Below are 62,048 nucleotides of genomic sequence, written 5' to 3'. Positions count from 1 at the left end.
TTAATTATTACATTAAACTGTTACTAATTAGCTAAGTATGAATATCTTTTTAATATGTGTTCAGATATTGATTGCTATATAGTAAAATGCTTATTAGCTAACCAGAGCCGAAGGCTCAGGGTGAGCTATTAGTATCAAAAGGGGATGCTCCGTCGTCCGTCGTCATGCGTGAACAATCGTCTTCTTCTCTGAAACTACTAAGCGGATTTACTTCAAATTTGGTCTGTAGCATCCTTGTGAAAGTCACACTTGAATTTGCTCACGTCATTCCAATTGGCTCCTTTTAGTGGTCAGCAGAGCTAAAAATAGAAAAACCTTTAAACATCTTCTACAGAGCTAATTGATGGATGATCACCAAACTTTGTCTGTAGCATTCTTAGGTAGTCTTTTATCAAGTTTATAGGGCTAAAAATAGAAAAACCTTTAAATATCTTCTCCTACAGAACTCATTGATGGATGATCACTAAACTTTGTCTGTAGCAATTTCGGTTAGTGTTTTATTAAGTTTGCTCATATTAATTTCATTGGCCCCTTTTAGGGGTCGCTAGGGCTAAAATTAGAAAAACCTTTAAACATCTTTCTTCTACAGAACTAATAGATGGATGATCACCAAACTTTGTCTGTTGCATTCTTGGGTAGTCTTTTATCAAATTTGTTCATATGAATTTGATTGGCCCCTTTAGGGGGCGCTAAAGCTAAAAATAGAAATATCATTAAATGTCTATTTCTAGAGAACTAATTGATGGATGATCACCAAACTTTGTCTGTAGCATTCTCTGTTAGTGTTTTATCAAGTTTGCTAATATTATTTTAATTGGCCCCTTTTAGGGGCCACTAAAGCTAAAAATAGAAATACCGTTAAATGTTTAGTTCTTCAGAACAAATTGATGGATGATCACCAAACTGTAGCATTCTTGGGTAGTCTTTTATCAAGTTTGGTAATATTATTTTGATTGGCCCCTTTTAGGGGTCGCTAGGGCTAAAAATAGAAGTACCTTTAAATTTCTATTTCTAGAGAACTAATTGATGGATGATCACCAAACTTTGTCTGTTGCATTCTTAGGTAGTCTTTTTATCAAGTTTGCTCACATTAATTTGATTGGCCCCTTTTAGGGGCCTCCAAAGCTAAAAATAGAAAAGCCTTCGAACATCATTTCCTACTGAAATCACCAAACTTTGACTGTAGCATTCTTAGGTAATCTTTTATCAAGTTTGCTCATATTTATTTGATTGGCCCTTTTACAGAGGCAGCTAAAGCTAAAAATAGAAATACCTTTATACATGTCCTTCTACAGAAGAAATGGATGGATGATCACCAAATTTTGTCTGTAGCATTCTTAGGTAGTCTGTTATCAAGTTTGCTCATATTAATTTGATTGGCTCTGTCTAAGCTAAAGCTTTAATGCCCCAGGTCTATGTAATTGATCAGTCTTTGAATGTCTGATATTAAATTCTGGAAACAAAGTGATCCCTCGGAAGCATTAATCACAACAAAATAACATAAGAATCGCAGACTCGGTTTGATTGAGTCTGTACATGAGGGATAATGAATAAGTGCAACATCCCTCACGCCCCCTAGCACCGGCTTGAGCGGTACTCAATTCTCAACACTTTATAGTGCACTTTAAGACACAAGTGTGAATCAGATAAATATACATCTTCTTTACTAATCATGTTAATTTCGCTCACTCTCAAGAGAGCATAAAATGCAACCATAAATGCTGCTGCAAATAAAATGGATTCATAATGGGACAAGCAGACAAATTTGAGGTTGTGAATCAGAAGATGTAGCAAAGTAGTGGTAACTGGCTGTCTAGTGTCTGTACGCCTTTGAGATCTATTCATACCATCAAGAAGTTTGAGGACTAAAAAACATTGAGTGTTATCTGTCAAATTATACAATTTGTTTATGAAAGTGATTGCAGCTATATGACGATTAACAGTTTTGTATGCATAACCGCTCAATGACATATAAGCTATATAATAAGTAATATGAAATAAAGCGGGGGGCAACTTTTATTATTAAACTGTAAACATCTGAAATTGTCAAAGGTTTGAAGTGCAGAACAGTAAGTTCTATGCATTTTGGCAGACAAAGACTGATCTACAAGACGGTCAATTTCGCTGCACAAAAATGCTGGAAGTCCTGTGGAATTCAAAGTGTAACTTTACAAGCATTAAGAGTAATAAGATATATTACTCTTCCCCCCCCCCACCAAAAAAAAATTAATTTTTAACCTCTTCCCACCCGAAAAATTTTAATCTCTCCCTCACCTAAAAAAATTTTTAATCTCTCCATCACCTATAAAGGGCCCCCTTGAAAAAAATTAAAAAATGAAAAAAAAAATACTAGGTGATAAAACGAAAATTCAATAACGTTTAACATTATGCACTTAAAATCTTCCATGTAAATTTATAAATGTCTGTGGTTTTATTAATGTACTTTATGTAAACACATTGTAACGACTGATTGCTCTTCGTGGTTAACTTTATGGTCTGATAGCTTTAATAAACATACCGCGGTATTTTTAATACTGTTTTCCGATAACATTACCTCCATTTAACAAATTAACACAATGTAAAATTCACATATACACATATACATATAAATATATATGTCATATACATATAAATATATATGTAAATTTTATGTTTTATTATCATGTCTAAATAACATCTTGGCCTGAACGAGAAATATATGGGATGAATTACATTCCTTTATTTAATTCATATCAAATTTAAATTATGCAATTTTAAAACCAGTCAATTTGTCCGAAGAAAAATACACTACTATATAAGATAAGAATTCATAGTACATTAATGTCTGAATGCCGTTCTAGTCTGGGTGTAGGCACTGTGTATGCCTCTATTCGCTGTTGCGGAAGATAGTGTTCGGAAAAGTTCGCTGCCTGTAAATCCATACTTGGGTTTGTGTGCACTGAAAAGAATTCTTTACCAAGCATGGATTTACAGAATGCTTGCCTTACCTCTGATTATCTCTGGTTTAGGTTTCAAGAGGTTATCAAACGGGGTTAAAGGTGATCTAACAAGCGAAGTAATAACCCGAACAGGATAGCTTCCAGGCGAATAGCTTAAGAAAAGTGCTGAAGCCAACAAGTCTGGGGTGCACACAAATAAAGAATAACTCAGTCCTAAGGCTTTAGGATTAGGCGGCAGGAGGATTTTGCACTTTGTTATTGTACAAAGAATTAAAATGTATATTGTCTTAGTTTACGCGTGAATAAATAGGTGGTGGGTCATTAATTATAGTAACTTTATTGAATAAAATCAAGCATTTTCTATTTTTTTTAACTCGCAAGAGCCTGGGCCTTGCCTTCCTCAATAAGTTTTTTTTCTTTCTGTCTCACTCAATCCTGTTTGTTTTGAACGAATACTATCTTTCAGTTTATTATATTTATCTAATTCATCTAAAATCAATTTAAATTCATTTTCAGATATCTGCCCATCTGTCAAAGCCTTAGAAATTAAATCTTTTGTACTATTCAACTTACTATCAGCAATAGTTTAAATCTCATCATGCTTCTTTGCTTTTGAATGCAGTTGCCTTCTAATAAACTTGACACATACCCCCGCTACACCACAAACTGCTGCCACAATTTCTAATGGCAACATAAACGGTACTACGATTCCAATGCCACCCATAATCACACTCCCAGAAATGAGAGTATTAACACCATCAGTAATACTAATTCCGCGTTTATATTTCTTGTATAGTGATTTACGAGTATTTTTCTCATTAATTAATGTTTTCTCAATCTCTGATATTTTTTTGTAATCTATAATTCTTCCCGTCTTCACTAGGCAACTCCGGATATAAATTCGGCGCTGTAGGTTGCTTCATTTTTATATATATTTTTTGAATATTATATAATTTCTAACACACAACTAATTGGAAATCCATTGTTGTTTATTTTCTGACCGTTCTCATCACAAACGCTTATACTTAATTCTGAAATATCGCCATGTGCCAATTGTTTGTATTCTGGATTACTAAAATGCGTATGAACGATATCACCAAACGCTATATTCTCAACAGAAACAACACCAATAATATTACTAGGAGCACCATCAAAGAAATTGTAAGCGCTATTTATCTGCTCAAGATGAACGTATAGTTGTTTATAAGGTGCAAAATCTATTGTTCTTTCACCATAGTGTGTTTCATTAGCGCTGAATATTTTCTTATTTTTAAACCCTAATATCAGTCTTAAACCTTTACTTATTCTCAATTCATCGGGAGTAATTAAAGAAGCAATACCATTTGTTTCATTTACAGATAATGTAATATTATTACTTTCAAATATATCTGCTATTTGTTGGAAACTATAATAACCATTCGTAATCTTATTACCATTTCGGATATATTCATCAACCAAATTATACCAACCCATAGTATAAGTAAAACTCTTCAATCCAATTCTCTTATTACCACATTTGTTATCTATATATTGTTGCAAGTTTATTGTCTTATTAATATTGGAAATTGTATGATACATTTTTTAATAAATAAAAATGACAGTACATACTTTCAAATACAACGAAGAAGTTAAATATCCTCACTCCGGAGTATTTAAAAAGAAAATTATTAACAACCAAGAGTCAATAATAAAACAATCAATTGTCATTTCATCAGATGGGAAAAGCTTCAGCGTAGATTTCCCAAATGTATTTGAAAAATACGTATTACCACACGTAGCATCAAATGAGATAGTACAACGTTGGAATACAGACTGGTTATCATTCTGGCAAAATCAACTAAACTTTGCAATATGGTGTGCCACTACAGGTTGTGGTATAGATGTCAACAACCACTTAAAAGCGGGTGGTTTGACTGGCTCACTATTCTTATTCCACGTTTACTATCAAACAAGACGAATACTATTTGAATTAGGCATTGCCCTACCGCAAGATAAAAGTTGGAATGCCTTCAACAACAGTTATGACCGTGGTGCTTACGAAAGAATATGCAAAGAGTTTAATGTAGACCCTCATGCAGACTGGCGAGGCGCTGGTGATGGTCTTGGAGTCATTTACACAACAAGTCATACTGCTTGGAAACGAACAGATTTTAGACACAATAATTCGTCCCAACACATTGCAAGTAGTACAGCATCTGATTTAGATTTATCAAAAATGACATTTGGACCTGAAGTGCCAGGCGGAAGACACTGTGGTATTTCATCATGTGAATATCTTCCACCTAAAAAAGTTCACATTGATTACATTCAACAAGCAGACGATGTTAAGGATGTGTGGACCACATTTGTTCTTGATACGTCAAAAGGTTTTACAAGAGCAGGTGTTGAACGTCTTCAAAGACATCTGCATCCGTTGATTTTTTTAAAAGTACTTCATGATTCCTGTCTTCGTTTTCAGATCTGTAATTTTCCTGCCATATCAATAAAAAGTCGCTTGGTTTATTTTCTTTACCCTTTATTATAAGTTTTATATTAATGTAATATGTTCCATCTTTTTTAATTGTAAAACCACTCACTTTTCTAAAGTCACCTATATTCGATTCACGTTCCTCTTCTATATAATTATTATAATTTACAACAGGTGAAGAATGAGACTCAAAAAACACAAATAGGTCAGGAGTTATAATATAACGATTATTTTTACCGATTTCGTATTTACTATCAGGTAAAACTTTAACATCTAGAGTAGAATCATTCCACATATGGAATAAAGGAACATGATATATTTTGTTATTAATAATATCAGAAATCTCCTTGTTTACTACTGAGAGGTCCGAGGTTGTATCAAGTATTATTTTACCTAAGTCATCAGCTCGTTTATTTTGCACCTTTTCGAGAGTTTCTATTTTACTTTTCATATCTACTACTGCATCTCGGGTATCATCTGCATTTTTCTTAACATCCACATCAAGTCTGGTAATTTCTGTCTGTAATAAGTTTTCCATATCGTTTAAAGAAGCTTTTAAAGTATTAATTTCTCCATCTTGGGCATCGCTTCTTTGTGAAGCAGATTGTTCTAGTTGTGCTTTGAATTCATCAAACTTTTCAGAAAATGTATTAAACAATTCCGTTGAGTCATCTTTTAACGTTTTTATTTCTTCTTTTATTTCTAACTGATACATATTTTGTAGCCTTTTCTCAGCTGCAGCAAGTTTGTTCTTAAGTTCGTTGTGTTTAATCATGCTATTCTTTATTTCCTTGATTTGTTCTCCGATTAAAACAATGTTTGTCCTCAATGTAACTTTTATTTCATCATCTGTTTTACCAAGTGATTCTGATAAGATTGCCATTTCTTTCTGGAGTTTACCGTGCAGTGTAATTATTGCTTCTTCATTATTTTTAATACTTTCAGTAAGTTGATCAATGTCTGACTTTTCTGTTTTTAGTAAATCTTTAATTGTTTTAATGTCGTCAAGTTTATAATTACCTATTACACTTTGAATTTTCCTAAAGACAAATCTCCTGCTAACAGCATCATTAGGTTTATTCGAATCTCCTAAATTAATTATCGCATTACCGCTCATATCTAATGGTATATTCATTTTATTATCAAGTTCAGTGTTGTTTCTTTTCTGTCCAAAGATACTCATTTTTATAGCCTAAAATTCGGTAATTTGTAATTCTTGTTCATAAAAACTACCTGTAATTTCTTCATCTTTTAAATCTTTTATTTTATAAGTAACAGGATCTGTATCTAAAACCTTTTCAATTACAAATATTTCTCTTCTCCAACGAGTAGTATAACCCTTTTCAAATTTACCTTTCATTTTTGCTATTCTAACTCTATCTCCAACTTTGAATTTAGGTTTTTTAAAGGGAACCGCTTCGCTCTTAATTTCTTCTGGATATAAATTTTGATACACTGTTGATTCATTTTCTAATTTACTTGCTTCAACAGGTGTCATTTTAATAGAAGAATGAACTGTATTGTTATAATCTTTAACTAAATCATCTAATACATCATAATATTTATTAGTGTCATGAGCAGTAAAATATTTAAACATACGTTGTTTCATAGTTCCTATCCAGCGTTCTACTACACTAGATTTTTCTTCATTCTCAGTTGAATATAATTCTATATTATTATCTTTTAACAATTCTTTTACTTGTCGATTATAAAATTCAGAACCTTTATCTGACCAAATATACATTGGTTTTCTTTCTTTAAATAATGTTTTAAATGCTTCACTTACTGTTACTCCTGTTTTATTTTTTAGAGGAATTAACCAACCATATTTACTAAAAACATCTATAACTGCTAATAAATATTTATAGTGTTTATTTTGTTTTGAATATTGTTGCATATCTGCTAAATCAACTGCCCATGTTTGGTCTATTGAATCAACATAAACACGTCTTTTAGGAAATGTTTTTATAACTCTATGATGTAATTCATCTTCTAATTTATTTGTTAGACCATCTATAAATCTATTTTTTAGAACGGTGTGTTCAAATTTGATATTTGAAAATAATGATAATTGCTACACAGTCTCTTTTTAAATGTAAAATAAACATCTTTTGAGTACACACAAAGAAGATATGTTACGTTTTAAACTCTAAATACTAGTACAATACGACATATATTTAAACAGATTTCGGTTGTTTGCATATATTACCCAAGCCGTTAGATGAGGGGGGTTTCAACAAATAATAAGTTTCAAATGTAGAAAAAGTTCTAAGGTCTCAAACTCATTGTTGCATGTATTCATATAACATTTTGTATTTGCTAAATAGTCACAGGTACATCATAGATGATTTTATCTTTGTTTTGTCTACTTTCATGTGCCTTTTTCATCACACATATTACAGCTGCATTTTATAATTTTCATGCAAACAGAAGTAGCTACATTTTGTAAATAAAATGTGTTTCTTTCATATCGAGTATTCATATATTCATTTTTTTGTTTGGTGTCAAGACGACCAAAGAGAGTTTTATAGTCATAAATGTCTGTTTCCTCGTTGTGGGGAAATCGAAAGTATACATAAGAAACTCTGCCTTTTTGTCATAAAATCAACAAACATGGCTTTGAGTAGTATTCCAAATCTAACAGTATATTTCCGCATTATGTAAAAGACGTTTTCATACAAATTTTGATACAAAAACACCGTCCGATTTTTTAAGGCACCCGGGCGGACATCGTCCGGGCCCCGCACGGCGTCCAAATAGACACAAACGAATATCGCCCGGTACCCGGACGATTCATGCACAGGCACCGGTGTTCATCGTTTTATATCGCGTGGGCTTTAGTTTCTTTGGGATCACCTGACCACGAAGTGGTCCAGGTGAGGTATAGTGATGGGGCTATGTCCAGCGTCCGTCGTCGTACGTCATGCGTAGTGCGTCGTGCGTCGTTCGTCGTCAACAATTGGGTTGTTAACAGTCTAGCAGTCACAGTTTGATTGGATCATTGTCAAACTTTGTCAGAATGTTTGTCTAAATGAAATACAGATCGAGTTCGAAGATGGGTTATCTCGAGTCAAAACTAAGTCACAGGAGCTGAAAATAGAAAAAGCTTTTTAACACTCTAGTGGCTGCAGTTTTGATCCAGATATTCTTGAAATTTGTCAGGAAGGTTGTTTTGATGAATTCTAGGTCAAGTTCAAAGATGGGTCATATCCGGTTAAAAACCAGGTCACAGGAGCTAAAAATAGAAAAAGCTTGTTAACACTCTAGTGGCTGCAGTTTTGATCCAAATATTCTTGAAATTTGTCAGGAAGGTTGTTTTGATGAATTCTAGGTCAAGTTCAAAGATGGGTCATATCCGGTTAAAAACCAGGTCACAGGAGCTAAAAATAGAAAAAGCTTGTTAACACTCTAGTGGCTGCAGTTTTGATCCAAATATTCTTGAAATTTGTCAGGAAGGTTGTTTTAATAATTTCTAGGTCAAGTTTGAAGATGGGTTATCTCCGATCAAAAACCAGGTCACAGGAGCTAAAAATAGACAAAGCTTGTTAACACTCTAGTGGCTGCGGTTTTGATCCAAATATTCTGAAAATTTGTCAGGAAGATTGTTTTGATAATTTCTAGGTCAAGTTTGAAGATGGGTTATCTCCGGTCAAAAACTAGGTCACAGGAGCTAAAAATAGAAAAAGCTTGTTAACACTCTATTGGCTGCAGTTTTCATCCAAATATTCTGGAAATTTGTCAGGAAGGTTGTTTTGATGATTTCTATATCAAGTTTGATTATGGGTCGTCTCCAGTCAAAAATTAGGTCACATTGCCCAATTATGGAAAACCTTTTTAACACACTAGAGGTCACATTTTTGACTCAATTGTCATCAAACTTGGCCAGGATGGTAACATCAATTCGGCAAAAAAATCTTTCGGCGACAGTTTTATTCATAACCACGCAAGGTATTAAATTTAAAATCGCCCGGCGTCCGCGATATCGTATGCCGCCAAATTTGTAAAAATCGTTAAATCGGTCGGCGGCCGTTTTATTTGTGACCTAGGCATTAAACTCTTTTTATCTCAACATATTGTAGCATTACTGTAGATATAATTATTGTTCTACCTGCAAAGAAACGGTCAATTTCTATATTACTTATCATTTGTATTTAATTGTCCTTATGAAGGCAATAGAAAAACAATTGAACCTGTGATGACGACTATAAATGCAAGTAAAATAACGATGTCAATGATGGCAACGAACACTTCAAAATATACGACAATAAATGATAGTGTGATACATCATGACATAGAATTATCCGTATTACTGACAGCAGCTTTGAGTTCAGACGTTATTTTGCTTATCATTTTGGCAATTACCGGAACATATTTGAAACGGTTTGTTTTCTTTTTTTCTTTCTTGGAGTATTTTTATCCACATTTACCTTTGTTACAAATTGATCAATTCAGATATTCATGATATGACCATCTAAAAGAAAGTAAGGATATCAAGTATGATAATCTTGAGTAATATATATATATAGCACCTAAGATATTGAAATTATTATTATATTATTGTATTTGACTATAATAATCTGATAATATAAATTTTAAATATTTTGTTATAAAACAGTTCGCGTATAATGCATAGAAGACCAACTCGGTTGTATACTGTAGATGACAATTTACCCGAGCTTTGTACAAAAGTCACTCAATGCAATATTGAAATATGCGAAAGTAACGATCAACAAACTGTCACGTCATTAAAGCATATGGATGGAGTTATAGATGAATATACATGTAACAAGAGTCGACATGAATTGACTGTTACTGGCAATGTATCCGATGACAAAATTCAGCCTTCTATCGTGTCAAATGCTGGCGAACAATATATACCTCTGTTGGGAGGTAACAGTTCTCCAACTGAGCTCACTCAATTTAAGAAGAGTAACGGTCATCAAACTATCACGTCATACAAACAACTAGTCAAGGAATGTCCGGTTCCTGTTGAAAATGTTGACAATCTTAAAATATCTATTGTTCAGTCCCTAACTGGTCCAGTGCAAGGGCAAAACAAAGGTAAAATCCTATCCATTCTGTAACCGAGCAAGTTATTATAATAAGCTTTACAATAGCTTTACATGCAAATATTTCTGACCTTTGTCATTTTAATTTCTGCTAAGTAGATACAATAAGGATTTCACCACAACATATTAATTTAACAAAAATGCACATGTCAATATGTGTGGTTAAATCTATTGTAATTTAAATAAAAAAACAGGATAGGGATCTATCAAATTGATATTATCTAGTTTTTAATCTTATATATTTTGCGCATACTCTTAGTCGAGATGTAAAAGTATTTTATCATTTATATGAGGCTATTTATTTTTGTTATTTATTTATAATTATTTATTTATTTATTTACTTATTTATTTATTTATTTATTTTTTCATTCATTCATTTATTTATTAATTTTTGTATAAGCTAAAATGAGATCAAATATTTTCAGAATATCTGTCATCTTCAAGATTTAATTGGGACGAAATATTTAGGTTTCTAGCTAAAAATCTAACAGCATCTGACCACAAGTTGTTTTTCAACATATTATACGGTAAGTTCAAAAAGAGTACTGAGTACTATAGTAAATGTACAATCTTAACACACATTCATAAAAGAGTTTCAAAGTATCTTAACTAGTTAATGACTTGTAACAAATGAACTGAAAAATATATTTCATTAATGATACGGTATTGTATCAAAATTGTAAAGGCAAAATACGATGTCATGTTTGTGTAAAGATAATTTTGTACAGTTATTTAACCTTAATCACTAGGAAATTGTCACCCTTTTTATAACAAAGGAAGTAATACTTCTTAATTCTATTGTAAGGTTCTCTTACATTGCTCCTAGGTAGTTGTCATCACTTGCACGGTGGAGGAGACAGAGATACTGGAAGTTATATTGAAAATGTTGAAACTAGAGTACGCAGAGACGGGGGAGATTCCGAAACATTAATGTTCGAGCTATTTAACCAATGGAAACAGATCATGGGATCTAATGTGAGCACAGAGTACATAGAGGAAGCGTTGAGAGAAAGATCAAATAATCTTCTTCTAGAAAATTTAAAAGAATTAATGAGGTAATTTGATTGTGGAACTATTTTATTGTGAGTGAAATCTATTAACATATATCTAGGTCGCTTTTGTGTCTTTCTCCAAAACAATATTAGTTTACGTTTATTACAGTGTTCAAATGGGACGTTATATTGTACACTATTGCAAAAAAACTAAAAATAAATGAAGATTTTTGGGTAGATATACATGTTAGCTTAAATGCTTTACATTGATACTACACCTTCGCTGGCTTTAATGCTCTGTTGTCATTGTCTACTTGTATATTGTTTTACAAAAATGGTTGATAGAAGAAGAGTGTATGTCATTGAAATACGGTAATTGTCTCATTGTCATAAGGTGTTAATACATTAAACACATTTTTATGAAATCTGTTTTGTATACGAACAAAATGAAATGTCTTTTTCATCAGTTAGTAGTCGGTTAAAAGATTAAATATGGGTTAAAATCTTGACTGGAGATGCACTCCATGTCCGTCGGTCAAAAACAGCAATATCTATCAAGATGCTTGCTAAAGTGAGAGAAATAGTGTTTACCGATGCAAGATATACCACAAGTCATATAGCTAGTATCTCATTAAGAGCAGCTCGATGGATTCCCCGTTTTCTGAAAGATGAGCAAAAAAAGGTGCGTGCATTTCGCTAAGTTGTCTCTTTAACGGTGTCCAAATTACAATGCACAGTATTTTGCAATTGTCGAGGCTGGTGACAAAACATGAGGGTTCATTTTCATGAGCCAAAACGAAAACACCAAAACAAGGTCTGACAAATCAAACAATATATTTTCTGACTTTCAATCTTGGTTTATAAAAGGTGAATCCACCACCAACCAACTGATATTCATTTATAACGATAATTGTAAAGCCCTTGATGATGGCAAAGAATTATAATGATCTTTTGTGATATCTCAAAGGCGTTTGACCGTGTTTGGCACCGTGGCCTACTTAGTGAATTATCGTCGATAGGTATATTCGGTCAACTTTACCAAAGGTTCACTTTATATTTGTCAAATCGTCAACAACGTGTTGTTATTAGAAATTCAATGTCAAACTGGAGTAATATATTAGCTGGTGTACCACAAGGCTCAATCTTAGGACCCTGATTATTCCTCAGTTATATTAATGATATTGTCAGTAAAATAAAATCAAACATCAGACTTTTGCAGACGACACTAGTCTCCATCTTATTGTTGACCTACCTGACTCTGCCTCTTTGATTCTTAAAGTGACATTATGCCCATCCAAGGGTATATAGTGTGTGAACGGGTGAAGATAAAAATAAGTTTTCATTTTGCCATAATTCCATTTAATTTAATAATTTAGTTCGCATAAACAATAAATAATGCACAGATCCAAATAAAATTCTGTAAATATCCATTAGAATTTACCTATATCGCTTAGTCTATAAAAAGAGTGGGGCAGTCTTTTTTAAAAGCTTTTAAAGTCTTTTTTATAAGGCAGATTTATAATTTTATCCTAAACATTTTCCAATATCAATTGTTGGTCAAACACCATTTTGATAGTCAATCTTTTGAAATATAAAGTCAATTCAGCTCAACGTTACTATGAAATTATGAGCATAATGTCACTTTAATAATTACTTGCAAAATATACATTATTGGGCAAAATCCTGGTTAATCGACTTCAATCCAAATAAGACAGAATCCATGATATTCTCGCGTAAAAAAACCAACAAACCTCTACACCCTGACTTACAAATGAACAAAACCACAATTAAATATTTCGCTGAAATATGGCTCTGTAAATCTCAACTTTGAACAAAACACAAGTATCTTTAGTTGCGTTCAAAAATACCGCCACCAAACGTTTCACATCACAGTGCTTGCGCATGTTGCAGAACGACTTCATAAGCATGATTTATACATTATATTAAGTTAACTTATGTTAAGTCTTATCGGTAGCAAACAACTCAGTTCCCACACTGGGACTCTTTTATCATCTTTATTGTAAATTCTAATCTCAAAACATTACACGTTATTTTACGAGTCAGCCGTCATCCTTTCCAACCCACTGAGGAAATTAATTGACGTAAGTCTTTGACTTATTTTCAAATACTCAAATACTCCTCCGAATTTGAATAAGTTATTAATTTTTAGCATTGTTTACCACTAAATCTATATATTCAGTCTTTTATACAATGTCTTTCTGGATGAAATGTTTATCTATGATTTTTAAATTCTGGAAATAAATATTGTTTAAACTAAGATCTTGGCTACAAATGCTGCCAAAAGACAACGCATTGCAAAAATGAGTGTAGAGAAGGTTTTGTAATTTTCCTTACAAGTAAGGGTACAAGTTGCTGTTTCGTAAGGCAAATCTGTTAAATGTGAGGTTCTTCGAAAACTAAACAAACACGTTGACAACGGAGACTCGAAACAGGTTTGGTCAATGTCGGATTGTTGCATGTCAACGCGTCATCGCACAAGGCGTCTTTATATTGCAAGACTTTCTGAAACAAAAAAAAAGTCGTTGTACTCTTTCATACTTTGTATTCACCTGACTTGCACCTTAATTGTGACTTCTTTTTGTTTTCAAAACTATAACGATATATTTCAGGTCGACAATGTGTTCAATTTGTTAAGCGCAAATACGCTAAGTTTTTTTGCAATGTTCCGGTGTCTTCATAGTATACCTAAATAAGACTACGAAAGTGCCTTCAAATATTGAATTTGGTGAATGAAAGTTTGTATATCTATTAGAGGGGTATACTTTCAGGGAACAGAATGAAAAATTAAGTGAAACCTATGAAGAATCAAATTTTACGTGATTAGATAGACTCATATTTGAACACTCCTCGTAGTTTCCCATTACTAAATTAAAGTGATTATCAAATGAATATTCTTTCAGAATGCCACCATTACTTCCCAGGCTTCCAGAAAGAAGTAAATTTCAGCCAACGTTTCATATGATAATGAAGCCAAACCGTGGTGATAAAACGTTACAATATTTTCCATGTAATGAAATACGAAATACATGTTATATGTTGCCGAATGCTCCTCAATGTACGGTATTACCATTAGCTAACGAAGAAGCGCGGAATACTGTAGATTTAGATACAAGAGAATTTAGTAATACTGCGTATCCTGCAACTGAAGAAAATAATAATACAACAAATGGTCCAGTCATAGAGGAAATTGGAGAGCAAGATATGGATCTCTCTTCCCTGACTAGTTCTTCAGGTTCTCCAGGGCCGTTGTCTGACAGATGCTCAGTATTATCATCTGGAGAATTAATTTTAAAACGGAAAAAAATGCAGGTTAAAAGACATATAATGATTTACGGAAATGAAGAAATACCAAACAAAGTTAGGAAAATGGACGCTTCAATTGTTCCATTGGAAAATACAAGACGACCAAGAAAATTTAGTAATACTGTATATTCTGCCACTGAAAAAATTAATAATACAACACATGGTCCAGTCATAGAGGAAATTGGAGAGCACGGTAAGGATCTGTCTTCCCTGACCCCTATTGATTTTGAGGTCACTGGTTATTGATTATTAAGACAAACATAGGTCACTGGGTCAAATGTCAAGGTCACAGGGGCCTTGATTGAAAAAGGCTTGTCCGCCAAATAACTTAAGATTCCTTTGACCTACAGTCTTCATATATGGCATGGAGGTTAGTCATGGTAAGTAAATGACCCCTATTGATTTTGAGGTCACTGGGTCAAAGGTCAAGGTCACAGGGGCTTGGACTGAAAAAAGCTTATCCGCCCAATAACTTAAGATTCCTTTGACCCATAGTCTTTATATTTGGCATGGAGGCTAGTCATGATGAGTAGATAATCCTTTTTGATTTTAAAGTCACTGGGTCAAAGGTCAATGTCACAGGGGCCTTGACTTCAAACAGCTTGGCCGCCAAATAACTTAAGATTTCTTTGACCCACAATTTCCATATTTGGTATTTAGATTGATCATAAATAGTAGATGATCCCTATTGATTTTAAGGTCACTGGGTCAAAGGTCAAGGTCACAGGGACCTTGACTGAAAAAAGCTTGTCCGCCCAATAACTTAAGATTCCTATGACCCACAGTCTTCATATTAGGCATGGAGGTTAGCCATGATTAATAAATGACCTCTATTGATTTTGAGGTCACCGGGTCAAAAGTCAAGGTCACAGGGGCCTTGATTGAAAAAGGCTTGTCCGCCCAATAACTTAAGATTCATTTGACACACAGTCTTCATATTTGGCATGGAGGTTAGCCATGATAGATAGATGACCCCTTTTGATTTTGAGGTCACCGGGTCAAAGGTCAACGTCACCGGGGCCTTTACTAAAAAAACTTGTCTCCCAATAACTTAAGATTCCTTTGACCAGAAGTCTTCATATTTTATTTGGAGGTTAGTCTTGATTGGTAGATGACCCCTATTGATTTTGAGGTCACTGGGTCAAAGGTCACAGGGATTTAGAATTCAAAAGTTTGTCGGCCCAATCATTTAAGAAACCTTTGACCCACAGTCATCATTTCTGGCATGGAGGTTGAGCATGACCATTAGGTGACCCCTATTGATTTTGAAGTCACTGGGTCAAAGGTCAAAGTCACAGGGGCCTTGACTAAAAATGCCTGTCCGCTCAATTGCTTAAAAATGCTTAGGTCCAGAGTCTTGAAGACATATTTGGTATCGAGGTTGTTTATGACTAGTAGATGACCCCTTTGATTTAAGGTGACTGTCAAAGGTCAAGGTCACAGGGATTTTACTATAATAAGCTTGTCTGCTCAAATGCTTAAGAATGCCTGTCTGCAGTGCATTGATTTTGACATTTTCACATTTGAAGCATGTAGAATACATAACTTAGCAATGCACTGGCTAAGTTACCTCAGATTTGGCAGGGAGTTTGTCCTTGAGCTGTAAATGGCCACTGTTAATTCTGTCAAAGTGGTATGCATGGGTATTCACGCTATGACAGTGGCAGTTCTAGTTTTTACACTGATTTTAATACCTACCCATTTTCTACATCAAAATCAAAAGCTATTAGAAAGGAAAAATTGATTTTGAAGTCACTGGGTCAAAGGTCAAGGTCACAGGGGCCTTAACTTTCTGTTTGGCGTGGAATGAATGGGTCCGAAGCTACGGTGAAAAATCTTTTGTTGAGTCTGAAGAAAGTTCCCCATGCTGTCAACATCAATTGGGAAGGTCTTGAAAGTAAATATCATTTTATCTTTAATCCCGAGAGATATAGATTTGATCGTTTTTCTGTTTGTTTGTGTAAAGTGCTAAATGGAAGAAAATAACCAAAAGTAAAATTTCCCCTTATTCAGTTTAGGTCACTTGTCTATCCAATTTCCCCAAGTCCACTTTATAAATGCTATACCCCTTGCTGGATTTTCTTCAAAATTGGCTCAAAACTTTCATCTCAACAAGGAAATGTGCAGAACCTGAGCTGCCGCTGTGACAGCTCAAGGTCAAGGAGGTCTCACTGTAAGGTCAAATAAGATTTCATGTCCACTGTATAAATGCTTTACCCATTGAAGATTTTTCTTCAAATTAGGCTTAAATACTGCAACAAGTCAATGTGAAAAACTCGTGTCACTGCTGTACAAACTCAAAGTCAAGGTCACACCTGGAACGTAAAATGCCTATTAATTATGTGAATGTAGATCAAAAGCAATTGGTGTGACTTTTAAGGTCAAGGTTACTGTTAAGGTCAATTTCAGACAATTTCATGCCAACTATTTTAACAATTAACCTCTTGTAGGATTTTTAAATTTTCACCTCAATAGGTCAATGAGCAGGACCTATGCAACCTCAAGGTCATCCTACTTGAAGGTCAAATGTCAGATAATTTTTGTGTTAACTCTATAATTATATCCTATACCTCTTGAAGGACTTCTTTTAACATGGCTAACATGTTCACTCTAACAAGACTATGTGCAAAACCTACATTTAAGCTGCACTTGTGTAGGATCAAGATTAATGTCACCATTGAAGGTCAAATGTCATCTATCAATCCTTAACCTCTTAAGGATAGATAAGGTCCCCCTCAACTGTTTGGTAAAATGTAAGACACTTTTATATCAGCAGGATAAATTTTATACTCTGAAGGATTTTCTTAAGACTAAGCTGCAATGTTCACATTGAAAAATAATGATCAATAAATCAACTTGTATACATAAAATCATATGTTATAGAGATGGTGGAGTATATGTCACTGCTACTGATGGTCTAGTTTAAACATAGAATTCATAAAATAATGTTTGTTGATGTATTTAATAGAGTTATACTGTATTATTAAAGTACTTATTTTAAAAGTGGTTTAGTTTTGGCAATATATATGGTGGGGGTCGATTTCAGCCATTCAACATATTGCTAATTATAAACTTCACTGTTTATAAACACAGCCATTTTGTTTCAACATATAGACAACTTGTGACTTATATAGGCAACTCTTACATCATTCTTGTTACGCTAATCTTCCTTGATTTCCATTGTGACATTCATTATCATTAAGGAAGAAATATATACATGTTAAATAAAAGGAATATATTTCTTTCGTTCAACATTATTGCACATTTTGAAATTTTAGTGATAGTAACACATTAATTTTTTGTGTCACCTTGAAAAGGCGACATATAGGGGTTACTTTTGTCGGCGGCCTCGGTTTCGGCGTCGTTGTCGGCGTCCCATAAAGCTTGTCCGGAGCATAACTCAGTCACTATAAGTCTGATTGACTTCAAACTTGGTATGCATGATTCTTTTAATAACCCGAAGTGCAGTGCACAAGGACCGGTACTCTGCAGTTTTTAAATTTTGAGTTATTGCCCTTTGTTAATTTTCATACTTTATTTTTGTCCGGACCATTTCTCTTCAACTAAAAAAGCTATGGACTTGAAACTTTATAGAATGATAGATCTCATTAAGAAGAGGTGCAGTGCATAAGAACCGGTACTCTGCACTTCCTAATTTTTTAGTTATTGCCCTTTGTTAATTTTCATACTTTATTTTTGTCCGGGCCATTTCTCCTTATGTATAAAAGCCATGGACTTGAAACTTCATAGGATGATAGATCTCATTAAGAAGAAGTGCAGTGCACAATAACAGGTACTCTGCATTTCTTATTTTTTTGAGATATTGCCCTTTGTTAATTTTCGTACTTTAATTTTGTCCTGGTCATTTCTCTTCAACTAAAAAAGCTATGGACTTGAAACTTCATAGGATGATAGATCTTATTACGAAGACATGCAGTGCACAAGAATCGGTACTCTGCATTTCTTATTTTTTGAGTTTTGACCCTATGTTAATTTTCATACTTAATTTTTGCCCGGGCCATTCTCCGAAAGTATAAAAGCTATGGACTTGAAACTTCATAGGATGATATATCTCATTAAGAAGAAGTGCAGTGCATAAGAACTTTTCTTATTTTTTGAGTTATTACCCTTTGTTGATTTTCTTACTTTATTTTTGTCCTAGTCATTTCTCCTCAAGTATGAAAGCTATAGACATGAAACTTCATAGGATGATAGATCTCATTTAGATAAAGTGCAGTGTTCAAGAACCAGTACTCTGCACTTCTTATTTGTGAGTTATTACCCTTTATTAATTTTCATACTTTATTTTTATCTAGGCTTATTCTCATAAATTATAAAAGATATGGACTTGAAACTTCATAAATTGATAGATCTTATTGATAAGAAGTGCGGTGCACAGAAACTGCTGCTCTGCACTTATTTTTTTTTGAGTTATTGCCCTTTGTTAGTTTTCATATTTCATTTTTGTCCTGGCCATTTCTCCTAAACTATATTGTTCACAAGGCGACACATCCGACTCGCGGAGTTCTAGTTTTATTACATGTAAGTTTCATGAAATGTATTAAATAGCTTTAATTGTCATACCGGTAACATGATATTAATTATAATGGACAGATTTGATTTATTCTGAATTTCAATTTAATTATAAGTATCCAAATTTCTGAATTATCTTTTTCATTATATCCCATATTAAGAGCCCCAATGATTGATCTAAATAAGATTTTCAATTATTGTATTTTCAATAATAACACAGGAGAAATTGAAAGTTGTCTGCAGACTATGCAAGGTGTGCAGGAAAACTATGGAAGTCTAAATAAAGGTCAGTTTAGAGCAGTGGGCATTAAGTCAAGTGCAAATGAAAGGCAAATGGGCTCTCTGACTGAACGCAAGAAATTAAAAGCATATATTCCTCCTAAAAATACATGTATTTTTGATGGCCGTTTGATCAAACTTGAACAAGCAGACATTGATGACTTGAGGGAGAACAACACCATTCCTATTGGGCAAGGTTCATTTGGAAAAGTTTTTAAAAGTACGTAAACTATATTGCATATTAATTGTATGTATAAATTACATCGAACTGTAACTCTCTTGTTTGAATTGAAAAGTTTTTTGTCTCGAAATTTTAGCGCTCACAAGTTTGTCAAAATAGAATCATTGATGTAGATCAATTTTCATTGGCAATTTGTTTATCCTGTAAGTTGTAATTGAGGTTGTATACCACACTTGAGTGAAATTATATATATGTTCAAACATAGAAGAATATGTAAAATATGTACTGCAAATATTTGTACAATATATTATATGTAATCATTAAAATATATGCATTCATTTCTTATTGAAATATTTGACTAAGTCTTTATAGAACAATGTAGAAAATAGATTTTTATTGCATCCCTTTATTTACATGTTAAATTCGGTAATATCTTTAAAAATAATGCTTTTCGGAACTTACAAAATCGATAAATCTTAATTTGAGCATCATGTTTTATGATATAAAACTGTATAAAAAAGTGTGTTACAGGATCTTTAAATATATCTTATAATCTACATATCAGTCAAGCATTGGTGATTTCAGTTGGGCACTAATTACATAGCCCTCTTTTGTTAAACATTTACAGACAACAGATTATCCTTTAAATTTCAGGTGAGAACCCTTCGGAGGGTTTTGGAATGCATATTGTTATTAAAAAGATACCTTTAGGTGGAGAAGGAAAAAACCAATCAATAATTAGAGTGAGGCTTTATTTTAATATTTAGTACATTTGTTTAAAAGTATGATTAACATTTTCAAAAGCAGGAAGTTTTGCTGCTTTTTAGCTCACCTGTCACAAAGTGACAGGGTGAGCTTTTGTGATCGCTTTTCGTCCAGCGTCCTCCCATCGTCCGTAAACTTTTACTTTAAATGACATCTCCTCATAAACCATTAAGCCAATTTCATCCAAACTTCACAGGAATGTTCCTTTGTTGGTCACCTTTGAAAATTGTTTAAAGAATTTAATTCCATGCAGAACTCTGGTTGCCATGGCAACCAAAAGAAAAAACTTTAAATATCTTTTTCTAAAAAACCCAAAGAGCTAGAGCTTAGATATTTGACATGAAACATCTTCTAGTAAGTGTCTACCAAGTTTGTTCAAATAAAAGCTCTTTTGGTCAAAATTGGCCCCGCCCCAGGGGGTCATTGATTTTCCCTATATGCATATAGTAAAAAATTAAAAAAATCTTCTTTTAAAGAACCCAAAGAGCTAGAGCTAAGATATTTAGCATGAAACATCTTTAAATGGGTGTCTACCAAGTTTGTTCAAATAAAAGCCCTGGGGTCAAAATTGGCCCCGGCCCAGGGGGTTATTGATTTCCCCTATATGCATATAGTAGAAAACTAGAAAAATGTTCTTTTAAAGAACCCAAAGAGTTAGAGCTAAGATATTAAGCATGAAACATGTTCTAATGGATGTCTGCCAAGTTTGTTCAAATAAGAGCCCTGGGGTCAAAATTGGCCCCGTTTACCAAGTTTGTTCAAATAAAAGCCCTGGGGTCAAAATTGGCCCCGCCCCAGGGGGGTATTTTTTTCGCTATATGCATATAGTAAAAAATTAAAAAATCTTCTTTTAAAGAACCCAAGTAGCTAAAGCTAAGATATTTAGCATGAAGCATGTTCTAATGAATGTCTACCAAGTTTGTTCAAAAAAAGAGCTATGGGGTCAAAATTGGGGGGCATTGATTTTCCTAATATGTGTATAGCAAAAACTTTAAAAATCTTCTTTGAGAAAAAAAAACAAATAGCTAGAGTTTAGATACTAAGCATGAAACATCTTCTAGAAAGTGTCTACAAAGATTGTTCAAATAAAAGCCCTGGGGTCAAAACTGGCCCTTCCCCAGGTGTGTCATTGTTTTTAACTATAGGTGTAAAGAAAAAACTTATAAAATCTTCTTTTAAAAAACCCAACGAGCAAGACCTTAGATGTTTAGCATGAAACATCTTTTAATGGGTGTCTACCAAGTTTGTTTAAATAAAAGCACGGGAGTTTAAACTGGACCCGCCCTGGGGGCCTTTAAAAAGGTGAGCGACTTCAGGGCCATTATGGCCCTCTTGTTACTAGATATTTCGAATATTGTTAACGCTCATCTTAGTTTTTTAACTGTTTATTTAAACAGTTACATGTAGTTACAACATTTGTCAAGATTGATAAATATTAAGGAAAAAGATTAAGCTATCATGGTAATTTGCCTCGAGTTGTACTCTGGGATGACTCAAAACAAGAAGCCTTCACTGTATTTGTTTGAATCTTATTGACTGTTAAGTGATGGCTTAGCTTATTAAAGCCAGTAAATCTTTGTACAGGTGAAGTCGACACATACAACTTGATCTGCCATGAATGTTTATGAATATGAATGGGCTTTTAATGTCAGTAACACAATAATTGAGACATTAAACTTACTTTATATTTTATTTCCAGGAAATGATGGCATCCAGAATAATGCATCCATTTATTCTTCCACTGTTGGCTGTTGTTGATCGTCCAGAAGGGTAGACACTTCTTTTAATACTATCGTTAAATAACGCAACAATTATCTTATAGATGTATTTCATTTTTTAAAAGCACATTGTGCCTCAGAAACAAATAAATATTTACTTCTTTAGAAAGGGTAAACATAAAACTAATGTTTAAATGATAGTTTACAAAAATGTTGGATATTAAAATATTACCTGAGCAATTAGCGATAAATATGAATTAATTTGTCATAAAATTAGCAAAATGAAACCAAAGTAGTATTTTGACTTCCATACAAAACACTAACAACTTATTGCCAAAAAGCAATAGATAAAAAATATGGTTCTGGTAACTGGCCGCGCCGAAAAAGTTGGCACTTTTTTTAACAACATTTCTCAAACAAAAACAAGTGTTGGGGGCCTAAATAAGGCATTTTTTTCACCATTTGAGACAACAAAAAGGGGGGGGTCAAAAAGGTATTAACAGCGTGTATATCGCGTAATGGGTTAATAGCTTAACACATTTTAATATTTGGTACTCAATGTCATTTCCTAGAAAACCTCTACAAATATTTTATTAAATATACAATTCAGGTAAAGAATTACACACCCTTATTACTTACTTCTGTATTGAATTGTGACATTTTCAGTTGAGTGATACAGAACCACAATGGCCCTCTTGTCATGTACTGTAAATCTTGCAATATGCTTTATACTATTGTTCTAAAGCATCATTTATATTTTATAAATTATAATTGTATTTAGAGGCCTTTGGTAGTAGTTCCCTGATTTCAATTCTCTCAGACAAACAGACACATATGGGAACATTATTTGGTTTGAACAATTTCTTTTGAAGCTTGATTTTTAATATTTTTAAGGAAACCAGAAGTATGGTTTGTTTCTCCACGAGGCAATAAAGGGGACCTTCATGGTGTCATTCAATGCAACAGTGAAGATCTTAACATGGAGAAAAGAACAAAAATTCTACTTCATATAGCATTAGCAATCCAGTACATTCATACTGAAGTATCAAAAGTCAGGTAATGTGTAAAATATATTTAAGATTAATAAAATCCAATGTGCAATGGAAATGTAATACAAATTCACACATCAGTGTAAATATATATATTTTTACCAATTAAAATTTTTCATTCCATGTTAGTTTGAAAGAGCTGTATAAGATTTAGTTCCTCTAGGAACTTATATATGCATGGGGGCTTTTTGGTTACCTTATGGTTTGTTAGTTATTTTGTACAACTATTGTATTTTTATTATAAATTGTATTGTAAGCAAATTTTAAAAATAGATATACTTTTGTAATCACTTAATGAAGTTGATTTTTTATGCCTCACTTCGAAGAAGAGGGGGTATATTGTTTTGCTAATGTCGGTAGGTTGGTCGGTCTGTCCGTCAGTACACCACATGGTTTCCTCTGATATCTTAAAAACTATTTATCATTAAGTCTTCAATTTCACAACTAGTAAATGACCCCTATTGATTTTGGGGTCACTAGGTCAAAGGTCAAGGTCACAGGGGCCTTTAATGTCAAAATAGTTTCCACTGATTATCTTGAAAACTAGACATCATAAAGTCTTCATATTTCACACAGTGATTGATCATAACCAGAAAATCATTCCTATTGTTTTTGGAGTCACTAGGTCAAAGGTCAAGGTCACAGGAGCCTTTAATGTAAAAATGGTTTCCACTGATTATCTTGAAAACTAGACATCGTAAAGTCTTCATATTTCACACAGTAATTAGTCATAATTAGTAGATGGCCCCTATTGATTTTGGGGTCACTAGATCAAAGGTCAAGGTCACAGGGGCCTTTAATGTCAAAATGGTTTCTGCTGATTATCTTGAAAACTTTTCATCATAAAGTCTTCATATTTCACACAGTGATTGGTCATAACTAAATGGCCCCTATTTATTTTTGGGGTTACTAGATCAAAGGTCAAGGTTGCAGGGCCTTAAATATCAAAATGGTTTCCGCTCGTTATCTTGGTTTTTATTTATCACAATGTCTTCATATTTTGCATACCAATTGGTCATAACTAGTAGATGACCCAAATGATTTTTGGGTCAAAGGTCAAAGTCACATGGGGCGTAAATGTTAGAATGGTTTTTGCTAATTATCTTGGTTGCTATTTAGCACAAAGTCTTCATATTTCAGATATTGATTGGTCATAACTAGTAGATGGCCCCTTTAGATTTTGGGATCACTAGGTCCAAGGTCAAGGTCACAGGGGCCTCAAATATTAGAATGTTTTCCGCTCATTATATTGACTACTACTTATTACAAAGTCTTCATATTTCACATATTAATTGGTCATAACCAGTAGATGACCCCTTTTGACTTTGGGGTCACTAGGTCAAAGGTCAAGGTCATAGTGGCCTTGAATGGTAGTATTGTTTCAGCTCATTATCTTGAAAGCTTGTTATGACAAAATTATTATATTTCACATAGTGATTGGTCATAACTTGTAGATAAATCCTATTGATCTTGGGGTCATTAGGTCAAAGGTCAAGGTCACAGGGGCCTTAAACGTCAGAATAGTTTCAGCTTAATATAATCTTGAAAACTATTTATCTCAAATTAGTAAGGACAACACAGGTATTCTTCAAACTACAAATTTTGAGGAACCCTCCTCACCGTCTTGTACAGTAATGGTTTGCCAAGATGAGCATGGTATGTTTTGTGAAACAAACAAACTCATTATAAACATTGGACAGATTAATGGGTTATTAAACAAAGCATAATTAACTTGTGATCCTTTTTATTCAAACACTATACATGATATACTTAATGATAAGCTCGTTGAAACAGTGCCAAAACTATATCTATTATTAGCAACAATACTTCTATTTATAGTAACAAAACACAAAAAAGTATCCCTAAATAACAGTACTTCAGTAGTTAGATTTTGATATTTTTTAAGCCTGATGAAGAGTATTGTATTACTCGAAACTAGTAGCCAATAAAAACTTTTTAAAAATGACCCGGTGTTGTACGTGTGTTCCTCACCTACTTTATTCATTATTTATCACAAAGTTTTCATATTTCACAAACTGATGGTCATAACTAGTAGGTGACCCTTATTGATTTTGGGGTCACTAGGTAAAAGGTTATGGTCACAGGGGCCTTGAATGTAAGTTTGTTTTCTGCTCATTATCTTTATTATTTATCACAAAGGCTTCATATTTCACATAGTGAATGGTCTTAACTATTAGATGACCCCTATTGATTTTTTGGTCACTACTTCAAAGCTCAAGGTCACTGGGATCTTTAATGTCAGAATGGTTTCTGCTTATTATCTTGAAAAAATTTATCACAAAGTCTTCATATTTAAAATATTGATTGGTCATTACTATTAGATGACTCTTATTGATTTTGCTGTAACTTGGTTAAAGGTCAAGGTCACAGGTGTCTTTTTAATGTCAGAATGGTTTACACTCATTATCTTGAAAACAATTTATCACAAAGTTTTCATATTTCACATATTGATTGGTCATAACTATTAGATAACCCCTCTTGATTTTTGGGTAACTAGGTTAAAATTCAAGGTCATAGGTACCTTAAATGTCAGAATGATTTCTGCTCATTATCATGAAAACTATTTATCACAAAGTTCATATTTCACATATTGAATAGCCATATGTAGTAGATGACCCTTATTGATTTTTAGATCACTAGTTCAAAGGTCAAGGTCACAGGGGCCTTAAATGTAAATATGGTTTCTGCTTATTACCTTGAAAACTTGTTTATCACAAAGTCTTTATATTTAACATATTTATTAGTCATAATGGGGTTACTAGATCAAAGGTCAAGCTCTTTATATTTCACATATTGATTGGTTATAACTAGTAGGTCATTATTTATCTTTTTTCATAACTGAACACTTCCATGTACCCAGTTATGGCAAGTTTTTTTTTATCAAAATTACCAATAATGTGAGTCAAAGGCTAGAAAGGGGGGGGGGGCATATGTGTTGTTTGACATTTCTTGTTTAAAACAGCTTGAAATTGATTTATGTTGTAACATACAATTCACACTCGGACGTTTTGGATGATACCTATCTTTTCAGGGAAGCTGTTCTACATAAAGATATAGCATCTAGAAATATTGTACTAGATGACAATTACAATGCTAGACTTATTGACTTTGGACTGGCAAGGGAAACAAGCGATACAACATCAAAGGCTAGTGGAAGAGACTTTTATGCTCATCCTGAAATTGGAAAAGGGGGCCATGCCAAAGAGGCATGGGATTATTTTGCCTTTGGAGTCAGTGAGTAAAACTATCTAATGTATCATTAAATTTTAATGGAAGGTTTTGTTTTCAAATATTTTAAGATTTGCATAGGTCATTAGGTCAGATTAAACTGTAATTAAAAATTAGAAAATCAGTGTTTTAGGTGAGTTTTAATTAATAGGTGTAACTTAATTTTTTAATATTTCAATATACAACTACATGTATTTATCATTTGGGCAATTGAAAAACATTCTATGTAAAGTCTCAAAACATAGGAGATCAAAGATTGGACTTGTGTCTATTGAAAAAGGTATATTTCAATAAATATTTATGCTTAAATTAATTTACGATGGTTAGGAAACTACCCGCCTATATGACTGAAATACTGTTGGAAAAAGGCGTAAAATGAAACAAACAAACAAACAAACAAACAAACAAACAATTTACAATGAATGTTTTGTAAAGATGTGTTTAAAGAACATAGTACTAAAAGAGTATTCCATGTACTTCAAGTGGGAGCATTTTCCATTTTTATAAAGCAAATAAGAAAAACTGACTTTTGAATAAAAATAATGTAACCAATCTCAAAAATGTGTAAACAATACTTTGTTTATGCTTTGGTATATGTTAAACAATTTTGAAGAAGGTTTTCAATAGGTTGTGGGTAAAGTCCGAGTGGGAGCATTCAAAGATAAAATCTATCCTGTTTTGAGGCCTAAACCAGGCAATAATTCTATAAACTTTTCTCACAATATGCTCAAGGACTGTATTCATTATTTGGTGCGCTACACTATATTTTCATACTCTAACATTTTTTTACAATAAAACTGTACTTTACTTTTGAGTCGATGGTATTTCTACAAAAAATGGTTCTAGTGGGACCATTCAGCAGGTGGGTGATGACGTGGTATCCTGCTATTGAATCAAATAGGTTACCACTATTGATATTAATACAGAATAAGGGCCTGACTGTTGACATGTCCGGGTTAGTACTTTCAGTGCCCAAAAGGGCGGTTTGACCCTCCTTAAGCAAAGACTACCAACCTACCCAATCTATCAATTAATGCATCAAGTTAGTTCAATAGGAAGGGCGGGGTAATGGACTGTTAGTCGGGCATTGTCCATCCCCTTTGATATGTACAGAAGTTTCACTTCCTGGCAAAATTGATCCGCAGTGAAAACTAGCAACACCACCACCGCAAGTTATCAAAACTTTAGACATGAAGAAAGATGTCTTTAATACCGACAGTTGTTGTAATGTGTATGGTTGATTTACACTGCTTTCTCTGTTTGGCTTTATAGTGGGCAGTCTTTTTTATACCCCCAAAAACGAAGTTTGGGGGGGGGTATATAGGAGTCACTCGGTGGTCGGTCGGTCGGTCGGTTGGTCGGGCGGTCGGTCGGTCCAGACGTCCATTGCATTTTCCTTGTCCGGAGCATAACTTGAAAACTAATGATTGGAATTCAATATAACTACACACAATGATCAAGCACATTGAGAGGAAGTGCAGTGCACAAGAACCATAACTCTATCTTGACTAATTACAGAGTTATTGCCCTTTGTTACTTTTCCTTGTCCGGGGCATAACTTGAAAACTACTGGTTGTAATTCAAAACAACTTCATACAATTGTCAAACACAATAAGGGGAAGTGCAGTGCACAAGAACCATAACTCTATCTAAATTAATTACAGAGTTATTGCCCTTTGTTACTTTTCCATTCCTTTCTTTTGTCCGGACCATAACTTGAAGACTAATGGTTGGAATTCAATATCACTACATACAATGGTCAAGCACATTGAGAGGAAGTGCAGTGCACAAGAACCATAACACTATCTTGACTAATTACAGAGTTATTGCCCTTTGTTTATTTTCCTTGTCCGGGCATAACTTGAAAATTACAAGATGGAATTCAAAACAACTTCATACAATTGTCAAACACAATAAGGGGAAGTGCAGTGCACAAGAACCATAACTCTATCTAAAGTAATTACAGAGTTATTGCCCTTTATTACTTTTCCATTGCTTTCTTTTGTCCGGAGCATAACTTGAAGACTAATTGTAGGAATTCATTATAACTTAATACAATGGTCAAGCACAATAAGAGGAAGTGCAGTGCACAAGAACCATAACTCTATCTAAAGTAATTACAGAGTTATTGCCCTTTGTTGCTTTTCTGTGTCCGGGGGATAACTTGAAAACTACTGGTTGGAATTTAAAACAACTTCATACAATTGTCAAACACAACAAGGGGAAGTGAAGTGCACAAGAACCATAACTCTATCTAAAGTAATTACAGAGTAATTGCCCTTTGTTACTTTTCTTGTCCGGGGCATAACTTGAAAACTACTGGATGGAATTCAAAACAACTTCATACAATTGTCAAACACAATAAGGGAAAGTGCAGTGCACAAGAACCATAACTCTATCTAAAGTAATTACAGAGTTTTTGCCCTTTGTTACTTTTCTATTACTTTCTTTTGTCCGGACCAAACTTGGAGACTAATTGATGGAATTCATTATAACTTAATACAATGGTCAAGCACATTGAGAGGAAGTGCAGTGCACAAGAACTATAACTCCATCTTGACTTATTACAGAGTTACTGCCTTTTGTTACTTTTCCTTGTCCAGAGCATAATTTGAAAACTACTGTTTGAAATTCAATACAACTTCATACAGTTGTCAAGGACATTAAAAGGAAGTGCAGTGCACAAGAGCCATAACTCCATTTTGACAAAATAAAGAGTTACTGCCCTTTGATACTTTTCCTTGTCCGGAGCATAACTTAAAACATACTGGTTGGAATTCAAAACAACTTCATACAATGGTCAAGCACAATAAGAGGAAGTGCAGTACACAAGAACTATAACTCCATCTTCAGTATTTATAGAGTTATTGCCCTTTGTTTCTTTTCCTTGTCTTTCTGGACTTATTACAGAGTAATTCAATAAATCTTCATCAATGGCCAACCACATTGAAAGGAAATGCAACATACAAGAACCACAACTATCTTTAATTGCCCACAACCATAACTCTATATTTCAATTCTTTTACAAGGTATTCTGTTACTAGTAACATCCTCATTTCTGAAGCAGTTTTGTGGGGGTATTAATCACATTTAGTGATAGTTCTAGTTTATTTCTATGTTAAAGCTTATATGCTTTGCATGACGCATTACCCTGTTCAGCTACAAAAGTTATATACTCCTGGGGTCAATATTGGCCCTGAACCAGGCGTCACAAAGATAGGAAAATATATTTTTATGAGTGTATCCTTATGCCCAGTAATTTGTTATTTGGCATGTATCACCTTATGCCCAGAAATTTGTTTTTTTGGCCATGAAAAATTCCCTAAGAAAAACCCTAGCTTTTTCATGATATTAAAAAATAGCACCTATTTCGTAGATGTGGAGGGGTAGGTATCACACAATTAAATGTAGACAAATTTAAAATATAACATGTCTTACAAGGCTTTTCCTACAACCTTCAACATGCAGAGCATGTATATTTAGCATGTACTTCACTCTGTTTGCTTTATAAAAGAAAAATTGTCTTTTTTGTACAAATAATGAACTGAAGATAGAATTCATAAATCTAAAGAGAGGTAATAAAAAAGAAAATTATAAGCATAGCATTTTGATTTTTGATTAATTTTTGGGCACATTGTTTTGTGCCTTTAAATCTGTGGTATAGTATTATTTGTAATGTATGTTTCTTTGAATTTTATCAGTTACAGATCACGCACACACACACACCCACGCACACTTAAGCATTTAGAGTACAAAATGTACCTTTAAGTATTCATGTGACAAGACCAAAGTTCTTTGGCGTGTATCAATATAGATCTTTAACTTCCTTTTATATTGATAATTAAAATAAAACATGTTCCAGACAAGCCTTATAAATAAGCGTAATAAATTTTTTAGATTGGAAATTTTTTTTTTTGATTACTTTAAATTTTGAATACTTAAAACAAATTTGCATTTATGCATATATATATATATATATATATATATATATATATATATATATATATATATATATATATATATAATATATATATATATATATATATATATATATATATATATATATATATATTTAAATTTAGTTGTTATATTCTTTTACATTACTTTAAAGCTGCACGCCTCCAGATGAGCAAAAATATTTCAATAAAATGAGACCTGAGAAAAATGTACTAAGATTTTAGGAAAAGTATAAAGATCCAAACTTCTGGGAATAATTTATATGTTATGTGCGATTAATGACCAATTTTCCAGTATTTATAACTATATTTCTACTGCGTTACTTACGCAGTAAGGGCTATTTATGCATATTTTGACCTCTTTATGGTAATTTACGTGGGTTTTAAGTGCCATTGATAATGTGTACATTGCATTCTTTTGGTAACTTTACAATATTATACTGTTAAATACATTTTCAAATTTTCATGGAAATAAGCGTAACCTTGACGTGTGCTGCTTTAAATAGTATAATATTTTGCATTTTTAGCTCACCTGAGCATGCTCAGGGTGAGCTTTTATGATCGATGATTGTCCGTCGTCCGTCGTCCGTTCACATTAAGTTGTTTACACTCTAGTGGTCACATTTTTGCATCAGTCATCATCAAACTTGGTCAAGATGCTTGTCTAGGTGAAAGCTCGGATGAGTTCGAACATGTGTCATCTCGGATGAAAAACTAGATCACGAGATCTAAAAATACAAAAACCACGTTAATATTCTAGAGGTCACAATTTTGCCTCAATCATCATCAAACTTGATCAGGATGTTTGTCTAGGTGATGGCTCGGATGAGTTCTAACATGGGTCATCTCGGATGAAAAAGTAGGTCACCGGAGCTAAAAATAGAAAAACCTTGTTAACACTCTAGCGGTCACATTTTTGCATCAATCATCATCAAACTGTATCAAAGTGCTTGTCTAGGTGATAGCTCGGATGAGTTTGAACATGGGTCATCTCGGATGAAAAACTAGGTCACAGGAGCTAAAAATAGAAAAACCTTGTTAACACTCTAGTGGTCACAATTTTGACTCAATTGTCATCACACTTGGTCAGGAAACTTGTCTAGGTCATTGCTGGGAATAAATCAAACATGGGTCATCTCGGATGAAAAACTAGGTCACAAGAGCTAAAAATAGAAAAATCTTGTTAACATTCTAGTGGCTACTGTTGTGATCCAAATATTCTGTTAATTGGTCTGAAAGTTTGTTTTGATGATTTCTAAGTCAAGTTCGAACATTGGTCATCTTGGATGAAAAACTAGGTCACACCGCCCAAATATGGAAAAACCTTGTTAACATTCGTGTGGTCACATTTTCGACTCAATTGTCATCAAACTTGGTCAGGATGCTTGTCTATGTAATTGCTTGGATGAGTTCGAAATCGCATGTGAAACTAGCTCACCAGAGCTAAAAATAGTAAAATCTTGTTAACACTCTAGGTACTACTGTTTTGATCCAAGTATCCTGGAAATTGGTCTGAAAGTTTGTTTTGATGATTTCTAGGTCAAGTTTGAATATGTGTCATCTGGGTAAAAAACAAGGTCGCACTGCTCAACTATGGATAATCCTTGATAACACTGTAGTGGTCACATTTTTGACTCACCTGTCATAAGACTTGGTCAGAATGCTTGTCTAGGTAATTGTTTGGATGAGTTTGATAAGTCAGGTGAGCGATCTAGGGCCATCATGGCCCTCTTGTTAAAATTATTACAATAACATTGTAAACAATACAGCTTCGAACTGATAATAAATATTGTTTGAATGAAACAAAATCATATCTCATTCTGGTATTTTCAATTGCAGTCATGAGAGAATTATTGACCAGTCTTGGACCTGATGGCGTTAGTAACAGATATTTGAAATATATGACAGAAGATGAAATTCAAAACTATGCTTATGTAAGATGTCTTTTATCTTATCAGAAATTACTGGAGGATATCATCCACGAGAAATAAAATGATACTTTATTAGTCATTTATTTCAAAAACAATAAGTTTCTATACACCAGTGAATGATTGTGTTTTATTTTGTTGGGTTTTTTTTATTTGCTTTTTGTATAAATGAAATGGTGTCTTGTTCTATAATCCTAATAATGTACAGACAAGAATGCTCTAAATACAACGGCAACATCAGTATCACTATTTACAGTATATATATTTTTTATATATTTTATATTTTATTTATTTATTAATTATGAAAAATTTCTAGCTAAAAATGTTATTTCTGATGTTTCCTACAGGTAAAGATATGGGAGCCAAAGCCAAGTGATATAGTTGAAAAGTTGGTTCGAATTTCAAGCAGTTTATTACAACAAAATAATTGGACAGTTTCAAATTTCAAAGAAAATGTTGTAGAAGAGTTACAAGTATGTATTGTTATCAACTTTAAAATTGATAAACTTCTCGACTTTTTTGTTTCTGTTTGATGTAAAAATAATGGATTTTGATGTTTCTTAATCAAAATGGAATGTAAATTTAGTTGTAATGGAAGTAAAAAATGATAATTTGGTGTTGAAATTTTCAACAGCGTTTGCTTAGAAGCTGCATTTCTTATATTTTTTCAGGAGATCTGGAAAGACTTCGGTGGAATAGAGATCCTACAACTTTCAAATGATAGGTGTCATGTATGCATGATAAACCCTATAGGTGATCTCAAGCTTGTAATGTATACTTTTTAGCAATGATGCATCGTCACTTTGTCTTCAGTTCATTCGTCAGAACATGGTCTCTGTTTCTCAGCTTTTCGGTCAGAGTATTTTTCAGGAATCATTTGCTGTAGCTTATCAACATTTGGCAATGGAATTACAATTTTTAAGGCAGAATTAATACTGATGACTAATTTTGTGCATATAGAGAAAATAATTCTTAGATGACTTTGTACTTAATTTATTAAAACTTTGACCAGTAAATGCTGATTTCCTTAAAGGATATCTGATAGTTATGTTTAGCATCAGAAGTGGTATGACTCTGAATTTATCTTATTACAGCACAAGAAACATCTATGAAACAACATAATTCCAGTAATTGTACACAACTAATCAAAGCATGCATAGCATGTGAAAAGAACAGTTTTCTAAATCCTTTAACGTGTTACTGTGGTACAGAATTGACACCTGTGATAGGTAATTATTTTGTTAGCTACATATATATATTTATGCCTGAACAATGAAGAGACAGATCCAGATACATCTAATTTAATGATACGTAAAGTACTGTTTGGTAATATAAGATCATACAATTGAAAATAATTACCAGACCACAGACATGTGCAGCTTTAAACACCTTAAAATCCAATGAATTGAGTATTTGTCAATCCAAGCACATATAATAAATGAAACAACTTTATTATTTAAATGCCTTAAAATCCAATGAGGATCAAACCAAATACCCCTGGATTCACTAAGCGGGTGGACTAGACAAAATTTAATATGCAATAAATTTGAAGGCGTTTGGAGCTCCATATTCCAAGTGTCTGTATACCAAACAACTATATTAAAGAAAAGATATATTTGAAAATATAGGAATCATTTAATCCAGACATGGCATTGTCTGACCAACTTTAGATCCATTCAAAAATATATTTCTTTGCAAGTTACTTGATAAAGATATAGTGAGATACCTGTCAACGGGTGGTACCAATGAAAAGAAAAAACACTAAATATTACCTCATTCACATTGCATATACAATTAGGCACATCGCCATACAGCTCTGTCTTGAAATGGGTGATTGTTGAAGTTATATTTATACCGTCTATATAAGGAAACGGTAAATATATTAACTAATCATTGATAATAGCCAGGTGACTAAAAAAGGAGAAACTTTGCATCATAGATTATTAAGAAAATTTCTCAGCTGAAACTCAGGTATTTGATTGGAACAAAACTGGCACAGATTCGAATTTACAGATGAAAATCCTGATATTTGAGAGAGAGCTTAAAAAGTTGGGTGCATACTGTAAGGGAATAGTCAGTTGGTCCATCCTTAGAATTGGCTAACGCTATTACCAACAGTTATGTATGAAGATTATGCATACTTCAGAGTTAATTTCCATCAGCAAACATGTTCATATGGCGGTGATCATCATTGCACCTTTAAAGTAATACTTTCATGTAATTGAATTGAAAATGGTATTCCAATAAAATAATGTTTGGAAAGTGAGATTTATGCAGGTGTTTAAAATATTTTTAGAGATAATAAGTGGTGTGACTTAGAACTTGTTGAAATTGATGATTTGGGTAAATTATCGCAAAATTTGTGAATACAAAGTTTGATCAAGTGCATTTTAACCCTTATTACATTAAACCAAAATGACTTCTTTATGCTATTGCCGATATTTTGATCAGATTTGGAAGACAGAAACAACTGCATATGCAAACGATTTAACATGTCTTTTCGACTTGTTTAGTTTAATAGCAAAATAACGAAGTTTTATCTTAAAACAATTAAAATTTATTTTATTTGTAACACTGTTACCATGCTGATAAACAATGTGAATATATTGACAAATTATATGTTGATCTTGGTTTATAAAGCACTTCAAATACGTTAATATTTGATTTAAGGAAGTGGATGGGGTGCTTTGCTTGTCGCAGGAACAGATACAAAAAACAAAGAAAATACTAAAGTAATGGCCCGGGACATAAAAGAGATAGAGAAGCTGATAACATCGAAAGCTCCACGAATAATTGGAATCAGGTTTGTTTCTGTTATTTTTAGCTTACCTGTCACAAAGTGACAGGGTGAGCTTTTGTGATTGCTTATTGTCCGGTGTCCGTCCGTCGTCCGTCCATCCGTTGTCCGTAAACTTTTACTTTAAATGACATCTCCTCATAAACCACTAAGCCAATTTCATCCAAACTTCACAGGAATGTTCCTTTGGTGGTCACCTTTGAAAATTGTTCAAAGAATTTAATTCCATGCAGAACTCAAGGAAAAAACTTTAAATATCTTCTTCTAAAAAACCCAAAGAGCTAGAGCTTAGATTTTTGGCATGAAACATCTTCTAGTGAGTGTCTACCAAGTTTGTTTTAAAAAAAGCCCTTTTGGTCAAAATTGGCCCCGCCCCAGGGGGTCATTGATTTTCCCTATATGCATATAGTAAAAACTTAAAAAATCTTTTTTTAAAGAACCCAAAGAGCTAGAGCTAAGATATTTAGCATGAAACATGTTCTAACGGATGTCTACCAAGTTTGTTCAAATAAGAGCCCTGGGGTCAAAATTGGCCCCGCCCTGGGGATCATTGATTTTCCTTATATGTGTATAGCAAAAACTTAAAAATTCTTCTTTGGAAAAAAACCAAATAGCTAGAGTTTATATACTAAGCATGAAACACCTTCTAGTGAGTGTCTACAAAGTTTGTTCAAATAAAAGCCCTGGGGTCAAAATTGGCCCTGCCCCGGGGGTCATTCATTTCCCTTATATGTGTATAGCAAAACTTTAAAAATTCTCTTTTAAAAAACTCAAATAGCTAGAGTTTAGATATTAAGCACGAAGCATCTTCTAGTGAGTGTCTACAAAGTTTGTTCAAATAAAAGCCCTGGGGTCAAAATTGGCCCCACCCCGGGGACATTGATTTTCCTTATATGTGTATAGCAAAAACTTAAAAATCTTCTTTGAAAAAACCCGAATAGCTAGAGTTTAGATATTAAGCATGAAACATTTTCTAGTAAGTGTCTACAAAGAGTGTTCAAATAAAAGCCCTGGGGTCAAAACTGGACCTGCCCCAGGTGTGTCATTGTTTTTAACTATATGTGTTAAGAAAAAACTTTAAAAAATCTTCTTTTAAAAAAAAACAACGAGCTAGACCTTAGATGTTTAGCATGAAACATCTTCTAATGGGTGTCTACCAAGTTTGTTCAAATAAAAGCCCCGGGGTTAAAACTGGCCCAGCTCCGGGGGCCTATATACAGGTAAGCGACTTCAGGGCCATCATTGTTCACACAGTATAATTTCACTCTAACCATGTAACAGGGTATTATCTGAAGATGCAATACTTATTAAACCTTGTATACACTTAAAAGAGTAGTTGCAGGGGTTTAGTTGATCTATTAATTATCTAAAGAATGCAAGTATAAAAATATCAGAAACGTCCCATTTTATACTTACAGTAAAGAGGATATTCGCACTGTAGTACCTGATGTACCCAACAACGCCAACATGAAAGGAAAGACATGTAGAGAAATGGAAGAAGAAAACCTTGGTGACGAATCCAAAAAACAACCAGATAGAGAAACAGAAGGAGGGAATCTTTGGCCTAAAGTCAAAGCTCACATTGAATATTTCAGCAAGAGAAGGGACCTTGACACATTGTTTATTTATTTTTCATGTCATGGTGGAAAAACTGAAAATAGTTTTCATCTTGGGTCAGAAACAGATAGTGTTTCATTGCTTGATTTTCAGAATGAGTTAGCTCGATTAGAAAATATTGAAAAACTGGTTTTAGTTTTGGATCAATGCTTTCCGCCAAAGGTACAGTTTAATAACAGTGAGAGGAAATTTATTCAGATAAATGCATGTGAAACTAGTGAGAGGGCATCTATGACAAATATAAGTACCTTTACAAAGTGGTTTATTCGAGGATTGAAAGCAAGGTCAGAAAAATCACCATGTCCCGGCAACTGTAGGCCTTGCCGGGAATACTGGCAAATGACTACAGATTTTATAACATATTCAAATTTGCATAAGTATCTGTCTGATCATTTAAAAGAGGCCAATGAAAAAAGTCCCCAAATATATAACAACCGTATCAATATAAACAGCAACTTTGCATTTCACACAGACGAAGAAGTACTTATTGATTTTACAGATGGCAAAGATACAATAAAGGATTTACCTATTGGCTATTTACAGGAAATTACAAACTTGAAAGAACAGTTGGTTAAAGCTTTTGGCAGTAAGTTACTGATTACACCATATAACATAAAAAATAATAATAAAAGATAAAAGATATTTCATGTTGCAATAAAGTGTTACACATGAATTTATTTATAATGCTAAGCTATTGTAACATTATGTTGCAATGTGATTTATTTGACGACTGAAATGAGTTTATTGATATCAGATTATCAGTAAAATTTTGAATTAACACTTTTTAACCTTAGATGCATGTAGTTTGTGTGTTAGGCATTATACTTGATTCCCAATTGCATAGATCCTTCGTCCAACGCGTCACAAATCATACAGTAGTGCAGAGATATATATTTATAATTCTCTTTAAGTAACAGAGTTGAGAATAAGATATGTAAACTAATTTATTGAGAATTCAGACACTCCTCGTGATTTTGGCACTTTACACAAAGAAGAAAAAACAAGTGTTCAACTGGTAATAAACACTGGTTAGAGACAGCATGTATATGCGGTTGTTTTTTCCCCCTCCGATAAGACAGTTTCCAAAGCCTTGAGACAACAATGATACGGCCTATAGATGTGATCAATTCCAGCACATCAAAACTCAAAATATGTGTTAAATATCTGACCAACACCACTGAAACTGATATCATTTCTTAAGTAAAGCATTCTTCTAACAACATAGAATTCCACTAGAAGGAAATAGTTCTTTAAAGCTACATACCTCCAGATGAGTCAAAATATTTCAATAAAATCAAACTTGAGAAAAATGTACCAAGATGTAAGGAAAAGTTAAAAGTGTCAAGATTCAAGTAATATTTAACATATGGCGATTACTGACTGATTTTTAACCAGGTTTTCCGAAGGAAAAAACTGGTTATTAGATTGAGGTATGTCGGCGGGCGGGCGGGCGTAAACAATTTCTTCTGTGCGCAACTCCTCCTACATTTCTCAACGGATTTTGACCAAACTTTCACAGAAGCTTTGTCATCAAGTATATATATATATATAGAATATAAGCTTTGTTATCAAGTGCCTGGCACATATTGTCGGGGTTTTGTGATTGGATAATATTTGACCGAATTATGGCCCTTTGTATATTTTTTCCTTATACAGAATATATAGTGAACAATTTCTACAGTGCGCAACTTCTCCTACATTTCTCAATGGATTTTGACCAAACTTTCACAGAAGCTTTGTCATCAAGTGCCCTGGCGCTCACTAAATTCCCATGTTTCTTCCAAGACATCATTCAAGTATTTTTTTAAAATTGTGAACATACTTTTCTTGATATCGCACAAAACACCACACGCCAATATTGTTGACAAAAGAAAATGACAAGAGACGCAAAAATGCAAAAATTAAGCAAAAATAAAGTACTGTTTACCTTTCTAAAACATTTTGGAAAAAAAGGCGAATAGACAACATAAAATTTCTCAATCATTTTTGTTTGAGGAATATTAAAAAAGCCATAATTCCTCCTAAAAGTTCAATTAAAAACAAATGCCCCTTCATGACAAAGCTTCTGTGAAATATTTTGCTGAAAACCTGGTTGCATCGCATTGCAATGTTCCTTGGTCATTAAGCATCAATATATTTCTACTGCGTAACTGATGCTGAAAGGCTATTTATGTTTTCGGTAATTTACGTGGTTTGTAAGAGCCATTGATAATGTGTAAATTGCTTCCTTTTGGCTACTTCACAACATTACCCATTCAAATATGTTTTCAAAATTTTCATGAAATTAGCATGAATCTGGAGGTGTGCTGCTTTAAGTGACGATCACAGCCTGCCTAAGCTTCTTTTTGGTATGTCTGTATTAGTTCTGATCTTCATCAGGTTTTAGGAATGCTACTGTGAAAAATTATGAGTTTGGGACGAATACCACATTTTTAAAAGGAAACAGTTTAAGCAAGACTAATCTGCGCCTTTAAAACTAGACACTGATGCCTTTGAAATTTGTCATTTGATAGATATTTTAACAGTTTTCTTAATTTTCACAATATGCTCAGTAATTTCAGTTGTCTTTTGAATAATTAAATATATCATGTCTTCTTTCCATCTAGATTTGAACTCCTGCTGAATAATATTAGCCGCGTCACGACAAAACCAACATAGTGTGTTTGCGACCATTATGGATCCAGACCAGCCTGTGCATCTGCGCAGTCTGATCAGGAATCATGCTGTTCACTTACCAACCCTATTACAAGTAGAGAAACTGGTAGCTAACAGCATGGATCCTGATCAGACTGCGTGGCTGTTGGTTTTGTCGTGACGCGACTCAATTATGTATATCTGTTTTTCATATGTAATTGGTTGAATACACTTTGAATTTCAGAAAACGTAGAAGTAGACACTGTGGACATTGAAAAACAGACATACAGAAAGGATAAAGAATTTGAAAAGTGCGACACCCTTGAAAAAGTGATGCAAGCTTGGGTTCTTAGGCAAAAATTGAGAGTAAAATTCAAAACTGAATAATTTAAAATATATATCTTGACACTATATGTATAACCATAAAATGTAGTAGTGTATGTTCTTACACACTGTCTCCAATCATAATATTATGTAATATATAAAACAAACATCATCTTCTAGAAATATTTACATATAGAGACGATCTAACATATACATACCTATACTTTTGAAATAAGTGGACATAATCCGATGCCTCTAGCTAGTTTTTGGAATGAATCGTAATTTGTTAATTTGATTATCAACCTGTAATAAGAGAAACGCACTGTATGAGAAACACAGCTTAATTCAAGATATACTAGCTCTGTAGCTCATCTGTGAGTAATTTTTTTTTTATTTAAAATCCATAGAATTCTTACTGAATATGTCTATTTGGAGTAGAATAGTGTCCAAAATATGCATGGGAAGCTTCATTCCTTATAACAGTAACGGTTGATGAAAAAATGCCCCCTTTTTTAGCTCACCTGTCACAAAGTGACAGGGTGAGCTTTTGTGATCGCTTTTCGTCCGGCGTTCATCCATACGGCGTCAGTCCGTCGTCTGTCCGTAAACTTTTACTTTAAATGACATCTCCTCATATACCGCTAAGCCAATTTTATCCAAACTTCACAGGAATGTTCCTTTGAAAATTGTTCAAAGAATTTAATTCCATGCAGAACTCTGGTTGCCATGGCAACCAAAAGAAAAAACTTAAAAAATCTTCTTTTAAAGAACCCAACAAGCTAGAGCTAAGATATTAAGCATGAAACATCTTCTAATGAGTGTCTACCAAGTTTGTTCAAATAAAAGCCCTGGGGTCAAAATTGGCCCCGCCCCAGGGGGTCATTGATTTTCCCTATATGCATATAGTAAAAACTTAAAAAATCTTCTTTAAAAGAACTCAAAGAGCTAGAGCTAAGATATTTAGCATGAAACAGGTTCTAATGGGTGACTACCAAGTTTGTTCAAATAAAAGCCCTGGGGTCAAAATTGCCCCGCCCCAGGGGGTCGATGATTTTCCCTATATGAATATAGTAAAAACTTAAAAAATCTTCTTTTAAAGAGCCCAAAAGCTAGAGCTAAGATATTTAGCATGAAACAAGTTCTAATGGATGTCTACCAAGTTTGTTCAAATAAGAGCCCTGGGGTCAAAATTGGCCCCTCCCAAGGGGAACATTGATTTTCCTTATATATATGTATAGCAAAAACTTAAAAATCTTCTTCGAAAAAACCCGAATAGCTAGAGTTTAGATATTAAGCATGAAACATCTTCTAGTAAGTGTTTACAAAGATTGTTCAAATAAAAGGGGTCAAAACTGGCCCTGCCCCAGGGGTGTCATTGTTTTTAACTATATGTGTACAATAAAAAATCTCCTTTTAAAAAACCAAAAGAGCTAGAGCTTAGATTTTTAGCATGAAGCATGTTCTAATGGGTGTCTACCAAGTTTGTTCAAATAAAAGCCCTTGGGTTAAAATTGGCCCTGCTGGGGGGGGGAGGAAAGAAAGGGGGCGAGATCATTGTTTTTCATTTTATGTGTGTAGTAAAATCTTAACATCATGAAACATCTTCTAATTGGTGTCTTCCAAGTTTGTTCAAATAAAAGCCCTGGGGTTTAAACTGGTCCCGCTCCGGGGGCCTATATACAGGTGAGCGATCTAGGGCCATCATGGCTCTCTTGTTTTTTAAATGCCATTTTATTTTAATGACACTATATATTCATATTATGTTTACTTAATATTTTCTGAATAGCTCAGTAGGTAGAGTGCAGGATTGATAATCTCGAGGTCGTGGGTTCGATACCAACTGTTGCCACTATCATTTTCAATAATTTTGTTTATCTAATGTTTAAATAATTTCTTTTTCATGTTCATTCTGGAATATTCTTTCTCTAAGTAGTTTAGTATTCTAGATTGTTCATTAATAGTTTATATATGATGAATGTTTGTACTTCAAGGTGTGTCTGCTAATTTGTGTTTTTGTGTGATGTTAATGAACTGATTTTGTGCTATTTTACTTATAATATCGTGAAGCTAACATAGGATTTTATTACATGCTTTTCGGTGGTTTATAGAAATATATCAGTGAAATAAAAACTAATAATTTCACTGTTTTAAACAGTGAAATTATCAATTTGATAATATCACTGTTTTGAATATTTGAGCCCGGTCGGTTGTTTCAGTGAAATACCAGCCTGCACAGTACTGGAGACCAACTTAATGACGTGACGTCGTAAATGACGTTGCATATTATTATTTGGCGCCCTTTTCATTAAGTACTAGGTTAAATGTCTTTTTTAACGTTTCTTTGCATATAATAAAAAGTAAAATTTGTTTAGTTTAATGTAAGATTGAAATATATTTCAATTGTGAACACCAAAAGTTCATATTTCACTCGTGTCTGCCTCACTCGTGAAATATATCTTGGTGAAATATATTCCGATCTTACACTGACCTCTATATATTAGTTTAGATTCTGTAATTCTGTGTTGGAAGTGTTTTGGATATATTATGATATTCTGCTGTTGACATTGGACATTGACTAAATTTTAGTTATGGACAATTGAATTTGAACTGTGAGTTAAACTTTAAGAAATTTGTTAAATTAGATTTGTCGATAATTGTGAGTTAAACTTTACTTTCATATTTTTGTAAATAATTGTTTTTCTTTAATTATAAATTGTTAAATTTGTTGCTGCGTTACCTTCTCTGTTAGCTTTTAACAGCCTATAGTAATTCAAAAACTCAGTATTAGGAATGTTGTACTCAGTTTTTAATTGACTAAAAGTTTTAAACTTTTGTGTGTTGATATTATACATGTAGATGTCTTTTACACGATATATAAAAAAAAACTGTTGCTATTTTTTTATATTTGAAGTTTGTCACAAAGTATTTGTTCTGTTATATTTTGCAGGCTTCACTCCAAGCTACTAATTCTTCATGTATAAATTTATTTTCAACTTTAAGGTATTACCATCCTCATGCACTACTGTTAACTACAATGAAAATGAGGGCCATGGGTTCAATCCCCAGAAGGGTCAACTTTTTCGTTCTTTCTATTTTTCTTTTAACATTATTTATGTATCTCTCATGTCCCATTTGGAAAGAAAAAAGTGTTTAATTTTGATTTTTTTAATTTATATAGATATTTATTGGCTAAATTATGCTAAATCTAGCAATAAATATGGTACCTGATATTTTCAAAGTGTAATAAAATAAAGTATTTCATGTTTTACTAGATCAACCAATATACTTCTTTAAAAATTTAGGGAAACTTTGACAACAGGCACTCATTTGGGTAAATTTGAAGGATTTTTTAAATTAGGCTCCCTAAGTAGGAAAATGGTCAGACACGTGGTAAAAATGGGTGGGGTAGGGTAACATTTTATACAGGTTTCATAAATTTTAAGTAGAAACCATAATTTTGCTTATGTGGATTGTTAGCTAAATGGTACTATTTGTTTCTTACCAAAAATTAATGGGAAAACATTTTTCATTAGAATGTTATTGCAGATTATTTAAAGGTTCCTCATTTCTAAAAAAGGGCCCTCATAACATCCTTGAGTTCAGAAAAGTGGCCATAACTTGATTTCCGTATGGTAAACTTTGTTTAAATTTTGCATACAGGTGTACTTTATAGTATATATCTGACCTATGAGGTCAATTTTTTAATTCCTTATAGTGCCCATTATGGTGATAATACCTTAAATTTCAATATATCTTTTGTGTTTATATTCCATTTAAATAAAGATATTCCACCTAAATGGTTTATATTTTTCTTTATTATTTCTTTCCACTCTCCGTTATATTAACCGTTTATTATTCATTTTATCAAGTTCGATTTCATAGAGTTGGAAATATAGGACTGTCAATCATATTTAGACCCCCGTTTTTTGTACTCTTGTATTATCTGAGAGGTCATCAGACTTCTCCACAGTGTTGATTGCTGGGGGCATCCATTTTTGCTTAATGAATCTCATATTCAGCCTAAAATCAGGTGGGGAGAAAATCCCGGGATCCGGGATCGTATTAGATATAGAGGGAAAACTAATAAACTATATTTGTTAACCAGGTTTTCCGAAGGAAAAAACTGGTTATTAGATTGAGGTATGTCGGCGGGCGGGCGGTCGGGCGTGCGTAAACAATTTCTTCTGTGCGCAACTCCTCCTACATTTCTCAACGGATTTTGACCAAACTTTCACAGAAGCTTTGTCATCAAGTGCCCTGGCGCATATTGTCGGGGTTTTGCGATTAGATAATATTTGATTTAATTATGGCCCTTTGTTTTTTTTCCATATATAGAATATATAGTGAACAATTTCTTCTGTGCGCAACTCCTCCTACATTTCTCAACGGATTTTGACCAAACTTTCACAGAAGCTTTGTCATCAAGTGCCCTGGCGCATATTGTCGGGGTTTTGCGATTAGATAATATTTGACCTAATTATGGCCCTTTGTTTTTTTTTTCTTTATATAGAATATATAGTGAACAATTTCTTCTGTGCGCAACTCCTCCTACATTTCTCAACGGATTTTGACCAAACTTTCTCAGAAGCTTTGTCATCAAGTGCCCTGACACATATTGTCAGGGTTTTGCAATTGGTATATATTGGACCTAATTATGGCCCTTTGTTTCTTTTTCATTATAGAGAATATTATAGTGAACAATTTCTTCTGTGCGCAACTCCTCCTACATTTCTCAACGGATTTTGACCAAACTTTCTTAGAAGCTTTGTTATCAAGTGCCTGACACATATTGTCGGGGTTTTGTGATTGGATAATATTTTACCGAATTATGGCCCTTTGTGTATATTTTCCTTATACAGAATATAATAGTGAACAATTTCTACAGTGCGCAACTTCTCCTACATTTCTCAACGGATTTTGACCAAACTTTCACAGAATCTTTGTCATCAAGTGCCATAGCACATATTGTCGGGGTTTTGTGATTAGATAATTTTTTACCTAATTATGGCCCTTTGTTTTTTTTCCTTATACAGAATATAGATTTTCTATATAGTGAACACTTCTTCTCTGCGCAATTCTGTGCGCAACTCCTACAATTCTCTAGGGATTTTGACAAAACTCTCGCAGAAGCTTTGTCATCAACTCTTGCTGCATGTTGTCAGGGTTGAGATTTGATAATGTTTGACCTAATTATGGCCATTTATTTTTTTCCCTTATATAGAAATATATTGTTTTTGTTCCATATATAGAATATAAAGTGAACAAATTCTTATTTGCACACCTCTTCCTACAAACTATTTTGACAAACTTTCACAGAAGCTTTCTCATCAAGAGTCCTTGTTCATATCATCGGGGTTTTGTGATTTTGGGTGGGCGGGCTGGTGTTCACTTTAAAACAAATGCCCCTGCATGACGAAGCTTCTGTGAAATATTTTACTGAAAACCTGGTTGCATCGCATTGCGATGTTCCTTGTGTTGATAATTGTCGTAATGAAAGGCGATTAAAAGTTATTATAAGTTTTTATTGTATGTAATGAACATTAAATTAATTTAACTTAGGATATAAATATATTTAGAGCTATTTATTAACAAACTTAAATTAACGCCTTTGTCTGTGAAAAAATACGTTATTTTTAAAGATTTTTTTTATAACTACTACAAATCAAACTTATTCAGAAATCTCTACAAAAACATTCAAATAATGATGATCATAATAATAATACACCAAAAGTAGGTGGTAAATTCTCGGGATTACTATATGTTTAATACGATCCCGGGTCCCGGCTTTTCTATAGGCGATTCCGGGATTTTCCCCCCACCCTAAAATCATTAGAACCAGCCTACAACTGTCCCAATTCAAAATACGACTTTATTTGTACTTAAACGAAAAATTAACATCGACTGTAGTAAATTGTTTCTTGTTTTGTGATCAGCGAATTCGAAATAAAGTGACAGTAAACATTTATAATAGCTACAATACTGTGAAATTTGAAAGAGTATTGATTTTAGGTTGGTATATCTGGCCAACATTTCTTTACTCATTTCGTTGGTCATTAATAGCACAACTCAGTTATTTTCCAGGGAAGGTCTTAAAGTACTATTTTTAGCCCTTCATACACCAAAAAGTATCGGATTTTATTAATGAAATACCTTACTAGAGGTTGCATGTAATTGGTTCAAATGTTGAGCTATATTAAAGGAATTTCCTCGGTATATTTTTCTGCTGTTAACAAGTTTAAAGAATAGTCAATCAAATGTAAATATATCTATCTTGTATACCATAAATAGTACAAATATATTTACTTTTTTTTGCAAGTTTATGCTGCACTCAGTTGCACTGTTTTTTAATTAAAAATTGAAATTCTGGCCTTTTGACTACGAATGACTACAGAAGAAGTCAATTAAGAGGACAGATTTCAATTTTGAATAAAAAATAAGTTCATCGTTGGTGGCACTAGAATACTGAAAAAGCTTCAGACCCAAAGCTTTTTTCAATAATTCATGTTTCCATTGTGTACATTATTATTGTCCAACAATATATTGACCTGGCACTCTTGCATTTGACCCTAACATCGGTAAATTCCGTAATCGTTACTATCTACTTGTAAATCGGTATAGATAAGCAGTTGTTAAATAATTTAAATAAATAAAAATCACTCTTAGCTCAGTCGGTAAAGGTATTTCACTTCAAGAATATGTTAATACAAACTCGTAGGTTCGAATCCTGTGTCAGCCACTTTAATGTCTTTTCTTTTTTATCTTAATTGTGTAGTATTTTTTTTATGCCACAGCAGCATCTGCGATGCAGTGGCATATAGCGATTCACCTGTGTGTGTGTGTGTGTGTGTGTGTGTGTGTGTGTACACCGCAGCATCTGCGATGAAGTGGCATATAGCGATTCACCTGTGTGCGTGTGTGTGTGTGTGTGTGTGTGTGTGTGTTTGTTTGTGTGTGTGTGTTATATAGATTATATAGTGAACTTAAAAAATCTTCTTGTGAAAAACCACTAGTCCAATTTCAACCAAACTTGGTCCTTGGGTGAAGGGCTTCCAAAGTTTTTCAAAGAATTCATTCCATGCAGAAATCTGGCTGCCATGTCAAAGAATTTCATTCCATGCAGAAATCTGGCTGCCATGTTAACCAAAAGGAGTTATAAGAACAAAATTTAAAAAAAATCTTCTTGTAAAGACCCAAAAGGCCTAGAGCTTAGATATTTTGCATAAGGCATTGTCTGGTAGACCTCTACCAAGATTGTTCAAATATATAGCCCTTGGGTCAAAATCGGCCCCGCCCGGGAGTCATTGATTTTCACTATATGTACATATAGTAAAAACTTAAAATACCTTCTTGTAAAGACGCAAAAGGCATAGAGCTTAGATATTTTGCATAAGGCATTGTCTGGTAGACACTTACCAAGATTGTTCAAATTATAGCCCTGGGGTCAAAATCGGCACTAAGCATTCCCTTACAATCAAATCTTGAATAACAATTCAATATTACACTCTTATCTTTATTTTGTGTGTAATTGTGACTATCAAACTAAAACCTTCAAGTGTACACATAGCCCCTAGTCAGGAGCCAAAGAATCAATTCCCTAACGCATATGTTACACGCTGTATTAATGGCAAAAAGATTAGGGTGGTGCACATATGTGTTGCACCCCGATAATCTACCATGTTAACTTTAAAGTATTCTTTGCAGTTATAATAGTTTTACATAATTGTTTCAAGTGACCGTGGACATATTTCTTCTTAGGTTTGGAGCGCCAAAACTTTCATTTCATATACTGTGACCAAATTCAGGTTTGATGGAAAATGAACTCTGAATATTTTGAAATTTAAAAGTGAAAGTACGAGTGCTAGCACCTGTTTTAACTTAATTGAAGCCTGTTGTTATGCCGGCTCGCCACGGCGAGCCGGTATTACGATAGGATTTTACTGAGAAACAACCTTAAACTCCGAATACATCCACAAATTTAATCGAAGCTTGGCTTCCAGCTTTCTATAAAAATTTATCTATCAGGACTAGGATCCAAAATTATTTAGCCAATCAAATTTAATCTTACATAGCGTCAAAAATCCTTCAATTTTCACGCCATATTTAAAAAGCAGCAAGTATTGTTTTGAGCGCAAAGATATTATTATTATTAAAAATGTTTGTTTTCATGAATTCTTTTCAATAAATCATATTAACACTGACTTTTGATTTAGCGATTTCACCTGTTCCTCTGTAGTAAGTTTTCGTTTGGTTAATTAACATAAGTGTACACCTGGTTCTGTGCATTTTTCCTTTTTCATTTTTTCCGGTCATTTTATCCTTTCCGGTATTTAGTGTATATATTTACTGGCCGGGATCCGGGACGCCCGGACTAGCCGGGATCCGGGATCGTATAAGATATAGAGGAAAAACTTATAAACTATATTTGTGTTGATTATTGTCGTAATGAAAGGCCATTAAACGTTAAGTTTTTTTATTGTATGTAATGAACGTTAAATTAATTAAACTTTGGATATAAATATATTTAGAGCTATTTATCAACAAACTTAAAAATCACAATACTTATAATTATATGCCTAATAATTGGAAAAATCAACGGCTACATTCTTGAATTGGTCAAATCCCGGGATCCCTTTATGTTTTAATGCGATCCCAGCTTTTCTGAAAACTATATTCTTGAACTGGCCAATTCTTTGGATCTCTTTATACTTTAATACGATCCCGGCTTTTCTGAAAACTATATTCTTGAACTGGTCAATTCCCGGGATCCCTATATGTTTAATATGATCCTGGCTTATCTGAAAAGCATCTAAGACTGGTTAATTCCCGGGATCCCTATATTTTTAATAGGATCCCGGCTTTTCTGGCAGAATTAATTGACAACTTGTGTTTACTTTAGGAATTGTGTCTGTCACTCATTCCAATACTAAATATCATATTACACAACTTAACTTCGTATAAAGAGACATCTTTATGAATTCTACCTATCTAACATTTATTTGGTCAAGTCAAAAGGCCATTGAGTAATTGTGCATAGACATAGGGACTTCATTCTATCTGTTTACATGCATCTTCATATATACTCATATTCCTCTTTGTTAAACTGAGTGAAACTGGCTTCCATAACTTTATGTCACTTTTATTTTGATGTTCGCTGAAGTCTCTTCAGCTAACAGAACTGTCATTTTTACATTAAAACGCACCCCTGGAAAAAAATTACGAAGCGAGTCGCTACTAGCTTTTTTAAAAGCTAACCTTGTTATATAAAACGGTAGATAGCATGTTGGTGAAAGTAAAACAAAAAAACTGTACGTTTGATTAATTCGTTGGGCGTTTTCCATTTTGTAAATACATCTGGGACAGAAAGATAACCAGAAATACATGTACAATAAAAATGTTTGGACGATTTTGATTTTGTGTTTGTATTGGTTAAAGTCATGGGGAAATAATACCCAAACGGTTATTGCGGATTTGTCCATCATTCTGTTGTTTTTCTGTACGAGTTATATATACATCAAACTATCAAAAAACGTATTTATGTTCATTTGAGTGTTCAAAACATTCATGATTTTCACTTTATTACTGCTTACCGTACAGAATCTTTATTACTGCTTACCGTATAGGAATAAACAAACAAAAATATTTATCTAGCTAAAATTTGGAGAGAGTTCTGTGCATTAAATTCATTAAAAAATTGTGTCGTTAAATGGCATACAGATAATGTAAATATCCAATTTTGTAAATGTTTATATACGCTTACTGAAAATCATAAAGCCATTAAAACATTGTCCTATCTATAATTTAACAGTAAAAATCCATTCATTCATGATTGATTTTTATCTATCATTTTTAATCTAGTTCAATGCCATCATTCATCCTGTGCTTACAAACAAATGAAAACAGTATTCGTTATTTTTTTCTACTAGACAGGTAAACTCTTGATTTAATAGAAACATATTAAAACTATAAAATCCTGTGAACTTATTAAACTGAACATAATTATACAGCTATAGTTTTATAAAAAAAATCAAAACATACTATCCTCATGGGATTACTGCAATCCTGACTGAAGAAAGCTGTACTTAAGAACTTAACAATACACGCGTTTTCGTTTCACAAATTGAATGTATATTTCTATGTTTGTTTGTGCTGTAATTTTGTCTGTTTCTGATGTTGTTGTTTTGTTGTTGTTGCTTTTTTGGTGGGATTGTTGATGTTGATGATGATAACGACGATGATGATGTTGTTTATTTTTCAATCAAACGTTCGATCCCCGGGAGATGCTTTGGTAGTTTAGCACGGAGGAATGTAGTCAAGTACTGGTGTAACTCTCCAGGAACGATGGTTTGGAAACTACCCGCCTTTATGACTGAAATACTATTGGGAAAAGGCGTTAAATGAAACAAACAAACAATTAAACGTTAATACACGTTTCTTGTTTTAAAACATGAGTCTAATGAAAGAGTAAAAATAATTTATTTTTTTTTTTTTTTTTTGCCTGAGGGGATTTGTTTGAGAAGGGGATTTGTTTGAGAATGTTTGTGTAAAAGTGCTCTGATCATTTTTATCAATTACATATGGATAAATAAGAGAGAAAATGCCAATTTTTATATGATGAGGAAGGTGATAATTTAAAGTATATGATGCTGAAATTTGACTAAAAAAGGAGCTACAGTTTTAGAGATATTAGTGATAATATGAAAATTTCTTTGTCTTCTCTTTTTTATTTTTTTTACATTGAGAGAGCTGTATAAAGTGGATTATTATATGGATTATTGAATAGCTGATACAGTGGTCAGTTCATCTATTATTATTGGATTATTATTGGATTATCTCTGCTTTGGATTAAAATACACTTGTGAGATTCTCGGTTTTTTGTGTTTGGCCTGGAGGTTATTGCTGTTGTAAAAAGCATAATAAAGACTATATATATGATATATGACCAGAGGGACAAAATTGTAATTAACAGTTATATAGTGAAATGATATACATCTACCTAAGATCAAGGTCAATAGTCTAAACAGGGATAGTTTAAAAAAATCATTACAATGAATACCAAAAGTATGGCTACATAAGCTGGTACAGGTCAAATTCGAGCACAAGAAGGAGGAAAAGAGAAAAGCAAAGCTTTGCCAAAATCCCAACAAACACACAACAAAGCAACAGGACAACAACCAACTAAACAAGCCAAAAGGACATTATCAGAACTAAGTGACACCAGCAATGAGAGTATGAACTTGTCAGTGATTCAAAACCAGCTGGATATATTACAAGAATCGATGCTCAGAAAAGAAGACATAGAGACATTAATAACAAATACGATCACACATGTAATGAATAAAATGAAAGAGAAGATTTTAGAGACCGTAAGCTCCAAAGTAGCAGAAAAAACCAAAGACTTAGAAGATCAAATAAAAAACAATGATGTTTGAAAATGATATTATGAAAGATAAACAGACAAAACCAGATGAGGAAAATAACCAAAAAGAAGAATTAGAAGAGAGACTGCAAAAGTCTGAAGACATGTGCATAGATGCCAGTCGAAGAGCAAATAGAAACGAGCAATACTCTAGGAAAAACAACATAAAGATATTTGGCGTTCCAGATGAAAGACATGAAACCCAGATAACTTTGACAGAGAAAGTACAAGGCCTTCTTAAAAAGGAAAACGTCGAATTACGAAAGGAGGATATTATGGCCATACACAGGTTACCAACTAAACCAGGACAAATCAGACCTGTTATCATAAAAGCAGTAAACAATGCTGTTAAAACATCAGTGATGAAAAAGAGGAAAAGTATGAGAGATGCTGGGCATAGAATAGCTGAAGATGTCACAATTATGAACTCCGGACTTATAAATAGATTGTCACTTCATAGGGAAATTAAATCAGCTTGGTTTTTCAATGGCTCAGTATTTGCAGAAACATTGACTGGTGAGCGTATTAAATTTGATGTGTATGATAACATTGATGAGACAATAAGAAGATCTCGTGAGAAAAAAAAGTAAACAGAAAAGAAAGTCAAGGTATGAGACTATGGATTGCTTAAAGTTAAAGGAATGCAAATGTAATCATTTGGATTATGACTTATAAGAATTGAATATTGTGATTGACTAGAATATATTTGAATATTGTGATTGACTAGAATATATGAGTATATAGAATTTTAGAGAGAAAAAAAAAACTATAAAGTGAATGTTAATTGTTGTAAATTAAGTTAGTTAACTTACTTGAGAATTTTAATTCTTAATGACATATATAAAGATTAGTTTTTCTAATGTATTTTTGAGATATGATGGTACAGTATAATAAAAAAGTTAATAATAAGGCATTGAATTATTGAAATGGCCCAAAGTTCATTTTCACAACTTTGATTACACTTCATTGTACATATCCCTTAAGTTCATAGCATTGCTGATACAGAAATTGTGTGTTTAAAGTTGGGATTTTTCCCTTCTTTTTGCTTACACATGTATATTGTTGTTTAAGGTGTCATATAGATGGATGCTTTAATGCTTATAGAAATAAGATTTCATATACTATTACCTAGAGTATGCTTACTTGATTGTTAAAACTGTAAATTAAAGTTATAGTTTTTCTACTATTTTTTTTTTATTCAATGAAAACAATAATAGTATTATACTTTGACAAGAAATTATACAAACACTAATAACTTTTTTAATCACTTGTAGAACATTATGGCATTTGGAATTTATGTTATTTTTTTCTTAAAAGGCAGCAAATCTTTTGAGGAAAAAATGTCATTTTTTTAAAATAAGAGTTATATGTGTATGAAATGGTACAAATTATAAATTATAGAATGGTTATTCTTTGTTGTTTGGCACAATTCTAAAATTAATTGAGAAAAATCCTAAAAAGATTTTGATAAAACAACAGAATTGCATTCATAAATAGCTGTACACAAAATAAGGTTTTTCTAAAATTAAAATACATTTATAGTTTAAAATTAAGTTGTTAAGCTGCATTACCATATGTAATTGTACAAATTGTTTGACAGTTATGTTGTTACTTATTGTTTATACAGTTTATTTTCTGTTCATATTTTTGTTCATTCTTTTCATGTATAGCTTTGTAAACTATGCTTTTCTTTTTTATAATATATTTCTCAGATTGTTTATTATGTTATACAGGTTTTTAATTTTTTTTCTCTATGTCTACACTTGTTTGTTTGCTACTGAACCTTTCAGTGTGCTTTATGTCGTCTAACTGGGTTTATAAATCTATTTTAATCAGCTGTAGTTATAAAGGAAACTGGATAAATAACGAAAAATGTATTTTGGTTCTTAATTTCAATGTCTAATCTTAAAATTTTTTCTTACAATTGTCGTGGTTTGAATGATAGCATAAAGAGGCGTGATGTTTTCAATTTATTCAATACAAGAAAAGCTGATATACTTTGTCTACAAGAAACGCATTTTGTAAAAGATGTTGAAAAAAAAAGTCTACTCTGAATGGAATGGTTTATGTTTTTTTAGCCATGGAAAAATCTAATGCTAAGGGTGTTGCAGTTTTATTCAGAAAAAATTTAAATATCAAAATCAAGTCAATTAACACTGACAATTTTGGAAGTTTCATTATTTTACAAATGCTTTTTGAAACTAGATACTTAACGTTAGTTAATATATATGCTCCAAATACAGATAGTCCAAGCTTTTTTAAAAGTATTTTTGATACTGTAGACTCACTTGATGACAATAACTCACTTATAATTTGTGGAGATTATAACCTGGTTCAAGACCCAGATCTAGATTATCATAATTATAAATCCAAAACTAATAATATAAAAGCCAGAAATTTTTTATTGGATATTATTAAAGATAAAGATCTTATTGACCCTTTTAGAGAATTACATGGCGAAATTAAAAAATTTACATGGAGGCGTACAAATCCTATACAACAGGGGAGATTAGATTTTTTTCTTTTATCAAATGATTTGTATCAGTATGTAAGAAAATGTGATATTGATGTGAGTTATAAATCAGATCATTCAATAATATTTTTAGATATTTGTTTTTCTCATATTTGTCATGGTAAAGGTTTGTGGAAATTTAACAATGCTTTATTACATGATATTGAATATTTAAAAATTATAAATGAAAAAATTGATGAAATAAAACTTCAATATTGTATACCAGTTTATAATATAGACTATATAATAGATACAAAAAAATAAAGACATTAACTTTACAATCAATGATGAACTATTTTTAGAAAACACTTTTGATGGAAATAAGAGGTAAAACTATTTCATATAGCTCCTATAAGGTTAAAGAGAAAAATAATTATGAAAAACAAATAATGGAGGAAATATCACTCATAGAAACAAAATTTGACAATTGATGATAAAGACAGACTCTTACATTTACAAAATGAATTAAACCAGATAAGACATAATAAAATAAAAGGTTCTATGATTAGGTCAAGGTCACAATGGATTGAATCTGGGGAAAAACCTTCTAATTTTTTTTTGAATTTAGAAAAAAAAAACTGTGCTGAAAAAAATATTCCTTTTTTAGAAATGGATAACGGAACATTTATTTATGATCAAAAAGATATACTCACACATACTTGTTGTTTTTATGAAAATCTATATAAAAATCTATATAAAAGTGAATTTGACTGATGAATCTGTAATTGATAGAGAATAAGGAAATTGTGATATTTCTACTCTGACTCATGATGAAATGTTAAAACTAGAAGGTGTTCTTACATATGATGAAGTTTCTTTTACATTGAAAAATATGAAGAATGATAAAAGCCCAGGTTGCGATGGATTTACGGCTAACTTCTTTAAATCCTTTTGGAATAGAATTGGTCATTTTGTTGTTAGAGCTATAAATTTTGCTTATAGAAATAATACTTTTGGTAGAAATCAAAAACTTGGTATAATAACATGTATTCCAAAAAGAAAACAAGCAGAAACATTTTTTGAAAAATTGGAGACCAATAACTTTATTAAATGTAGTCTACAAATTAGCATCAGGTAGTATAGCAAACAGATTAAAAGGTGTTCTAGATATTTTAGTTTCAAAGGATTCAGACAGGATTTATAAAGAATAGATATATAGGAGAAAATACTAGATTATAATATGACATAATGAAATTTACAGAAGATAATAATATACCAGGTTTAGCAATGATGATAGATTTTGAAAAATAGCATTTGATACTTTAATCTTTTACATTTATTGAGAAATGTCTTTCATCTTTTCATTTTGGGGTCCTATGCTTAAAAAATGGATATCTTTGTTTCTATATAATACTGAAACTTGTGTTATTTTAAATGGATTTTTATCTAATTTTTTTAAAGTTGAACGAGGCTGTAGACAAGGCGATCCAATTTCCCCATATATCTTTCATTTTTATGTGCAGAAATATTAGCTATAAAAAATTAGGCAAAAGTAAAGATATTAAAGGTAATTACAATAGACCGGTGAGGAATATAAAAATTTCACAATTTGCAGATGATACATCACTTTTATTAGATGGTTCAGAAAAATCACTAAATGCTTCTTTAAACTTGTTAAATACATTTTCAGAGATTTCTGGATTAAAAATAAATTTTGACAAAAACCAAAGTTATCTGTGGATAGGCTCCTCTTTGTAAAATATAGTACTAGATCAATTAAGACAAGATGAAACTTACATGGGGTGATACACAGTTTTTAAATTGTTTAGGTTTAGTATTCGAATGTTGATTTGAAAAAATGATTAACTTAACTTTTTTTAATGAAAAAACTACAGAAAGTAAAAAATTTAGTATTAGCCACTGGAAAAAGAGAATGTTAACTCCAATTGAAAAATTACTGTTGTTAAATCAATATTGCTTCCATTATTTACCCATTGTTTTAAACAAGTTTACCAACACCTCTAGTACTGTTTTTTTTGAAGACATTGAATGACTTATTTTATGATTTTTATATGGGAGGGCAAGTCAAAAATAAAACAATCAGTAATTACTAAAACATACAAAGAAGGTGGTTTAAATATGGACTGACATTAATAGTTCATTGTTCATAGTTTAAAGATAAAATGGTTTAGGAGGTGTGTTAGTAATAGCAGCAGTAAATGTTATAAGCTAGTGAATACATTGTTTGATATTGGTAAAAGTTTTTTTTAACACAGGTAAAATGTTTTGTAAAGTAATTATCAGTAAGATTAAAAATGCTTTCTGGATTGATGTTTTAAAGGCTTATATGATGTTTATTGAAAAACTTTCTATAGATAATATAGAGCAAGTATTACATATGCCACTTTTTTACAATCATAATTTTTTATCTGGAAACAGATATATTTTCATTCAGATATTGTATGATAAAGGCATCAGATTTGTGAAAGATATTATTAATGAAACAGGGTAATTTGTAGATTTGAATTATTTAGAACAGGTAACATGTAAACAAGTGAATTTTTTACAATATCATAGTTTAAAACAGGCAATTAAATTTTATATGCAAACGCTAAATATGATGATTTGTAATAACTTGTTTAATGTTCAATACCCTATTATAAGTTGTTATATAAAAACCTATTTTTGTTCATGAGTAGTAATAAGAAATAGTGTATATGAAACTTAGTTAAGAAATCAGATTTACCATCAAGTCAAGAAAAGTGGAACACATGCTTTATAGGTGATCACATTAATTGGCATTTAATTTATAGTTATGTTTTCCATTGTACAAAAGATTCATACATTCAGTGGTTCCAAACAAGAATTATTCATAGAATTATTGCTACAAATTCACTTCTGTTTAAAAAAAATGAAAAATGTGAACAAATAAAAATGTGTACTTTTTGTAATTGTTATGAAGAAAACACTTTTGCATTTGTTTTGGGAATGTCAACAAGATTCAAGGCCTTTTTCAATATCTGAAAGATAACATACATAATTTTTGAAGAATGTTTCAACTGTAAAATCAGTTATTTTAGGTTCAGAATCTAAAGATTTTAAATATGACATTTTGTTTTTTAGAACTAAAAAGATATATTTATTTGTCAAAGAGAAAAAAAGGTGCTACCACATGTATTGGTTTTAAAAATAGTCTTAAATTAGCATGGAATATTTATAAAGATACAAACTTGACAGAAGATGAAAATAATAGATGGCAATTAGTAAGATCTTTAATTGAAATAAACTACACTGACATACTGAATTAGATAAATAAATTTAACCTGATAATACCATTCTTAATTAATGTTCTTACATTGTACATATGTTTTTATTATAATGTACTTACTCGAAGGGTATATAAGCTATGTGTGTTGTAATATCTTTATTAAAAATGTATAAAATTATACCGATTTCCCCCATACATACACATCTGTAGTATATTGACAAAAAATTCATGGTAACTTATACCTCTTCATTATATATATATATATTTTTCAATAACAGGCAGCAAAAATATAGCTTTTATACTCAAATTTTAGTAAATTATTTTAATATTCTGATGTAATGAGGTACTATTATATCTATAAATATGTACTATTATATGTATAAATGTAAAAGAATTTGAAATAAATGGGGGTTACCCAGTTGGGGCCTGAAAAAAAAAAAAAAAAAAAAAAAAAAAGAAAGAGTAAAAATAATAATTCTGATATTAAAATTATATTTTAACACTTACCCCGATAGTGGTAAAACAATATATTTGGAAATGATAATTCATGTATACAATTACAGAAAAAACGCGTTGGTCTATTAAAAAAGCTGCACGCCTACAGATGAGCAAAAATATTTCGATTTTTATCAAACCTGAGGAAAATGTACTTAGATTTTAGGAAAGGCATAAAGAATTCAAAAATTCTAGGAAAATTTACATGTTATGTGCGAATTAAATGACCGAATTTTTCAAGTAATTTTGTAACTATATTTTCTACTGCTTTACAAACACAGTAAGGGGCTTATTTTTTATATTTTAACCTCTTAATAGTAAATTCACACATAGGTTGTAAGTGCCATTGATAATGTGTAAATTGCATTCTTTTTGGTAACTTTACAATATTATACTGTTTTAAATACATTTTCAAATTTTTTTATGAAAAAATTAGCATGAATCTGGAGGCGTGCTGCGTTAAGATCTTAATTTAAATAAAGGAAAAAATCTATCTGGTAATTCCCAAAAGTGGCTTTGAAAACATCTTGATAATCCTTGACATATTAGTACAAAACTTATGGAAAAAAGTACTGCTTATGTTATAATTTATTAATTAAAATCTCAACTATCCATATATCAGTGTTATACCAAAAACATACATAAATAACAGATGAAATAGGTAAACAACCATGGCAACTCGCATTAGAATTTTCAATTAGAATAAATGTTGAATGTAAGTCTATATGTGAATTACAGAGATTTATAACCAACTTAGGGTAATTGATAAAAAATTTCAATTTAATCACTCATATAATGGTAAAATTTTAACCTAAAGTACCTTAAAACCTATATCAAATCATAAAATGCTCTACATGTCATTCTAAAAAGAGATTGATAAATAACGGTATTCAGTAGACTTTGCATTTCATATTCTTGTACTCCTTATCAAAACATTTATTGCTGTCATCCAGTTGTAAATCTCCTGCCTGGGGGCTTGGCAGAGATCTTAATGTATCCAACATGGCTTGACTTGACTTCAATGTGTTTAAACTGCATAATTGATTGGTTTATTACTTTCCAAAAGGGTCTAATGAAATTAATAGTCACCAGATAGTGATAGATAGATAGATAGATTCTTTATTTCCTCGTAAACAGTTATGAGAGCAGAAACATACAATATATACAAAGATACCATATGTACAATAATTTCCTTAATTAAATTAATCTTTTTCCCATTTTCTTAAGGAAAGCGCTATAATTAATAAATTAAAAAAAATATTATTTTTGTAAATTAAGAAGATGGCGAGCTTTATATGATAATATTAAAGGAATCGCATTTTAATAACTAAGAAATTAACTTAACTTAGATTATTACCCAAGAACGAAAAGATTGGTCATTTGCTTTTAGTAAACTTTTTATTGCAGTTAGATTCTTTTGAATAAAATTTTAAACTGTACTGGCCTCTGGATTCAATGATGGAAAAAATCTTATTGAATACTATAGTGTTTAAAATTATGTTTTAGCACAATAGATAAGGCAATATTTTAATACCACTTATTTATATTTGGAAAATGTCTATTATCAGATGAGTAAATTGATCAAGTGTTTGAAATTATTTTTATCAACGGTCGCACATACAATGCTTTGGCCTACTTAACACCAGGGGAATTCTATTTGAAACCTTGCATACAAAATACAGTGTGATGTAAAATCATCCCAAAGGTACCAAAACAGCACTTGAAAGTCAAGGAAATAACCCATTTTCAAAACCTCATATTTCAAAATTTTCTCAGTCTATGGGAGGGGACGCCCCTCCAAGCCCACCCCAGTTACATATATTTTTACTTTATTCCATATTATAATCATATAAACATTATATAAGTAAAATGCATTGCCACTCATAAGATGACCCTATAAAACACATCAAATTGCAATTTTGTCACATGAACAAGATGCTGACCCAATCTTCAAACAAAGTGCAACACAATTTTTCGCCTGTTGGGTTATTTCTATCACAATCTTCCACCCATATGTCAGCCCCCCAGGAAACCATGTTTTCTGTATCCGCCCCTGTTCTTTGTGATTTTCTATATTAGGTTTTTTCAGCTTACGTAATCTTATTCTTATCAAACAATATATTTTCAACTTAATCCTAAAATCATTAAAACATTGATAGTTGTTCTTGTTGAACTATATACCCAAAATTGACCGCTCTTAGTAAATTTATAAAAAATTCGATCAAAATAGTGGGCCCCATTTGAATTGTTCTTCCCGACGTCACCTTTATAACAAGTTTCTCAGTTATTCTATTGAATTTGATTTTCACTTAACCGACAAAGTTACCTAAATAATCAATTTATAAAGGATCAAAAACCTTTTAGTGTAAAATGTATTGATATTCTGCGAAATGTTATTTGTCTTTGATAAAACGGTCCCGGATTGGACACATAATTTACTTTTATTTTTAAATGTTTGATATTACAGAGGACAATAGATAAGTATATAATTATTTCACAATACACATTTTTAGAATGTCGTCTGTATATTCTTTTTATTTGTTTAAATTTATTTGCAAATCCTGATAAAGGAGAAAATGTGACCGTAAACAATTTGAAAAATAACTTTTATGCACACATTATTAACTGGTTTTTTTAAAAAACCGTTAGAAAATCCAGTGTTTGTCATCAAAATTTAAAAAAATGCAATTCTTCAATATATTTTTTGACTGTTGCGGGTTGCAGTCTTTGCAAACTATAAAGGGGTTTTGACGAAAAAACCAAAAAAATAGTTTTTTGGTAAAAAAAGGGCAAATTTTTATCGTCGCGATGGAATACCCATAAATTTTAATTTTGGATTTAAATTCTTTTTTTAAAAAACCCCCACCAAAAATGTAAACATGTTTTTTTAACAGAGTGAAAAGAAAAGAAGTTTTTTTGGCCCCTATTTTAAATTTAAATCTTTTTAAAAAAAACCCCTTTGGGGGTTTCCATAATAGGGAAAAACCCCCCAAATTAAAATGAAAATTTTTGGTATCGTTGAATCTGGGGAAATTGGCCCTTTGGGTGAAGATTTTCAGGGGATTATTTAAGTGTATATAAAATATTAAAATACTAAATATCTGGCCCTTTTTTAATTTATAAATTTTAAAAATAAAAACCACCAACCACCCATATGACCCAAAAATTTTCTTTTTTCAAAAAAACCCTTCTAATTGAGGCAATAAATGAAATTAAAAAAATGAGATAAAAAGGTAATAAAGTTCAACAAAAAGGGCATTTCTACAAAAACCGCTTTTTTTCCTTGAAAAATTTTTATTGCAGCCAAGAAAACATACTTTTGATTTTTTGAGATCTCAAAAATTCACAAAGGGGAAATTTTTTTCATTGGAAATGGCACATGTTTTTAAGAAAAAAAATTAAAAAAAATTATAGAAAGGAAAATTTTATTTTTCCAGACCTTCCTGACCGGGCAATACTGTAAACCCCGGGAAAAGGGGTGTAAATTGGAAACAAGGGGAATGGGGTAATTAAAGGGTACTTGTTAAATATTTTGGATATCTTTTTTAATAAAAATTCTTTTTTAAAATAAGAAATAAAATTTAGTTATTTTGAAATTTTTTAAAAGACTGTTTAAATTTTCAGGCTAATCTTAAAAATGTATCAATAACTTTTCTCATGTAATATTTAGCGATTGAATACGGGTGGGCTTGAGGGGTTAAGATGTAAACTCATGAAGAACCCATTGAACCGAGTCAGCAATGTTCCTTTTACATTAATTTTTTTTTTTTTTGGCCATCACCATTTCCCAGACCTTATTAAAACTGTACGTTTGTTTTAGATAAATTTTTCGAAATCAAATGAAAGATGGCTTGTGTGAAATTCAAAAATTTGGGGTCTCTTCTTAAGAATGGCCAAAATTTATATTTGTTTTAATATTCCCAACTGGGGGAAATTAAATCAAAATATATTTTGGTGATAAATAAAGCAATTTTAAATTTTTAAAAAAAGGGCATAAAAATTAAAAAACGGTTTTTCAATAAAAAATGTTAGCTTTGTGATAGGAAAAATCAAATTTCCAATTATTTTTCGTTATACCACGCACTTTACCCGGCAGATATTTTGTTTTTCCTTTTTAAAAATTGATATTTCCTTTTAGAATAATCAGAAAAAAAAATAAAATATCAATTGCCCAGATATCTAAATAACTCAATAATTAAAATTACACTTTTTCCATTTCCCAATGAAAAAATTTTTTAAAAAATTTCTAAAATTTAAAATTTTAGAAATCTTTTTTTTGGTTAAAAATTAAAAAGTTTAGGGTTATAAAAAAAATCGCCCTTTTAACATTTTTTTTTAAAACATTGTGGTGCTTGTTTTTTGGTTTGTCAACGATTTTATTAACCAAAATAAAACACTTTACCGAAACTAGGTTTTCCAAAACAACAAATACATGCGGTTTTAAAAACTTACAGAGTGGAAAGGCTGGTTTTCAAGATGAAACAAAAGTTTTCATTTAACGGAGGGAAAACATTTTTTTATTTTGGGGAAAAAAAGAAATTTGGGGCTTTCGTTTGGGGTAAAAAAAATTTTTTATAAATGGTGGATCCCACAACA

General features: G+C 32.2%; 1 protein-coding gene across 1 annotated transcript; it reads left to right on the top strand.

The window, feature by feature from the left end:
• The first annotated feature begins 10,026 nt into the window (after positions 1-10,026).
• LOC132754337 (uncharacterized) lies at positions 10,027-43,618 on the top strand. Its single transcript, XM_060744957.1, has 16 exons — positions 10,027-10,467; positions 10,901-11,002; positions 11,302-11,530; positions 14,389-14,984; positions 19,545-19,823; positions 20,439-20,527; positions 22,249-22,319; positions 23,162-23,323; positions 26,369-26,571; positions 32,361-32,455; positions 32,797-32,922; positions 33,121-33,202; positions 33,544-33,678; positions 35,120-35,252; positions 36,665-37,449; positions 39,742-43,618. The coding sequence occupies exons 1-16, from the start codon at positions 10,032-10,034 to the stop codon at positions 39,882-39,884; spliced, it is 3,666 nt and encodes a 1,221-aa protein (XP_060600940.1). The 5' UTR covers positions 10,027-10,031; the 3' UTR covers positions 39,885-43,618.
• Positions 43,619-62,048: the final 18,430 nt, after the last annotated feature.

The sequence above is a fragment of the Ruditapes philippinarum genome, unplaced genomic scaffold (assembly GCF_026571515.1).
Source record: "Ruditapes philippinarum isolate M1 unplaced genomic scaffold, ASM2657151v2 ctg5107_1_1_1_1, whole genome shotgun sequence".
In the NCBI taxonomy this organism is placed as follows: Eukaryota; Metazoa; Mollusca; class Bivalvia; order Venerida; family Veneridae; genus Ruditapes; species Ruditapes philippinarum.
Note: the sequence above shows the minus strand (reverse complement) of the source record. Positions and strands in the feature narration are given on the sequence as shown.

Bases quoted from the DNA above. Each gene is read 5' to 3' on its own strand.
- LOC132754337 (XM_060744957.1), top strand. From the start codon at position 10,032: ATGCATAGAAGACCAACTCGGTTGTATACTGTAGATGACAATTTACCC. The intron at 26,572-32,360 runs GTGAGTAAAACT...TTTCAATTGCAG, and splicing joins TTATTTTGCCTTTGGAGTCA to TCATGAGAGAATTATTGACC. The intron at 35,253-36,664 runs GTTTGTTTCTGT...TTATACTTACAG, and splicing joins CCACGAATAATTGGAATCAG to TAAAGAGGATATTCGCACTG.